Consider the following 72089-nt stretch of genomic DNA (forward strand, 5'->3'; position numbering starts at 1 on the left):
TCCGGGATCTCATGGTGATGAGTTTCCTGCGCCTCTTGAGCTCCATGAATGGGCTCTCTTGCTTGCTCCATCTTTTTCTTAGTGATGGGCTTCTCTTCCTCAATGTGAATATCTCCTTCTATGGAAGCTCCAGCTGAGTAACATAGATGGCAGATAAGATGAGGAAAAGCTAGCCTTGCCCCATGAGAGGGCTTTTCGGCTATTTTGTAGAGTTTAAGGGAGATGACTTCATGAACCTCTACTTCTTCTCCAATCATGATGCTATGGATCATGATGGCCCGATCCACAGTAACTTCAGATCGGTTGCTAGTGGGGATGATGGAGCGTTGGATGAATTCCAACCATCCTCTAGCCACAGGCTTGAGGTCCAATCTTCTTAGTTGAACCGGCTTGCCTTTGGAGTCAATCTTCCATTGAGCTCCTTCCACACATATGTCCATGAGGACTTGGTCCAACCTTTGATTAAAGTTGACCCTTCTAGTGTAGGAGCGTTCATCTCCTTGCATCATAGGCAAGTTAAACGCCAACCTCACAATTTCTGGACTAAAATCCAAGTATTTCCCCCGAACCATTGTAACATAGTTCTTTGGATCCGAGTTCTTACTTTGATCATAGTTCTTGGTGATCCATGCATTGGCATAGAACTCTTGAACCATTAGGATGCCGACTTGTTGGATGGGATTTGTTAGAACTTCCCAACCTCTTCTTTGAATTTCATGTCAAATCTCCGGATACTCATTTCTTTTGAGTTTGAAAGGGACCTCGGGGATCACCTTCTTCTTGGCCACAACATCATAGAAGTGGTCTTGATGAGCTTTGGAGATGAATCTTTCCATCTCCCATGACTCGGAGGTGGAAGTTTTTGTCTTCCCTTTCCCTTTTCTAGAGGATTCTCTGGTCTTAGGTGCCATCAATGGTAATGGAAAAACAAAAAGATTATGCTTTTACCACACCAAACTTAGAATATTGCTCGCCCTCGAGCAAGAAAATAAAGAATTAGATGAAGAAGAAGAAGAAAAGATGTAGAAGAGGGGGAAGGTGTGTTTCGGCCAAGAAGAGAAGATAGGGTTGTGTTGTGTGAAAATGAGGAAGAATGGAAGGCTTTATATAGGGAAGGGAGGGGGGTTAAGGTTCGGCCATATGGGTGGGTTTGGGTGGGAAATTGATTTGAATTTTGAAGGTAGGTGGAGTTTATTGGGTAGGTTTATGGGAAAGAGTGGGTGGATGTGAGTGGTGAAGGGTTAATAGGGAAGATAGATGGAGGTGATAGGTGAAGGGTTTTGGGGAAGAGTGTTTATTGGGAATAGAGGATGATTGAGAAGAGAGAAGAGAGTGAGTGGAGGTAGGTGGGGATCCTGTGGGGTCCACAGATCCTGAGATGATCCTGTGGGATCCACAGATCCTGAGGTGTTCAAGGATTTACAACCTTGCACCAAATTAGGCATGTAAAATGCCCTTGCACACAACTCTGGGCGTTCAGCGCCAGGTTGGTGCCCATTTTGGGCGTTCAACGCCCATTTGTTGCCCATTTCTGGCGTTGAACGCCAGAACCATGCTTGTTCTGGGCGTTCAGCGCCAGCTCTTCTCCAGGGTGCAATTCTGGCGTTCAGCGCCCAGATGCTGCCCATTTTGGGCGTTCAGCGCCCAGATACTGCCCATTTTGGGCGTTCAGCGCCAGAACCATGCTCTGTTCTGGCGTTGAACGCCAGACAGGTGCTTCCTCCAGGGTGTGATTTTTCTTCTGCTATTTTTGATTCTGTTTCTAAATTTTTCGTTTATTTTGTGACTCCACATGATCATGAACCTAAGAAAACATGAAAAACAAAAATAAAATTAGATAAATAAACATTGGGTTGCCTCCCAACAAGCACTTCTTTAATGTCAATAGCTTGACAGTTGGCTCTCATGGAGCCTCACAGATGTGCAGAGCTTTGTTGAGACCTCCCAACACTAAACTTAGAGTTTGGATATAGGGGTTTGACACCAAACTTAGAGTTTGGTTGTGGCCTCCCAACACCAAACTTAGAGTTTGACTGTGGGGGCTTTGGTTGACTCTGCTTTGAGAGAAGCTTTTTCTGCTTCCTCTCCATGGATGCAGAGAGAGATCCTTGAGTTGTAAACACAAGGTTGTCCTTATTTAATTGAAGGATCAATTCTCCTCTGTCCACATCAATCACAGCTCTTGCTGTGGCTAGGAAAGGTCTTCTTAGGATGATGGATTCATCCTCTTCCTTTCCAGTATCCAGGACTATGAAATCAGCAGGGATGTAAAGGCCTTCAACCTTTACTAACACGTCCTCTACTTGTCCATAAGCCTGTTTTCTTGAATTGTCTGCCATCTCTAATGAGATTTTAGAAGCTTGCACCCCATATATTCCTAGTTTCTCTATTATAGAGAGGGGCATGAGGTTTATTCCTGAACCAAGGTCACACAGAGCCTTAAAGATCGTGGTGCCTATGGTACAAGGTATTATGAACTTTCCAGGATCATGTCTCTTCTGAGGCAATGTCAGTTGATCCAGATCACTTAGTTCATTGGTGAACAAGGGAGGTTCATCTTCCCAAGTTTCAATACCAAATAATTTGGCATTTAGCTTCATGATTGCACCAAGGAACTTGGCAGCTTGCTCTTCAGTAACATCCTCATTCTCTTCAGAAGAGGAATACTTATTAGAGCTCATGAATGGCATAAGGAGGTTCAATAGAATCTCTATGGTCTCTAGATGAGCCTCAGAGTCCTTTGGTTCCTCAGAGGGAAGCTCCTTATTGATCACTGGACATCCCAGGAGGTCTTCCTCCTTGGGATTCACGTCCTCTCCTTCCCTTACAGGTTCGGCCATGGTGCTTATGTCAATGGCCTTGCATTCTCCTTTTGGATTCTCTTCTGTATTGCTTGGGAGAGTACTAGGAGGGATTTCAGTGATCCTTTTACTCAGCTGGCCCACTTGTGCTTCCAAATTTCTAATAGAAGACCTTGTTTCATTCATGAAACTTACAGTGGCCTTGGATAGATCAGAGACTAAGTTTGCTAAATTAGAGATACTTTGTTCAGAGTTCTCTGTCTGTTGCTGAGTGGATGATGGAAAAGGTTTATTATTGTTAAACCTATTTCTTCCACCATTATTAAAGCCTTGTTGAGGCTTTTGTTGATCCTTCCATGAGAGATTTGGATGATTTCTCCATGATGGATTATAGGTGTTTTCATAAGGTTCACCTAAGTAATTTACCTCTGCTATTGCATGGTTCTCAGGATCATAAGCTTCTTCTTCAGAAGATGCCTCTTGAGTACTGTTGGATGCAGCTTGCATTCCATTCAGACTCTGAGAAATCATATTGACTTGCTGAGTCAATATTTTATTCTGAGCCAATATGGCATTCAGAGTATCAATTTCAAGAACTCCCTTCTTCATAGGCGTCCCATTACTCACAGGATTCCTCTCAGAAGTGTACATGAACTGGTTATTAGCAACCATGTCAATGAGTTCTTGAGCTTCTGCAGGCATTTTCTTTAGGTGAATGGATCCACTTGTAGAAGTATCCAATGACATCTTTGATAGCTCAGATAAACCATCATAGAATATATCCAGGATGGTCCATTCTGAAAGCATGTCAGAAGGATACTTTTTGGTCAGCTGCTTGTATCTTTCCCAAGCTTCATAGAGGGATTCACCTTCCTTCTGTCTGAAGGTCTGAACATCCACTCTAAGCTTGCTCAGCTTTTGAGGAGGAAAGAACTTGGCTAAGAAAGCCGTGACCAGCTTATCCCAAGAGTTCAGGCTATCTTTAGGTTGAGAGTCCAACCATATTCTAGCTCTGTCTCTTATAGCAAATGGGAAAAGCATGAGCCTGTAGACTTCAGGATTTACTCCATTAGTCTTAACAGTATCACAGATCTGCAAGAATTCAGTTAAGAACTGAAAAGGATCTTCAGATGGAAGTCCATGAAACTTGCAGTTCTGCTGCATCAGAGAAACTAGCTGAGATTTCAGCTCAAAATTGTTTGCTCCAATGGTAGGGATGGAGATGCTTCTTCCATGTAAATTGGAATTAGGTGCAGTAAAGTCACCAAGCATCCTCCTTGCATTATTGTTGTTGGGTTCGGCTGCCATCTCCTTTACTTGTTCGAAATTTTCAATAAGGTTGTCTCTAGATTGTTGTAATTTAGCTTCTCTTAGTTTTCTCTTCAGAGTCCTTTCAGGTTCTGGATCATCTTCAACAAGAATGCCTTTTTCTTTGTCCCTGCTCATAAGAAAGAGAAGAGAAAAAGAAAAGAAGAGGAATCCTCTATGTCACAGTAAAGAGGTTCCTTATTGTTAGTAGAAGAAGAAAAGGAATAGGGGTGAAGAAGAATGAAGAATCCAAACACAAAGGTGATGATAGGAGCAGAGATGTGAGATGAAGAGAAGTGTTAGTAGATAAATAAATAAATAGAAGGGGATGAGAGGAGGAGAGCATTTTCGAAAATAATTTTTGAAAAAGAGTTAGTGATTTTCGAAAATAGTTTTTGAAAAAGGTTAGTAGTTTTTCGAAAATTCAAATAAAAAATAAAATAATTAGTCTAATTAAAAAGAAATTTTGAAAAAGAGGGAAGATTTTTTCGGAAATTAGAGAGAGAGAGTTAGTTAGGTAGTTTTGAAAAAGGTAAGAAACAAACAAAAAGTTAGTTATTTAGTTGAAACAAATTTTTGAAAAGATAAGTTAGGAAGTTAGAAAAGATATTTTGCAATCACTTTTTTGAAAAAGGTAAGATAAGAAGATATTTTTGAAAAGATATGATAGAAATTAGTTTTTGAAAAAGATTTGATTTTTAAAATCTCAATTAATGACTTGATTCACAAGAAATCACAAGATATGATTCTAGAACTTAAAGTTTGAATCTTTCTTAACAAGTAAGTAACAAACTTGAAATTTTTGAATCAAAATATTAATTGATGATGTTATTTTCGAAAATATGATGTAAAATTAAGAAAAAGATTTTTGAAAAATATTTTTGAAATTTTCGAAAATAACTAAAAAAAATTGAAAAAAGATTTGATTTTTGAAAAAGATTTTGAAAAAGATAAGATTTTTTTAAATTGAAAATTTGATTTGACTCATAAAAACAACTAGATTTTAAAAATTTTTGAAAAAGTCAAATCTGATTTTCGAAATTTTAAAAGGGAAAGATATTTTTTTATTTTTGAATTTTTATGATGAGAGAGAAAAACAAGAAAAATGATGCAATGCATGAAAGTTATGGATCAAAACAATGAATGCATGCAAGAATGCTATGAATGTCAAGATGAACACCAAGAACACTATGAAGATCATGATGAACATCAAGAACACAAAATTTTGAAAAATTTTTAATGCAAGGAAAACATGCAAGACACCAAACTTAGAAATCTTTAATGCTTAGGCACTAAGAATTCAAGAATGCATATGAAAAACAAGAAAAGACACAAAACATGCAAATGCAAAGATCAAACAAGAAGACTTACTAAGAACAACTTGAAGATCATGAAGAACACTATGAATGCATGATTTTTTTTCGAAAAATGCAAGATGCACATGCAATTGACACCAAACTTATAACATGACACAAGACTCAAACAAGAAACATGAAAAATATTTTTTATTTTTATGATTTTATGAAAATTTTTTTTGTATTTTCTTTTAATTTTTTTCGAAAATCATTTTGAAAAAGAAAAATAAGGATTCCAAAATTTTTAATATGAATTCCAGGAATCTTATGCTCTTTAGTCTAAAGCTCCAATCAAAGGGTCAGGCATGGCTTAATAGCCAGCCAAGCTTTAGTATGTAACTCAGACATGACACGCCTGACATTCCCTACAGTCGTGGCTTTACAGCCAGCCAGGCTTCAACATGCTTTATGAAACACTAGAATTCATTCTTAAAAATTCTGAAGAAAAATATATTTTTGAAAACATTTTTTATTTTTTTTTCGAAAACTGATGAAAAAATTTTTTTGAAAGATTTTTGAAAAATTTTTGAAAATTAAAACAAAAAGAAAATTACCTAATCTGAGCAACAAGATGAACCGTTAGTTGTCCAAACTCGAACAATCCCCAGCAACGGCGCCAAAAACTTGGTATGCGAAATCATTACTCAGGTTGTGAATTGTTGTTCGAAATTGATTCCCTGGCAATGGCACCAAAAACGGATGCACAGAACCATGGTCTAAACATATCTTCACAACTTCGCATAACTAACCAGCAAGTGCACTGGGTCGTCCAAGTAATACCTTACGTGAGTAAGGGTCGAATCCCACGGAGATTGTTGGTATGAAGCAAGCTATGGTCACCTTGTAAATCTCAGTCAGGAAGATATAAAATAGTTATAGAGTTTTCGAAATTAATACTAAAATAAGGATAGAAATACTTATGTAAATCATTGGTGAGAATTTCAGATAAGCGTATGGAGATGCATTCATTCCTCTGAACCTCTGCTTTCCTGCTGTCTTCATCCAATCCGTCTTACTCCTTTCTATGGCTGGCTTTATGTAAGGATGTCACCGGTGCCAATGGCTACTTTCAATCCTCTTGGGAAAATGGTCCAAATACTCTGTCACAGCACGGCTAATCGTCTGGAGGCATCACCCTTGTCGTTGGTTGCATCCTATTCCTCTTTGTGAAAATGGTCCGATGCACTGTCACTGCACGGCTAATCATCTTGGAGGTTCTCGATCATACTGGAATAGGATTTACTATCCTTTTGCGTCTGTCACTACGCCCAGCACTCGCGAGTTTGGAGTTCGTCACAGTCATTCAATCCCAGAGTCCTACTCGGAATACCACGGACAAGGTTTAGACTTTTCGGACTCTCATGAATGCCGCCATCAATCTAGCTTATACCACGAAGATTCTGATTAAGAGATCTAAGAGATACTCTTTCAATCTAATGTAGAACGGAAGTGGTTGTCAGGCACGCGTTCATAGGGAATGATGATGATTGTCACGTTCATCACATTCAGGTTGAAGTGCGAATGAATATCTTAGAAGCGAAATAAGATGAATTGAATAGAAAACAGTAGTACTTTGCATTAATCTTTGAGGAACAGCAGAGCTCCACACCTTAATCTATGGAGTGCAGAAACTCTACCGTTGAAAATACATAAGTAATAATGGAGTTCATTGGTCTCGGCCCCAGAGGGGAACCGGAGTAACCAAGACTACGAATACAATGATAAAAAGTTCTATTTATAATAAACTAGTCACTAGGGTTTACAGAAGTAAGTAATTGATGCATAAATCCACTTCCGGGGCCCACTTGGTGTGTGCTTGGGCTGAGCTTGAAGTCTACACGTGGAGAGGTCATTCTTGGAGTTGAACGCCACCTTTTGTGCCAGTTTGGGCGTTGAACTCCACTTTGCAACTTGTTTCTGGCGCTGGACGCCAGAATTGGGCAGAGAGCTGGCGTTGAACGCCAGTTTGTGTCGTCTAAACTTGGGCAAAGTATGGATTATTATATATTGCTGGAAAGCCCTGGATGTCTACTTTCCAATTCAATTGGAAGCGCGCCATTTTGAGTTCTGTAGCTCCAGAAAATCTATTTTGAGTGCAGGGAGGTCAGAATCCAACAGCATCAGCAGTCCTTCTTCAACCTCTGAATCTGATTTTTGCTCAAGTCCCTCAATTTCAGCCAGAAAATACCTGAAATCACAGAAAAATACACAAACTCATAGTAAAGTCCAGAAATGTGAATTTAACATAAAAACTAATGAAAATATCCCTAAAAGTAACTAGATTCCACTAAAAACATACTAAAAACAATGCCGAAAAGCGTATAAATTATCCGCTCATCAGCCTACCTACTGTGTTGTCACTCTGAATCCCTCCCCCTCACGACACAAAGCTTCCAAAGTCAGTCAAACCTAACACTCACAAGTCACACCAGCCGCCGTTGACCGCTCCCAACCGTGCTGCGTTTGGTGCCATCGCAGACTCGCAGTCTCGCACAGAGTCCTCACGCTCGCACAGATGGTGAAGTCGCACCTAGCAGTCCCAACGCTCCTCGTCAACGTTGCTCCTCAGCAGTTGCTTGTCACCGTCGCACCTCGTCACCATCGCACCCAGCAGTTTGGATTTCTGGTATGTTAGTTTTGTTTGCTTTGTTTTGTTCATTGCTGTTTGCTGTGTTTTGTTAGGTTTATTTGCTGTGTTTTGTTATGTTTTTTAATGGTTGAGTTTTGATTAAATCAAAGTTGATTTTTGATTAATTCTTATGTAGATTCTGAGATTCATATATTGTTTGCTATGTTTTGTTTTATTTTTTAATGGTTGAGTTTTGATTAAATTTGAGATTTGAGTTTTGATTAAATCAGAGTCTTGAGTTTTAATTAAATCTGATGCAGATTCTGAGATTCATATATTGTTTGCTATTTTTTGTTTTGTTTGATAATGGTTGATTTTTTATTAAATCAGAGTTTTGAGTTTTGATTAAATTTGATGCAGATTCGGAGATTCATATATGAATTTTTAAGTGTTTGATTAAATCTGATGCAGTCATGCAGATTTGGTATGGTTTAACAATTAACATTTGTTTTTATTTCAGAAAATATGAATTCTAAAACTGTGAGTAACCTTGTTACTGTTGGAGGTGGTTCTGAGGCTGCCCAGGTTGAGGTTGATGAACCTAGTTCGAAAAGGGCCAAATCAGCAATATTTGATGTTTGGAACTTTTTCAGAAAGGATGGAGTAGAACGTTCTGAGTGTAAAAGATGCAAGAAGGTGTTTAAAGATAGAGGTAAGTGAATGGCACTTCTACTCTAAATGACATCTTGATAGTTGTACTCAAATTAAGCATGAAGATATTGGTCAGACTATAGTGGAATTATAAAAAAAATGGGTGCACTTAAGATTGATTCAGGTGCGGCTAGAGATATGTTTGCTTCTTATGTAGTTGCTGGGGATAAGCCATTCAATATGGTTGATGATAGGAGATTTAGAAATTGGGTTAAATATATAAGTCCAACTTTGAAACCTTCTAGTAGGAATACGGTTAAGTCTGATATAGTGAAAGTTCACAAGAGAGAAGCTGCAAAACTTAAAAAAAAATTAGTTTCCATTCCAAATAGAGTTTGCTTAACATCTGATCTTTGGACGTCCAGTACCAATGAGGGGTATATATGTTTGACTGCACATTTTGTTTACGAGACCTAGAAATTACAAAGTAAAATTCTCAATTATTGTCATATGCCTCCTCCTCACACGGGATTTGAGTTGTCTTCTAAAATCTTTACGCTTTTGAATTAGTGGAAGATTGATAGAAAGATTTTTTTCCATTACTTTGGATAATGTTTCTTCTAATGATACTTGCGTTGGTCACTTGAAAAGTACTTTGGATGTGCATGATTCATTGTTGTGTGGTGGTGAATTCTTTCATGTTCGTTACTCTGCCCATATTTTAAATCTTATTGTCCAAGATAGAATGAAAATATGTGGTGATGCAGTGCATAAGATTAGAGATAGTATTAAGTATCTGAAAAAATATGAAAGTAGAATGGTTAAGTTTAAAGAATATTTTTCAGATATTGAGGGACTTGAGTATACCACTGCATTATGTTTAGATGTTCCTACTAGGTGGAATTCACTTTATACAATGCTTGGAAGTGCTATTCCATATAAGAAAGCTTTTGAAATGTATAAAGTAAAAGAAGCTGGATTTAGGGAGTATTGTCGTTCATCAGATGAGTGGAAAAGAACTTAAAAGATATGTGATTTCTTGTTACCATTTTACGAAACTACCAAGTTGATATCTAGAACTTCTTACCCAACATCCAACTTGTATTTTTTACAAGTTTGGCAAATTTATCTTATTTTGATGAATAGTTTGAAAAATGATGAAGTGCTTACAAGGAACATGGGAGAATAAATGATGATTAAGTTCAAGAAATATTGGGAGGAATACAGTGTTGTTCTTGCATTTGGGGCAATTCTTGATCCTAGATTTAAACTCAACACTTTGACTCATTGCTATAATGAGATTGATCCTATTAGTGCTAAAGACAAAGTGGAGCATGTGAAGATTAAGTTATACAAGCTCTTTGAGGTTTATGACCACAATTCCTCTACAACTGTAGAGAGTGCTTCCCAAATTCTAAGTATGATTTCTCAAGCGACATCTTCTGCAATTGGAACTCACCTTACTAAAATTATTGGTGTAAGTATTTTTATCTTATATTCACTCACTCTACTTGGTTATATATATTTTTTATTGTTCATGTTTTTTTAGTCATATATTGTTTGCAATGCAAAGGATTTGATGTCCCGTAATCAAGAAGCTGAAGTAAAAAGTGGAAAGAACCAACTTGATATTTATTTGAGTGAGGCAATATTATTTTATAATGATGCAATCATAGATGTTTTGCAATGGTGGAAAGAAAACCATCATCATTTTCCAACACTATCACTAATAGCACGAGATTCATTGAGCATTCCTATTACCACCGTGGTTTCAGAATCTGCATTTAGCATGGGTTCTCATGTTTTGAATAAGTATAGAAGCCGTTTATTGCCAGATAATGTTGAAGCTGTGATTTTCACTCGAAATTGGATACGTGGATATGATGATTATGGTATAATTATATTTACAACATACATACTTGAGTGATTTTATTCATTGTTATTTATTATTTTTCTAATATATTTATTTACTTTTTTTAGAGAAAGATTTAGATGAGGAAGATATTGCAAAAGGAGAAGGCTATTCTTCAGGAGTTGGTTCCAATGATATTATTGACTTACATGAAGATGAAGATGAAAATTAAGTGTTTCGAATTATGTTTATTTTGCTTTGAAGACTATTTATAATTATGTTTTTGGATTTTGGATTATGTTTATTTTGCTTTTGAGACTATTTATAATTATGTTTTTGTATTTTAGATTATGTTTAATTATTTTGGAGACTATTTATATTTAACATTTGCTTTTATATTGATTTAAACAGAAGAGATTGTTTTATGCCCTTATAAATATTAAAAAAAAAGAGATTAGGCGGGCTTAGCCCACCAGCCCGGCAGCCTGCCATTAGGCGGGGCAGGGTAGGATTATGGGACCGCCTCACTAGGCGGGGCGGGGTGGGCTTCCCTGCCTGCCACCCCTAGTCATGCATACGCGTCGCCCACGTGTACACGTGACCCTTGATTCTGGCGCTCCTCAGCGAGCGTAGAGGAGAGCGTGCACGCGAGCGCTATGTCATGGCGCTCTTTGGTGGAAGTGTTGCAACGAGCGTGGCACTGTCAACCTTGTCACGTGTACGCTTCCCCCATGTGTACGCGTGACCCTTATCGAAGGCGGTCTTTGGTGAGCGCTCTGCAACGAGCGCTGAGGTATGGGCGCTTGTGCACGAGCTTTGCTGGGTCTTCCTGTCACGCGTACGCATCGCCCATGCATACACGTGACCTTTGATTTTGGCGCTCTTTTGTGAGCGCGAAAGTGAGCATTGGAAGCGAGCGTAGAGGCCTCCCAAGGCAGCACTACGTTTCCTTGTGAGCGCTACAATTCGAGCGCCACTTTCTTGGTCAAGTTGCTCCTTTTATTTTTCGTGCTTGTTTTGTGCTTTTTTACTTTCATTTTCTGCAACATAAATCAAATCAAAGAGATGAAAGTAATCTATGATTTAACCATAAAAGCAGTTAATAATTAAGCATGATTGATTGGAATTTAATATGAAAAAGTATTGGAAAACACAACATGATGTGCAGTCGTCATATGTCTTGTTTAATTTAAGTACTACCTTGTCTATTTTGGAGCTATCTACAAGGTTTTATATGTGTTATGTCATGTTTTGTTCGTACCTACACGTTTAGTATCGTGTACGAACATTTCGCATATTGTAATTTCGCTTTATGCGACTTTGAGGGGGCTTCTAGTTATATAAATTCTTGGACATATAGTATATATTATCAGCCTTAGCACTGTCGTGGCACTTTGTTATTCTTTGCTTTACGGCTAGAGGTAAGGCTTAGGGTAACGAGGTGTTACAGCTTTTCTGTTTTTGTTTTAAGTGCTACACATGATCACCAACGTTAAAAAAATGAGAGAAACTATGAAAATCAATGGAAAATAAAATGATATGAAATCAAACACAAATAAACTAAAATAGCATAAAATAAAATAAAAGTAAACTATATGATACGTATGGTTAGGTTGCCTCCCAACAAGCACTTCTTTACCATCATTAGCTTGACGAACAGCTCCTTTTACGGAGGTTCATAGGGGCTTAGATCTTCACCCCTCATGGTGAACTTCCTTCCTGTGCTCTCATGAATAAGTTCAACATGCTCCAGAGACAGGATCTGGTTCACAGTGTGTGATATGACTGGACTTCTTGTGAAGACAACTCTCATGCCAGGTGATAAGTCTTCAGTGAGAATCTTCTTGTTCCTCTAGCCTTTGGATACTCTTTTCTTGGTGCATCCTTCCTCAATAGTTGGTAGTGAATGCCCAACACCAAACTTAGGTTTGATGTCAGGGGGTTCTGTATGTCTTTGCACTAAGAGAGAAGGTTGAAACACTAAGTGTTGTATTGTAGTACCTCCTTTATTTGAGAGAGAGTGAGGGTTGGTCATCTTAAACATTATAAGGTCCTCCCATAACCTCAGAACCAACTCTCCTCTCTCAGAATCAATCAAGGCCTTCGCAGTAGCTATGAATGGCCTTTCTAGGATGATGGAGTCATTCTTGTCCTCTCCAGTGTTAAATATCACGAAGTTTACAGGGAGGTAAAAGTCTTCAACCTTTACAGGGACGTTCTCCACTATTCCAAATACCCGCTTCAGGGACTTGTCTACCATCTCCAGTGATATCCTTGTGGGCTGCACCTCTTGGGTCCCTAGCTTCTTTATCACGGATAGAGGCATCAGATTTATGCTTGATTCAAGGTTGTATAATGCATTCTCAAATGTAATGGTCCCTATAGTGCAGGGAATCAGGAAGCTTTTAGGATCTGGCATTTTCTGAGGTAGCTTTTTTTTTTTTTACACTAATGCACTGCACTCCTTAGTTAGCACCATAGTTTCATCTCCCCTCAGGGCCTCCTTCTCAAAAATTGCATTTTTCAGATAGGCCATATAGAGGGGTTTCTTCTCCAACACCTCAGAAAAAGGAATATTAACTTGTAACTTCTTGAAGACTGCCAAGAACTGAGCAATTTGCTCATCCTTGGTCTCCTCTTGCAAGTTCAGGGGGGTGTTATGCTTCAGGCTCCTTCATCTCCATAGGGGTGTGTATTGGTGCACTCCTAGTATCTTCTTGAGCCTTGTTCTCTTTCAAATCCTCAGCAGCTTGCTCTTCCTTGGGTTCGGCCTCCTTGTCCATAGTGAGAGCCTTGCACTCTTCCCTTGGGTTTACCTCTGTATTACTAGGAAGAGTATTGGGAGGTCTCTCAGGTATCCTGCTACTCAACTAACCCACTTGTACCTCTAAATTCTGAATTCAAGATCGAGTCTCTTGTATAAAGCTATGAGTAGTCATGGAGAGGTTAGAAACTACTCTGGCTAAGTCAGAGAGTTTTTACTGAGGCATCTCAATCTCCTACTGAGAGGGTTAGAACTGTTTGCTGTTGAATCTATTTTGATTGGTTCCACCCTAATTGTTGAAGCCTTGCTGCGGTCCTTGCTGATCTCTCCACCCAAAGTTAGGGTGATTCCTCCATCCCTGATTAAAGGTGTTTGCATAGGGATCATTATTGGGATTTTTGGAGGAATTTCCCATGTAATTTACTTTCTCCATGGTGATCTGAGTATTGTCACCAGTGTCCCCTTGAGTATAACCCCCAATCATATCATAGGATGCATCTTGTGTGTTGACAGCTAAAACCTGCATCCCAGTCAAGTGCTGAGAGATCATGTTAATCTGTTGGGACATGAGCTTGTTCTGCACCGAAATGGCATCTAGTATGTCCACTTCCATGACTCCTCTCTTTTGAGTTGTCCCAATGTTCACAGGATTCCTCTCAGAAGTGTACATGTACTGGTTGTTGGCAACCATCTCAATAAGCTCGTTTGCCTCCTCAGGCATTTTCTTCATGTGTAGTGAACCACCTGCAGAGTGATCCAGTGATATTTTGGCCATCTCAGAGAGGCCATCATAAAAGATCTCTAGCATGGTCCAATCTGAGATCATGTCGGGAGGGCATCTCCTGATCAACTGCTTGTATCTCTCCTAGGCCTCATAGAGGGACTCTCCCTCTTTCTGTTTGAAGGTTTGGACTTCCACTCTAAGCTTACTCAGCTTCTGGGGTGGAAAGAACTTGGTTAGAAATCCAGTGACCATCTTGTTCTATGTGTCCAGGCTCTCTTTGTGCTGAGAATCCAGCTATAGCTTTGCTCTGTCCATTACAGCAAAAAGAAAGAGCATTAGCTTATAAACCTCAGGGTTCACTCCATTCATCTTGACCGTATCGCAGATCTGCAGGAAATCAGATATGAACTTATTGGGGTCCTCCTATGGGAATCCATAAAACTGACAGTTCTGTTGTACCAGAGTGACCAGTTGAGGCTTGAGCTCAAAATTATTGGCACCAATGGCAGGTACAGATATAATACGCCCATAGAAGTCAGATGTAGGTGTAGTATATGAGCCAAGCACCTTCCTTGCTTCCTCTCTAGTATTTGGATTGTTAGCTGCCATAGTGGTCTCTTTAGCTCCCTTCTCAAAAGATTTCGTGAGATTCTCTTCAGCTCTGTAAGCTTGGGTTTGTTGCAAACACCGCCTTAAGGTCCTCTTAGGTTCAGGATCAAAATCAAGAAGGGGTTCCTTGTCCCTGTTCCTACTCATAAACAACAAGAAACAAAGAAAAAAAAGGTAGGAGTCTCTATGTCAAAGTATAGAGGACTCCCAGTGAGATATCCTAAAAGAAATAAAATAAGATAAAGTAAGCAATTAACATAAAAAATTCGAAACAAGAATGCAAGAATTAACCTAAAATTTTTTAAAATTAAAAAGAAAAGTTTTTTTTTTTAATTTTGAAATTCGAAAAGAAATAAGGAAAGAAAAACTAAAGAAACACCAAACTTAAAATTTGAATTTAAATAAAATAACTAACACAAAGTTCGAAAATCAAGGAGAAGATAAATAAGAACAATAAACAAGATATGTTTCAAAAATTAAAAAGAAAATTGATTAAACCAAAAAGAGAAAATCACTAAAGGGACACCAAACTTAAAATTTTAAATCAAATAAAAATAAGATAGCCAAAACAAAAGAAAAAAATTCGAAATTAAGAGAGAGATAAATAAGATAACAATCTAAAATTAAGAAAAATAAATAAAAAAGATTTCAAAAATCAAAAGAAATATAATTAAACAAAAACTAATAAAAATACCTAATCTAAGCAACAAGACAACCGGTAGTTGTCAATCACGAAGAATCCCCAGCAATGGCGCCAAAAACTTGGTGTGCAAAATTAGAACTCGCACAACTTTACCGGCAACTGCACCAGGTCATCCAAGTAATACCTCAGGTGAGTGAATGTCGATCCCACGAGGATTGTCGGATTGAGCAAGCAGTAGTTATCTTATTGGGCTTAGTCAGGCGAACAGTAAAGAAAGTTATTGTTGAAAGCACATAAAACAAGATAATAAAGAAAGCAATCAAAGGTTTGGTGTAAAATCAATATAAGAAAACAGTTAAGGTCTCAGAGATGTTTATCTTTCCGGATTAAAACTTCTTACAAACTATTTTAACAATGAATGATTCATTCTATGATAAACTGTAAGTGATTAAACCCTAATTCCTTAGCAATTTAATCTCCTCTGATCCTCATCAAACGCCACTTCCATGGTCATTCAATTCGAATTAGAGGGTGAAGTTCAGAAAATTAGTTTATACCACAAAGGCCCTAATCACCCCAGATCCCGGCTGAACAGATGTTCCCATGTCCCCAATAAGTTGTGGATTAACCGTCTAGGAGGTGTGTTCTCAAGCTGTAGTTCAGGTGACCTGGGTTAGAGTATCACCAAAACTCATGTAGAAAAAGGGTCATACTTCCGTTCCACCCAGTTTCATTACATTAAGAACGAGTCACACCTTAGAATTGAATCAAACAAATATATTAAAATAGAAAGGTAATAATATTAATCCATAAAAATAAACAGAGCTCCTAACCTTAACCAAGAGGTTTAGTTGCTCATAACTTACAAAGAAAACAGGGTTCTCAAAAGTGCAGGAGGAGGAAGATCACTAAAACCTAAGTGATCTTCTCCTTAAATACTAACCTAATAATAAATTATAAACCTAAAAGATATTATTTTAAATTAAAAATTACAAAGATAAAATAAGATAAGACTAATAAGTGCTAAAATCCATGGTGCGTGAAACTGGCTCCGCAATATTCGCACAGATAGACCGACAAGTGCATCGGGTCGTCCAAGTAATACCTCAAGTGATTGAGGGTCGATCCCACGGAGATTGTTGGTTTGATCAAGCAATGGCTATCATGCAGATCTTAGTCAGGCAGATAGAAAATATAGTTTGTCACGAAAAATACACAAAATAAAACAAATAAATAAAACGTTACTAGATAGATATGAAATCAATGGTAGGAGAACGATTGAGGCTTCGGAGATGCTTCTTCCTTCTGGATCAACTTTTCTCACCATCTACTCCAACTTCTGATTGATTCATTCCATGGAGGCAGTATATGACTAACGCCGGGTCAGCGGTCATTAATCTCCTCTGCTTCAGATCAAACGTCGGGTCAGCGGTCATCTTGTCTGAACGAGGGTGAAGCTCTAGCAGTCCATTCCCTTGGTGATCCTACTCAAAGCACCACAGACAAGATCCGATCTTCTGGATCAGAGAACTCTACTCCTTGGATTCTAGCCTATACCACAAAGGCCCTAATCGCCCCATAACTCGGCTGAACTGATGTCTCGAGAAGTCCCCAACGAAGTCGTAGATTAACCGTCTAAGATATGTATAATCAAGCTTGTGGTTCAATACTATCCCGTCAAGGACTCGCAAGAACCCATGTGAATAGGGATGACGATCAAGTTACACTCCCAATCCATTAGGATGAAGAATGAAGATACATCTTAGAATAGAATCAAGCATAGATTGAAATAGAATAGTGATATTATTAATCCATAAGAATCAGCAGAGCTCCTAACCTTAACCTAGGAGGTCTAGTTGCTCATAGCTTACAAAAAAGTAATGTAAAACAATTAGAGTGGCCAAGAGCTAAGGTAGAAGATCTTAAACATGGGTGATCTTCTCCTATATATACTAGTCTAATTACTAAGAATTACAAAAATAAGATAAACTAGTCTTGTAGTGCGAAAATCCACTTTCCGGGCCCACTTGGTGAGTGTTTGGGATGAGCTAAGGGTGTCTCCACGTCCTATCACCATTCTTGGGCATTGAATGCCAGTCTTGGACTCCTGAATGGGCGTTGGACGCCAGCTGCTCCCTTTTGGGCATTGGACGCCAGGAATGGGGGTGGTGGCTGGCGTTGAACACTAGTTTTGGGCCTTCATTTCCAAAACAAAGTATAAACTATTATATATTTCTGAAAAGCCCTGGATGTTAGATTTCCATTGTCATTGAGAGCGCGCCATTAAGACTTTTATAGCTCCAAAAATGCTCTTTCAAGTGCATGGAGGTCAGAATCTGACAGCATCTGCAGTCCTTTCTCTGTCTCTGAACCAGACTTTGCCAAAACTCCTCAATTTTAGCCAGAAAATACCTGAAATCATTATAAAACACAACAACTCAAAGTAGCATCCAAAAATATGAATTTTTCACTAAAACCTATGAAAATATAATAAAACTTAAACAAAACATAATAAAAACTATATGAAAATGATGCCAAAAAGCGTATAAAATATCTGCTCATCAATCCACTTGGAGGCCCAATTGTTGTGTGAAATGGACAGTAAGATGGCATTCAACACCAGGATTGGGCGTTAAACGCCCAGAAGTGAAGCACATCTCTGACCTCATGCCCCCTGCTGGTTGGGCATTCAATGCCCGGGGGGAGCTGACAACATTTTCGTTTCTTGCTCCAGGCTTCTTCAAACTGCTCCGAATTTCACCTAAAACAAAAAAAACACAAGAAAAACTCAAAGTAGAATCCAAAGATGAATTTTGCACAAAAATCAAGTAAAAGTAATTGAAATATAACTAAAAAAATGTAAAAACAACTAGAAAAAGGGTATAAGATGCTCACGCATCATGCTGTGAGCTCAGACGACGACGCAAGTGCTACAAACTTAGAAGATGACAACAGCGCTAACTAAGAAAACGACGATGCGAATGGAGCTGCAAACTCAAAAGACGACGACGTCGCGAATGGAGAGGGTGTTGTGTTGTGCGTACTTCCAGCTGTAGTCAAATCCGTGGTGGAGGGGGAGAAGTGTAGCTCAGTAACCATTTGAGAAAGTGAGAATGGTGATTGGGGAGGTTGAGTTTGGGTTACTGAGGGGTAGAGTAATTCAGTAACTATTTTAAATTAGTGACCGATTTAGCGACCGATTAGTGATAACGTTATTATAAAGCCGTCGCTAAATCGGTCGCTAAGTTAAAAAATAGTGACCAATTTAGTGACCAATCGTTTTAAACTAGTATTTATAGTTGGTTGCTAAATCGGTCGCCATCTTAACTATTAGCAACCAATTTAGTGACCACCGGTTTTGTGACCAAGTTAGGGACCAACCTTTTTCAGTTTATTTCTCTATTGGTTGCAAAATCGGTCGCTAAATTAAAAAATAGTGACCGATTTTATGACCAATAGTCCCAAGCGTTACTTCCTCATTTCGGTTGCTAATTTGGTCGCTAAGTTAAAAAATAGTGACTGATTTTAGCAACTAATTTTATGTTGCTCGTATAAAAATGTTATCTGTCGCTATTAGTGACCAATTTCTTTGGTTACTAAAATCGGTCACTGATTGTAATTTAGCGACCAAAATTTTTTTGGTCCTTGAAATCCTATATCAGTTGCTAAATCAGTCACTATTAGCAACCAATTTTTTCGGTCACTAAAATCGGTTGCTATTCTAAAACTTTCTTGTAGTGAAAAGAGTTAACAAGGTTTGCAAATGAATTCACTTTCACTCTTCTCTTCATATTCAGACTCACTTTCATTCGACTTTTAACAAAATTTTCATTTCTACCCCTTTTTTCAAAATGTTTGCTGTGTGTAACAGTTCTTTTTAGTTTTTGTTGTAAGATTAATGGAAGCTAATGTAAGTTTACTTGTATATTTTGATGGTGAAGTTATACCATATACAACTGAGGATGTAAAATTTATTTGTAGAAATCTATTTTTTTTTTACTATTTCTTGCACGTTGTCATTTGAAGAGTGAAAAAATAGATTATGCCAACACATGCATAGAAATATTTCAAAAAAAATTAGTAATATTTTATACAAGCAACCGGTATTTTTTTCGGTAGTGTGATACAATTTCAATCGATGAATGCGATTGATGAAGCCACTATGCTTGAAATGTTAATGATTTATAGACAGAATCAAGCTCATGTGCCAATCCTGAAGTTGTATGTTGAGTTCGAGCAATTGGGTAATACCCACGAAGCAGATGAATCGTTGCTAAGTGGAGAAGACAACATAGACTGGAAAGAAAACAATAGTGATAGTGAAGAAGAGTTCTTAGCCAACAATGACATGTTGGGAGGAAACGACGGAGGGAACAAGAGTCATCCTGAAAGGGAAGTTCATGGTTCAATAAACACGATCGCAAGCCGATATTCATTCGATGTGCCATTTTTCATGCGTGCTTTGGACCTCGACGCTATGCACGCACCAGAATTTGCTGAGTTTGCAAATCCAAGTATGTGACTTTATCATTTTGTAAAGAATGTTGGTAAAATTTTAATTTTGTTTTTAAAGAAGGCAGATTATTTCAAGATTTTGCATGTTGCCACAGTAGTTGATAGTAAGGTTATTTTGCACCGAAAATAAAAAATAAATAAGTTTCATTATTTTGCTTGATATGGTAACTTCATGAAACAAACTACCTATAGACCAGTGATATTTTAATTTTATTTTGAGTTAAGATGTTAAACGCTATGAGATGTAGTTTTATAGAACTTTGAAATTGTTATTCCTTATTTGTAGGCATTCCCTTTGTGCAAGATGGTGAGTTTGCTGTTGGAATGGAATTTGGTTCTAGGGAGGATATGGTCATGGCAATTAGGAGGTATACCCTTTCTAAAGGGGTCGATTACAGGGTCTACGAGTCTGAGCCTCTGACGTTTTATGCAAAGTACCTGCAGTATGGTAGAGGTTCTGATTGGCTAATTCAGGCTAGTTTGATTCAACGAAAGTGTTGTTGGAAAATTAGGCGATACAATGAAAGTCATATGTGTACTATGGGAATGATTTCTCAAGACCATTCAAAATTGGATTCAGACACAATTGCGGATGCTATCAGGCCTCTAGTTGAAGTCGACCCATCCTTGAAGGCCCGACTCGTCATTGCAGATGTTCAATCGAAGTTCAACTATACTATAAGTTATCGCAAAGCTTGGTTGGCAAAACAAAAGTCAATTGCAAAAATGTTTGGTAGTTGGAAAGTTTCTTATGAGTCTTTTCCTGCATGGTGTATGGCAATGTGTGCTCAGAACCCAGGATCCATGGTTCAGCAAGATACTACACCAGCATATCATGGATCTGAAGTGGAGGAAGGCATCAAAATAATGCATCGAGTATTTTGGAGTTCCATCCATGCATTAGAGAAATCCGACACTGTAAACCATTCGTGCAGGTTGATGGCACACATCTGTATGGTAAATACAAAGGAGCTCTATTGGTTGTTGTGTCTCAAGATGGAAACAAAAATATTGTGCCACTTGCTTTTGCCATTGTTGAAGGAAAGACTGCCGATGTATGGTATTTTTTCCAAAATAATCTACGGAGGAATGTCGTCAGGAGGGATGGTGTAGGTATTATTTCTGATTGGCACGACTCTATTAGCGCAGCGATGGCTAGATGTAACGATTCGTGGAGTCCTCCGAGGGCATTTCATCCTTTCTGTGTGAGGCATATCGCATCAAACTTCTTACGAAGATTCAACTCACCGTACTTGCAGAAACTCATTGTAAATATGGGTAAAGCATGTTTTTTTATACAAAGCTGGTCGCTGTGGATTTAATTTGTGTTATACTTTTAGAATTAGTAATGAGTTGTATTATCTTGAAACAAATTTCTGTGTAGGGTGTTCGAAGACAGAACAACAATTAGGGCTGGAAGTGAGTCAAGCCAGCTCATGAGCTAGCTCGAGCTCGACTCATTAATAGCTCGATAAGCTGAACTCGTGAGCTGGTAAGCCGAGCTTGAGCTTGGATAAGCTCAGCTCATTAGCTCGTGATCTGCCTTGATTATATATATAATATTAAAAGTATAGATAAAATGCATATAGGATATGCGTATTAATAATTTAATATATATATATACATATAAAATAGTAATATATAATTTTATATATATATTAATGTTCTTAATTGTTTAAAATTTTATAGTCATTTTTTATATATAATTTTGATGTAGGACATAAATAAAAAAATTATAATTGATAGATAGACAATGTATTAAATTTATTTTTTTAATATTTTTAATATATAAATTATAATTTATTGATATACTGATGAGCGGATAATTTATACGCTTTTTGGCATTGTTTTTACATAGTTTTCAGTATGATTTAGTTAGTTTTTAATATATTTTTATTAGTTTTTAAATAAAAATCACATTTCTGGACTTTACTATGAGTTTGTGTATTTTTCTGTGATTTCAGGTATTTTCTGGCTGAAATTGAGGGACTTGAGCAAAAATCAGATTCAGAGGTTGAAGAAGGACTGCAGATGCTGTTGGATTCTGACCTCCCTACACTCAAAATGGATTTTCTGGAGCTATAGAAGTCCAAAGGGTGCGCTCTTAATTGCGTTAGAAAAGTAGACATCCAGGGCTTTCCAGCAATATATAATAGTCCATACTTTGCCCGAGTTTAGACGATGTAAACTGGCGTTCAACGCCAGCTTCCTGCCCTATTCTGGAGTTAAACGCCAGAAACAGGTTGCAAAGTGGAGTTAAACGCCAGAAATAGGTTACAAACTGGCGTTCAACTCCAAGAGAAGCCTCTACACGTGTAAAGCTCAATGCTCAGCCCAAGCACACACCAAGTGGGCCCCGGAAGTGGATTTCTGCATCATTTACTCATTTATGTAAACCCTAGTAACTAGTTTAGTATAAATAGGACTTTTTATTATTGTATTTACATCTTCGGATCATCTTTGATCAGTTATATGCTATCTTAGACCTTTATGGGGGCTGGCCATTCGGCCATGCCTGGACCACTATCACTTATGTATTTTCAACGGTAGAGTTTCTACACACCATAGATTAAGGTGTGGAGCTCTGCTGTTTCTCATGAATTAATGCAAAGTACTATTATTTTTCTATTCAACTCAAGCCTATTTCTTATCTAAGATATACACTTGTTCTTCAACTTAAGGAAGGTGATGATCCGTGACACTCATCATCATTCTCACCCATGAACGCATGCCTGACAACCACCTCCGTTCTACTTGCAATCGCTTAAGTGCATATCTCTTTGCCTTCTGGTTCATGACGCATGGTTGCCTCGCCTGACAACCGAGCCTTCCATTCCATGAGATCAGAGTCTTCGTGGTATAGGCTAGAATTATTGGCGGCCATTCTTGAGATCCAGAAAGTCTAAACCTTGTCTGTGGTATTCCGAGTAGGATCCGGGAAGGGATGGCTGTGACGAGCTTCAAACTCGCAAGTGTTGGGCGTAGTGACAGACACAAAAGAATGACTGAATCCTATTCCAGTATAATCGAGAACCGACAGATGAATAGTCGTGCGGTGACAGCGCATTTTGGACCATTTTCACTGAGAGGGCGGGATGTAGCCATTGACAACGGTGATGCCCTGCATAAGCTTGCCATGGAAGGGAGTAGGAATGATTGGATGAAGACAGCAGGAAAGTAGAGGTTGAGGAGGAACGAAAGCATTTCTATACGCTTATCTGAAATTCTCACCAATGAATTACATAAGTATCTCTATCTCTATACTGCCTGACTGAGATTTACAAGGTGACCATAGCTTGCTTCAAGCCGACAATTGGTGCGCAGAAATTGTGATTACACTTTAATTATGTAAAATTCATCGCTCTTTCTTTCCCTGGTAATGGCACCAAAAACATGATGCCAATACCATGGTTCACAACTTCGCACAACTAACCAGCAAGTGCACTGGGTCGTCCAAGTAATACCTTACGTGAGTAAGGGTCGAATCCCATAGAGATTGTTGGTATGAAGCAAGCTATGGTCACCTTGTAAATCTCAGTTAGGCGGATATAAAATAGTAATGTGGTTTTCGAAAATAATTAATAAAATAGGGATAGAGATACTTATGTAAATCATTGGTGAGAATTTCAGACAAGCGAATAGAGATGCTTTCATTCCTCTGAACCTCTGCTTTCCTGTTATCTTCATCCAATCAGTCTTACTCCTTTCCATGGCTGGCTTTATGTAATGCATCACCATTGTCAATGGCTACTTTCGGTCTTCTCTCGGGAAAATGATCCAAATGCCCTGTCACGGCACGGCTAATAGTCTGGAGGCATCACCCTTGTCAATGATTTCATCATATCCTCTCAGTGAAAATGGTCAACGCACCTTGTCACGGCACGGCTATTCATCTGTCGGTTCTCGATCATGCTGGAATAGGATTTACTATCCTTTTGCGTCTGTCACTACGCCCGGCAATCGCAAGTTTGAAGCTCGTCACAGTCATTCAATCATTGAATCCTAATCAGAATACCACAGACAAGGTTTAGACTTTCTGGATTCTCTTGAATGCCGCCATCATTCTAGCTTATACCACGAAGATTCTAATTAAGAGATCTAAGAGATACTCATTCAGTCGAAGGTAGAACGGAAGTGGTTGTCAGGCACGCGTTCATAGGGAATGATGATGATTGTCACGTTCATCACATTCAGGTTGAAGAGCGAATGAATATCTTAGAAGCGAAATAAGATGAATTGAATAGAAAACAGTAGTACTTTGCATTAATCTTTGAGGAACAGCAGAGCTCTACACCTTAATCTATGGAGTGCAGAAACTCTACCGTTAAAAATACATAAGTGAAAGGTCCAGGCATGGCCGAGATGGCCAGCCCCCAAAACGAGATCACAGGATCAAAATACAATCCAGGATACCTAATACAATAGTAAAAGGTCCTATTTATAATAAACTAGCTACTAGGGTTTACAAAAGTAAGTAATTGATGCATAAATCCACTTCCGGGGCCCACTTGGTGTGTGCTTGGGCTGAGCTTTGAGTGTTGCACGTGTAGAGGTCCTTCTTGAAGTTGAACGCCAACTTTTGTGCCAGTTTGGGCGTTCAACTCTGGTTTTGGCTCCTTTTCTAGCGCTGGACGCCAGGTTTGGGTAGGAAGCTGGCGTTGAACGCCAGTTTACGTCGTCTATTCTTGGCCAAAGTATGGACTATTATATATTTCTGGAAAGCCCTGGATGTCTACTTTCCAACGCAATTAAAAGCGCGCAATTTTAAGTTCTGTAGCTCCAGAAAATCCACTTTGAGTGCAGGGAGGTCAGAATCCAACAGCATTAGCAGTCCTTCTTCAACCTCTGAATCTGATTTCTGCTCAAGTCCCTCAATTTCAGCCAGAAAATACCTGAAATCACAGAAAAACACACAAACTCATAGTAAAGTCCAGAAATGTGAATTTAACATAAAAACTAATGAAAACATCCCTAAAAGTAACTAGATCCTACTAAAAACATACTAAAAACAATGTCAAAAAGCGTATAAATTATCCGCTCATCACAACACCAAACTTAAATTGTTGCTTGTCCCCAAGCAACTGAAAATCAATAAGGATATAAAGAAGAAAATATACTATAAATTCCAAACTATCAATGAAACATAGCTTCAATCATATGAGCGGGACTTATAGCTTTTTGCCTCTTGAATAGTTTTGGCATCTCACTCTATCCGTTGAGGTTCAGAATGATTGGCATCTATAGGAACTCAGAGTTCAGATAGTGTTATTGACTTTCCTAGTTCAGTATGATGATTCTTGAACACAGCTATTTTATGAGTCTTGGCCGTGGCCCTAAGCACTTTGTTTTCCAGTATTACCACCGGATACATAAATGCCACAGACACATAATTGGGTGAACCTTTTCAGATTGTGACTCAGCTTTGCTAAAATCCCCAAATTAGAGGTGTCCAGGATTCTTAAGCACACTCTTTTTTTGCTTTGGACCTTGACTTTAACCGCTCAGTCTCAAGTTTTCACTTGACACCTACACGCCACAAGCACATGGTTAGGGACAGCTTGGTTTAGCCGCTTAGACCAGGATTTTATTCCTTTAGGCCCTCCTATCCACTGATGCTCAAAGCCTTGGGATCCTTTTTATTACCCTTGCCTTTTGGTTTTAAGGGTTATTGGCTTTTTCTGCTTGCTTTTTCTTTTTTTTTTCTTTTTTTTTCTTTCTATTTTTTTTTCGCCTATTTTTATTTTATTTTTTTTTCTGCAAGCTTTGTTCTTTGCTGCTTTTTCTTGCTTCAAGAATCATTTTTATGATTTTTCAGATTATCAAATAACATGTCTCGTAGTCATCATTCTTTCAAGAGCCAACATATTTAACATTCTTAAACAACAACTTCAAAAGACATATGCACTGTTCAAGCATTCATTCAGAAAACAAGAAGCATTGTCACCACATCAATATAATTAAACTAAGTTCAAGGATAAATTCAAAACTCATGTACTTCTTGTTCTTTTGAATTAAAACAGTTTTTATTTAAGAGAGGTGATGGATTCATAGGACATTTATAACTTTAAGACACAGTTACTAACTACTAATGATCATGTAATGAAGACACAAACATAGATAAGCACACAACATAGAAAACGAAAAACAGAAGAAATAAGAACAAGGAATGAATCCACCTTAGTGATGGTGGCGTTTCCTTCTTGAGGAACCAATGATGTCCTTGAGCTCTTCTATGTCTCTTCCTTGTCTTTGTTGCTCCTCCCTCATTGCTTTTTGATCTTTTCTTATTTTATGGAGCATGATGGAGTGCTCTTGATGTTCCACCCTTAGTTGCTTCCAATAATTGTGTGGGAGAAAATGTATCCCCTGAGGTATCTCAGGGATCTCTTGATTTGCAGTTAAATGTTCTACCACTGAGCTATAGACCCTTGATGAAAGCTTTTGTCTTCCCTTTTCTCTTTCTAGAGGTTTCTCTGGCTTTAGGTGCCATCAATGGTTATGGAAAAAACAAAAAAGCTATGCTTTTACCACACCAAACTTAGAATGTTGCTCGCCCTCGAGCAAAAGAAGAAAGAATAGAAGAAGAAGAAGAAGATATGGAGGAGATGGATGGGTGTGTGTATTCGGCCATATGGGTGGGATTGGGTGGGAGAGAGATGTTGAATTTTGAAGGTAGTGTGTGTATGGATGTGAGTGGTAAATGGAAAACAGAAGGGATGATCATGAATGAAAAGAGAGATGATGAGGTAGGTGGGGATCCTGTGGGGTCCACAGATCCTGAGATGATCCTGTGGGGTCCACAGATCCTGAGGTGTCAAGGCATTTACATCCCTGCACCAATTTAGGCATGTAAAATGCCCTTGCACACAACTCTGGGCGTTCAGCGCCAGGTTGGTGCCCATTTTGGGTGTTCAACTTCCATTTGTTGCCATTTCTGGCGTTGAACGCCAGAACCATGCTTGTTCTGGGCGTTCACCGCCAGGATGCTGCCCATTTTGGGCGTTCAGCGCCAGAACCATGCTCTGTTCTGGCGTTGAACGCCAGGCAGATGCTTCCTCCAGGGTGTGATTTTTCTTCTGCTGTTTTTGATTCTGTTTTCAATTTTTATATTTATTTTGTGACTCCACATGATCATGAACCTATAAAGACATATAACCAAGAAAAATATAGTTAGATAAATAGAAATTGGGTTGCCTCCCAACAAGCACTTCTTTAATGTCAATAGCTTGACAGTGGGCACTCATGGAGCCTCACAGATGTTCAGAGTATTGTTGAAACTCTCCAACACCAAACTTAAAGTTTGGATATGGGAGTTCAACACCAAACTTAGAGTTTGGTTGTGGCCTCCCAACACCAAACTTAGAGTTTGACTGTGGGGGCTTGGGTTGACTCTGCTTTGAGAGAAGCTTTTCATGCTTCCTCTCCATGGTTGCAGAGAGAGATCCTTGAGTTTTAAACACAAGGGAGTCCTCATTCCATTGAAGGACTAGTTCACCTCTATCAACATCAATCACAGCTCTTGCTGTGGCCAGGAAAGGTCTTCCTAGGATGATGGATTCATCCTCTTCCTTTCCAGTATCCAGGACTATGAAATCAGCAGGGATGTAAAGGCCTTCAACCTTTACAAATACGTCCTCTACTTGTCCATATGCCTGTTTTCTTGAATTGTCTGACATCTCTAATGAGATTTTAGCAGCTTACACCCCATAGATTCCCAGTTTCTCTATTACAGAGAGGGGCATGAGGTTTATTCCTGAACCAAGGTCACACAGGGCCTTAAAGATCATGGTGCCTATGGTACAAGGTATTATGAACTTTCCAGGATCCTGTCTTTTCTGAGGCAATGTCAGTTGATCCAGATCACTTAGTTCATTGATGAACAAGGGAGGTTCAACTTCCCAAGTATCAATGCCAAATAATTTGGCATTCAGCTTCATGATTGCACCAAGAAACTTGGATGTTTGCTCTTCAATAACATCCTCATTCTCTTCAGAAGAGGAATACTCATTAGAGCTCATGAAGGGCATAAGGAGGTTCAATGGAATCTCTATGGTCTCTAGATGAGCCTTAGAGTCCTTTGGTTCCTCAGAGGGAAGCTCCTTATTGATCACTGGACGTCCCAGGAGGTCATCCTCCTTGGGATTCATGTCCTCCTCTCCTTCTTTGGGTTCGGCCATGGTGCTTATGTCAATGGCCTTGCATTCTCCTTTTGGATTCTCTTCTGTATTGCTTGGGAGAGTACTAGGAGGGATTTCAGTGATCCTTTTACTCAGCTGGCCCACTTGTGATTCCAGATTTCTAATGGAAGATCTTGTTTCATTCATGAAGCTTACAGTGGCCTTAGATAGATCAGAGACTAAGTTTGTTAAATTAGAAGTGTTTTGTTCAGAGTTCTCTGTCTGTTGCTGAGTGGATGATGGAAAAGGTCTGTTTCTTCCACCATTATTAAAGCCTTGTTAAGGCTTTTGATCCTTCCATGAGAAATTTGGATGATTTCTCCATGATGAGTTATAGGTGTTTCCATAAGGTTCACCTAAGTAATTCACCTCTGCTATTGCAGGGTTCTCAGGATCATAAGCTTCTTCTTCATAAGAAGCCTCTTGAGTACTGTTGGATGCAGTTTGCATTCCATTCAGACTCTGAGAAATCATATTGACTTGCTGAGTCAATATTTTGTTCTGAGCCAATATGGCATTCAGAGTATCAACCTCAAGAACTCCCTTCTTCATAGGCGTCCCATTATTCACAAGATTCCTTTCATAAGTGTACATGAACTGGTTATTTGCAACCATGTCAATGAGTTCTTGAGCTTCTGCAGGCGTTTTCTTTAGGTGAATGGATCCACCTGCAGAAGTATCCAATGACATCTTTGATAACTCAGATAAACCATCATAGAATATATCCAGGATGGTCCATTCTGAAAGCATGTCAGAAGGATACTTTTTGGTCAGTCCTTTGTATCTCTCCCAAGCTTCATAGAGGGATTCACCTTCTTTCTGTCTGAAGGTTTGAACATCCACTCTAAGCTTGCTCAGCTTTTGAGGAGGAAAGAACTTGGCTAAGAAAGCCTTGACCAGCTTATCCTAAGAGTTCAGGCTATCCTTGGGTTGAGAATCCAACCATATTCTAGCCCTGTCTCTTACAGCAAATGGGAAAAGCATGAGCCTGTAGACTTCAGGATCTACTCCATTAGTCTTAACAGTATCACATATCTACAAGAATTCAGTTAAGAACTGAAAAGGATCTTCAGATGGAAGTCCATGAAACTTGCAGTTTTGCTGCATCAGAGAAATTAATTGAGGTTTCAGCTCAAAGTTATTTGCTCCAATGGCAGGAATGGAGATGCTTCTTCCATGTAAATTGGAATTAGGTGCAGTAAAGTTACCAAGCATTCTCCTTGCATTGTTGTTGGGTTCGGCTGCCATCTCCTTTACTTGTTCAAAATTTTCAATCAAGTTGTCTCTGGATTGTTGTAATTTAGCTTCTCTTAATTTCCTCTTCAGAGTCCTTTCAGGTTCTGGATCAGCTTCAACAAGAATGCCTTTTTCTCTGTCCCTGCTCATAAAAAAGAGGAGAGAAAAAGAAAAGAAGAGGAATCCTCTATGTCACAGTAAAGAGGTTCCTTATTGTTAGTAGAAGAAAAGAAGAAGAGAAAAATCTGAACTCAGAAAGAGAGAGAGAGGGTTCGGATTTTTGGTGGGTGAGGGAGAGATGTTAGTAAATGAATAAATAAATAGAATAATATGAGAGAGGGGAAATTTCGAAAATAAAAATAAAAAATAAAATAATAAAAAAGAAATTTTTGAAAAAGGGGGAAGATATTTTCGAAAATTAGAGAGAGAGAGTTAGTTAGGTAGTTTTGAAAAAGATAAGAAACAAACAAAAAAAGTTAGTTAGTTAGTTGAAACAAATTTTGAAAAGGTGAGAAGTTAGGAAGTTAGAAAAGATATTTTGAAATCATATTTTGAAAAAGATAAGATAATAAGATATTTTTGAAAAGATATGATAGAAATTAGTTTTTGAAAAAGATTTGAATTTTTTTGAAATCACAATTAATGACTTGATTCACAAGAACTCACAAGATATGATTCTAGAACTTAAAGTTTGAATCTTTCTTAACAAGCAAGTAACAAACTTGAAATTTTTGAATCAAAACATTAATTGTTTATGTTATTTTCGAAAATTTGTGATAAAAATAAGAAAAAGATTTTTGAAAAATTTTTGAAATTTTCGAAAATAACTAAGAATTTTGAAAAAGATTTGATTTTTGAAAAAGATTTTGAAAAAGATGAGATTTTCAAATTGAAAAGTTGATTTGACTCATAAGAAACAACTTGATTTTAAAAATTTTTGAAAAAGTCAACTCAAATTTTCGAATTTGATGAGAGAAAAAGGGAAAGATATTTTTTTTTATTTTTTGAATTTTTATGATGCAAGAGAAAAACACTAAAAAGATGCAATGCATGAAATTTTTAGATCAAAACAATGAATGCATGCAAGAATGCTATGAATGTCAAGATGAACACCAAGAACACTATGAATGTCAAGATGAACACCAAGAACATATTTTTGAAAAATTTTTTATGCAAAGAAAACATGTAAGACACCAAACTTAGAAATCTTTCATGTTTAGACTCTAAGAAACGAAAAATACACATGTAAAACAAGAAAAGACACAAAACATGAAAACATCAAGATCAAACAAGAAGACTTACCAAGAACAACTTGAAGATCATGAAGAACACTATGAATGCATGATATTTTCGAAAAATGCAAGATGCATATGCAAGTGACACCAAACTTATGATATGACTCAAGACTCAAACAAGAAACACAAAAAATATTTTTGATTTTTATGATTTTCTAATTTTTTTTTTTTGGATTTTTCGAAAATTAATTGAAAAAGGAAAATAAGGATTCCAAAATTTTTAATATGAATTCCAGGAATCTTGCATTCTTAGTCTAAAGCTTCAGTCCAGGAATTAGACATGGCTCACTAGCCAGCCAAGCTTTCAATGAAAGCTCCGGTCCAAAACACTAGACATGGCCAATGGCCAGCCAAGCTTCAGCATGTAATTCAGACATGACATGCCTGACATACCCTACAGTCGTATAACAGCTGATGGTTGGAAGCCTCAGTCCAAATGAATTTAGACATGGCTTTACAGCCAGCCAGGCTTCACATGCTTCATGAAACACTAGAATTCATTCTTAAAAATTTTGAAGCCATAGAATAATTTATTTTTGAAAACATTATTTTTATTATTTTTTTTTCGAAAACAAAAGAAAAATTTTTGAAAACAAAACAAAAAGAAAATTACCTAATCTGAGCAACAGGATGAACCGTTAGTTGTCCAAACTCAAACAATCCCCGGCAACGGCGCCAAAAACTTGGTGCGCAGAAATTGTGATTACACTTTAATTATGTAAAATTCATCGCTCTTTCTTTCCCTGGTAATGGCGCCAAAAACATGATGCCAATACCATGGTTCACAACTTCGCACAACTAACCAGCAAGTGCACTGGGTCGTCCAAGTAATACCTTACGTGAGTAAGGGTCGAATCCCACAGAGATTGTTGGTATGAAGCAAGCTATGGTCACCTTGTAAATCTCAGTTAGGCGGATATAAAATAGTAATGTGGTTTTCGAAAATAATTAATAAAATAGGGATAGAGATACTTATATAAATCATTGGTGAGAATTTCAGACAAGCGAATAGAGATGCTTTCGTTCCTATGAACCTCTGCTTTCCTGCTATCTTCATCCAATCAGTCTTACTCCTTTCCATGGCTGGCTTTATGTAATGCATCACCATTGTCAATGGCTACTTTCGGTCTTCTCTCGGGAAAATGATCCAAATGCCCTGTCACGGCATGGCTAATTGTCTGGAGGCATCACCCTTGTCAATGGTTTCATCATATCCTCTCAGTGAAAATGGTCAATGCACCCTGTCACGGCACGGCTATTCATCTGTCGGTTCTCGATCATGCTGGAATAGGATTTACTATCCTTTTGCGTCTGTCACTACGCCCGGCAATTGCGAGTTTGAAGCTCGTCACAGTCATTCAATCATTGAATCCTACTCGGAATACCACAGACAAGGTTTAGACTTTCCGGATTCTCTTGAATGCCGCCATCATTCTAGCTTATACCACAAAGATTCTAATTAAGAGATCTAAGAGATACTCATTCAGTCGAAGGTAGAACGGAAGTGGTTGTCAGGCATGCGTTCATAGGGAATGATGATGATTGTCACGTTCATCACATTCAGGTTGAAGAGCGAATGAATATCTTAGAAGCGAAATAAGATGAATTGAATAGAAAACAGTAGTACTTTGCATTAATCTTTGAGGAACAGCAGAGCTCTACACCTTAATCTATGGAGTGCAGAAACTCTACCGTTAAAAATACATAAGTGAAAGGTCCAGGCATGGCCGAGATGGCTAGCCCCCAAAACGAGATCACAGGATCAAAATACAATCCAGGATACCTAATACAATAGTAAAAGGTCCTATTTATAATAAACTAGCTACTAGGGTTTACAGAAGTAAGTAATTGATGCATAAATCCACTTTCGGGGCCCACTTGGTGTGTGCTTGGGCTGAGCTTTGAGTGTTGCACGTGTAGAGGTCCTTCTTGAAGCTGAACGCCAGCTTTTGTGCCAGTTTGGGCATTCAACTCTGGTTTTGGCTCCTTTTCTGGCGCTGGACGCCAGGTTTGGGCAGGAAACTGGCGTTGAACGCCAGTTTATGTCATCTATTCTTGGCCAAAGTATGGACTATTATATATTGCTGGAAAGCCCTGGATGTCTACTTTCCAACGCAATTAAAAGCGCGCCATTTCAAGTTCTGTAACTCCAGAAAATCTACTTTGAGTGCAGGGAGGTTAGAATCCAACAGCATCAGCAGTCCTTCTTCAACCTCTGAATCTGATTTCTGCTCAAGTCCCTCAATTTCAGCCAGAAAATACCTGAAATCACAGAAAAACACACAAACTCATAGTAAAGTCCAGAAATGTGAATTTAACATAAAAACTAATGAAAACATCCCTAAAAGTAACTAGATCCTACTAAAAACAATGTCAAAAAGCGTATAAATTATCCGCTCATCAACAATCTCCGTGGGATCGACCCTTACTCACGTAAGGATTATTACGTAGACGACCCAGTGCACTTGCTGGTTAGTTTTGCGAAGTTGTGACAAAATGTGATTCACGTTTGAGAGCACCAAGTCTTTGGCGCCATTGTTGATGATCGCAATTTTGTGCACCAAGTTTTTGGCGCCGTTGCCGGGGATTGTTCGAGTTTGGACAACTGACGGTTCATCTTGTTGCTCATATTAGGTAATTTTATTTTAATTTTAAGCCTTTTGTTTTTATTATTTATATTTTTGAAAAAAAATATTTTTTCAAAAAAAATAAATTATTCTATGTTCTTCAGAATTTTTAAGAAGGAATTCTAGAGTTTCATGAAACATGTTGAAGTCTGGCTAGCTGTAAAGCCATGTCTAACTCTTTTGGACCGAGGCTTCTACTCATCAGCACAGAAGCAAGTTGAATGAAGTATCAGCTGTTGTATGTCTGATTTGTATCTGCTAAAGCTTGGTTGGCCATTGGCCATGTCTAGTGTTTTGGACTGGAGCTTTCACTGAAAGCTTGGCTGGCTAGTGAGCCATGTTTAATTCTTGGACTGGAGGTTTAGACTAACATTGCAAGATTTCTGGAATTCCTATTAAAAATTTTGAAATCCTTATTTTCCTTTTCAAAAGAATTTTTGAAAAATCCAAAAAAAAAATTAATAAAATTATAAAACCAAAAATAATTTGATGTTTCTTTCTTGAATCTAGTGTCAAGTCATAAGTTTGGTGTCAATTGCATGTTTATCCCTTTCTTGCATTTTTCAAAAATTCATGCATTGCATTCTTCATGATCTTCAAGTTATTCTTGATGAATCCTCTTGTTTGATCTTCATATTTTCTTGTTGTGCGTTGCATCTTGTTTTTCATATGCATTCTTGCATTCATAGTGTCTAAAAATTAAAAATTTCTAAGTTTGGTGTCTTGTATGTTTTTCTTTTCTTGAAAATTTTTTAAAATAAGTTCTTGATGTTCATCATGATCTTCAAAGTGTTCTTGGTGTTCATGTTGACATTCATAGTGTTCTTGCATGCATCATTTGTTTTGATCCAAAATTTTCATGCATTGAGTCTTTTTGATGTTTTTCTCTCTCATCATTAAAATTTAAAAATAAAAAAAATATCTTTTCCTTATTTCACTCATAATTTTCAAAAATTTGATTTGATTTAGTCAAAAGTTTTTAAAATTTAGTTGTTTCTTATGAGTCAAGTCAAATTTTCAATTTAAAAACCTTATCTTTTTCAAATCTTTTTCAAAAATCAAATCTTTTTCATTTTTTCTTTCATATTTTCGAAAATTCAAATTGATTTTCAAAATCTTTTTCTTAATTTCATTTCATAATTTCAAAATCTTTACTAACAATTAATGTGATTGATTCAAAAATTTTAAGTTTGTTACTTGCCTAGTAAGAAAGGTTCAATCTTTAAAGTTTAAATCATATCTTTTTGTTTCTTGTTAGTCAAGTAATCAACTTTAATTTTCAAAATCAAATCTTTTATTTTAAAATTTCTTTTTCAAATCTTTTTCAAAATAAGTTTCAATCACATCTTTTTCAAAATCAATTTCAAAATCTTTTCTAACTTCTTATCTTTTCAGAATTTGATTTTCAAATCTTTTTCAATTAATCCTATCTTTTTGTTTGATTCTTATCTTTTTCAAAACTACCTAACTAATTCTCTCCCTCTAATTTTCGAAAATCACCTTCCTCTTTTTCAAAATTCCTTTTTAATTAACCAATTATTTTAAATTTTAATTTTAATTTTATTTCTTTTTCTTATTTTCGAATTCTAACCTTAATTTAAATTAAAAATAAAAATATTTTAATTTTAATTTATTTAATTTTCGAATTCTTCCCTCTCATCTCCTTCTAATTATTTATTTATTTACTAACACTTCTCTTCATCTCAAAATTCGAACCCTCTTTTTCTCTTGGTGTTCGAATTTCTCTTCTTCTATTCTTTTCTTCTTCTACTCACACAAAGGAATCTCTATATTGTGACATAGAGGATTCCATATTTTCTTTTGTGTTCTCTTCTTTTTCATATGAGCAGGAACAAGGATACGAACATTCTTGTTGAAGCTGATTCTGAACCTGAAAGGACTCTGAAGAGGAAGCTAAGGGAAGCTAAAGCACAACTCTCTGGAGAAAATCTGACTGAAAATTTCGAAAAAGAAGGAGACATGGCCGAAAATAATAACAATGCAAGGAAGATGCTTGGTGACTTTACTGCACTAAATTCCAACTTACATGGAAGAAGCATCTCAATCCCTGCCATTGGAGCAAACAATTTTGAGCTAAAGCCTCAACTAGTTTCTCTGATGCAACAGAATTGCAAGTTTCATGGACTTCCATCAGAAGATCCTTTTCAGTTCTTAACTGAATTCTTGCAGATCTGTGATACTGTTAAGACCAATGGGGTTGATTCCGAGGTCTACAGGCTTATGCTTTTCCCGTTTGCTGTAAGAAACAGAGCTAGAATATGGTTGGACTCTCAACCTAAGGATAGCCTGAACTCTTGGGATAAGCTAGTCACAACTTTCTTAGCCAAGTTCTTTCCCCCTCAAAAGCTTAGTAAGCTTAGAGTGGATGTTCAAACCTTCAGACAGAAAGAAGGTGAATCCCTCTATGAAGCTTGGGAGAGATACAAGCAACTGACCAAAAAGTGTCCTTCTGACATGCTTTCAGAATGGACCATCCTGGATATATTCTATGATGGTCTGTCTGAATTATCTAAGATGTCATTGGACCATTCTGCAGGTGGATCCATTCACCTAAAGAAAATGCCTGCAGAAGCTCAGAAACTCATTGACATGGTTGCAAATAACCAGTTCATGTACACTTCTGAAAGGAATCCTGTGAGTAATGGGACGCCACTGAGGAAGGGAGTTCTTGAAATTGATACTCTGAATGCCATATTGGCTCAGAATAAAATATTGACTCAGCAAGTCAATATGATCTCTCAGAGTCTGAATGGATTGAAGGAATCATCCAACAGTACTATAGAGGCATCTTCTGAAGAAGAAGCTTAAGATCCTGAGAACCCTGCAATAACAGAGGTGAATTATATGGGTGAACCCTATGGAAACACCTATAATCCCTCATGGAGAAATCATCCAAATTTCTCATGGAAGGATCAACAAAAGCCTCAACAAGGCTTTAATAATAGTGGAAGAAACAGGTTTAGCAATATCAAACCTTTTCCATCATCCACTCAGCAACAAACAGAGAATTCTGAGCAGAATCCATCTAGCTTAGCAAATATAGTCTCTGATCTATCTAAGGCCATTGTGAGTTTCATGAATGAAACAAGGTCCTCCATTAGAAATTTGGAGGCACAAGTGGGCCAGCTGAGTAAAAGGGTCACTGAAACTCCCCCTAGTACTCTCCCAAGCAATACAGAAGAAAATCCAAAGAGAGAGTGTAAGGCCATTGATTTGACCATCATGGCCGAACCTACAAGGGAGGAGAAGGACGTGAATCCTAGTGAGGAAGACCTCCTGGGACGTTCAGTGACCAATAAGGAGTTTTCCTTTGAGGAACCAAAGGAATCTAAGGCTCATCTAGAGACCATAGAGATTTCATTGAACCTCCTTCTGCCCTTCATGAGCTCTGATGAGTATTCTTCCTCTGAAGAGGATGAAGACATTACTGAAGAGCAAGTTGCTAAATACCTTGGTGCAATCATGAAGCTGAATGCCAAGCTATTTGGTAATGAGACTTGGGAAGATGAACCTCCCTTGTTCACCAATGAACTAAATGCATTGGATAGGTAGAAATTACCTCAAAAGAAATCGGATCCTGGTAAATTCCTAATTCCCTGTAACATAGGCACCATGACCTTTGAGAAGGCTCTGTGTGACCTGGGGTCAGGAATAAACTTAATGCCACTCTCTGTAATGGAGAAACTTGGGATCTTTGAGGTGCAAGCTGCCAGAATCTCTTTAGAGATGGCAAACAACTCAAGAAAACAGACTTATGGACAAGTAGAGGACATGTTAGTAAAGGTTGAAGGCCTTTACATCCCTGCTGATTTCATAATCCTAGACACTGGGAAGGATGAGGATGAATCCATCATCCTTGGAAGACCCTTCCTAACCACAGCAAGAGCTGTGATTGATGTGGACAGAGGAGAATTGGTCCTTCAACTGAATGAGGACTACCTTGTGTTTAAGACTCAAGGTTCTCCTTCTGTAACCATGGAGAGGAAGCATGAAAAGCTTCTCTCATAGTCAATCAAAGCCCCACAGTCAAACTCTAAGTTTGGTGTTGGGAGGCCACAACCAAACTCTAAGTTTGGTGTTGAACCCCCACATTCAAACTCTAAGTTTAGTGTTGGGAGGTTCCAACCTTGCTCTGATTATCTGTGAGGCTCCATGAGAGCTCACTATCAAGCTATTGATATTAAAGAAGTGCTTGTTGGGAGGCAACCCAATGTTATTTAATCATATCTATTTTATTTTCTTTTTGTTATTTCATGTTTTATTAGGTTGATGATCATGTGGAGTCACAAAAACTACTGAAAAATCAAAAACAGAATGAAAAACAACATTAAAAAAAGCACACCCTGGAGGAAGAGCATTCTAGCGTTTAAACGCCAGAAACAAGCATCTGTCTGGCATTTAACGCCAGAACCAAGCACCAAGCTGGCGTTTAACGCCAGAAACAAGCATCAACCTGGCGTTAAACGCCAAAAATAGGCTACATTTGGGCGTTTAATGCCAAAAACAGGCAGTAGTCTGGCGTTAAATGCCAGGATTGCACTGCAAGGGCGTTTACACGCCTAATAGGAGCAGGGATGATACATCCTTGACCCCTCTAGATCTGTGGACCCCACAGGATCCCCACCTACCCCACCTCTTCTTATCTCCTCTTCACACCTTTTCATAACTCTCTTTCCCAAATGCCCTTAACCACTCACATCCATCCACTCTTCCCCATAAACCCCACCTCTATATAAACCCCTCAACACTACTCCATTTTCACACATTACAACCATCACTTCTCTCCCTTGGTCGAATATGCCTTCTCCCTCCATCTCCTCCATTCTTCTTCTTCTTCTCATCCTTTCTTTCTTCTTTTGCTCGAGGACGAGCAAACCTTTTAAGTTTGGTGTGGTAAAAGCATTGCTTTTTGTTTTTCCATAACCACCAATGGCACCTAAGGCCGGAGAAACCTCTAGAAAGAGGAAAGGGAAGACAAAAGCTTCCACCTCCGAGTCATGAGAAATGGAGAGATTCATCTCAAGGGTCCATAGCTCAGTAGCAGAGCATTTGACTGCACAATAAGAGAGCCCACTCATGGACCTCAACAAGAGCATGAAGAATTCCCTCACCAAGAAATCTCTGAGATGCCTCAAGGGATGCACTTCTCTCCACAAAACTATTGGGAGCAAATCAACACTTCCCTAGGAGAAGTAAGCTCCAACATGGGACAACTAAGAATGGAGCACCAAGAGCACTCCATCATTCTCCATGAGATTAGAGAAGATCAAAGAGCAACTAAGGGAGGAGCAACAAAGACAAGGAAGAGACATAGAAGAGCTCAAGAGCACCATTGGTTCTTCAAGAAGAGGAAGACGTCACCCTCACTAAGGTGGACTCATTCCTTAATCTCCTTGTTCTTATTTTCCTGTTTTTCATTTACTATGCTTTATGTTTATGTTTGTGTCTTATTACATGATCATTAGTATTTAAGTGTCTATGCCTTAAAGTTATGAATGTCCTATGAATCCATCACCTCTCTTAAATGAAAAATGTTCTAAAAACAAAAGAACAAGAAGTACAGGGTTTCGAATTCATCCTTGAAACTAGTTTAATTATTTTGATGTGGTGACAATACTTTTTGTTTTCTGAATGAATGCTTGAACAGTGCATATGTCTTTTGAAATTGTTATTTATGAATGTTAAATATGTTGGCTCTTGAAAGAATGATGAAAAAAGAGACATGTTATTTGATAATCTGAAAAATCATAAAAATGATTCTTGAAGCAAGAAAAAGCAGTGAATACAAAAGCTTGTGAAAAAAAAAAGAAAAGAAAATGGCAAAAAAAAAAGAGAAAGAAAAAGAAAAAGCAAGCAGAAAAAGCCAAAAGCTCTTAAAACCAAAAGGCAAGAGCAAAAAGCCAATAGCCCTTAAAACCAAAAGGCAAGGGTAATAAAAAGGATCCAAGGCTTTGAGCATCAGTGGATAGGAGGGCCTAAAGGAATAAAATCCTAGTCTAAGCGGCTAAACCAAGCTGTCCCTAACCATGTGCTTGTGGCGTGAAGGTGTCAAGTGAAAACTTGAGACTGAGCGGTAAAGTCAAGGTCCAAAGCAAAAAAAGAGTGTGCTTAAGAACCCTGGACACCTCTAATTGGGGACTTTAGCAAAGCTGAGTCACAATCTGAAAAGGTTCACCCAGTTATGTGTCTGTGGCATGTATGTATCCGGTGGTAATACTGGAAAACAGAGTGCTTAGAGCCACGGCCAAGACTCATAAAGTAGTAGTGTTCAAGAATCAACATACTGAACTAGGAGAATCAATAACACTATCTGAATTCTAAGTTCCTATAGATGCCAATCATTATGAACTTCAATGGATAAAGTGAGATGCCAAAACTATTCAAGAGGCAAAAAGCTACTAGTCCCACTCATCTGATTGGAGCTAAGTTTCATTGATATTTTGGAATTTATAGTATGTTCTCTTCTTTTTATCCTATTTAATTTTCAGTTGCTTGGGGACAAGCAACAATTTAAGTTTGGTGTTGTGATGAGTGGATAATTTATATGCTTTTTGGCATTGTTTTTACATAGTTTTTAGTATGATTTAGTTAGTTTTTAATATATTTTTATTAGTTTTTAAATAAAAATCACATTTTTGGACTTTACTATGAGTTTGTGTGTTTTTCTGTAATTTCAGGTATTTTCTGGCTGAAATTGAGGAACTTGAGCAAAAATCAGATTCAGAGGTTGAAGAAGGACTGCAGATGCTATTGGATTCTGACCTCCCTGCACTCAAAATGGATTTTCTGGAGCTACAGAGGTCCAAAGGGCGTGCTCTCAATTGCGTTGGAAAGTAGACATCTAGGGCTTTCCAGCAATATATAATAGTTTATACTTTGCCTGAGTTTAAATGATGCAAACTGGTGTTCAACGCCAGCTTCCTACTATATTCTGGAGTTAAACGCCAGAAACAGGTTGCAAAGTGGAGTTAAATGCCAGAAACAGGTTACAAACTGGCGTTCAACTCCAAGAGAAGCCTCTACACGTGTAAAGCTCAATGCTCAGCCCAAGCACACACCAGGTGGGCCCCGAAAGTGGATTTCTGCATCATTTACTCATTTCTGTAAACCCTAGTAACTAGTTTAGTATAAATAGGACTTTTTACTATTGTATTTACATCTTCGGATCATCTTTGATCAGTTTATGCTATCTTAGACCTTTATGGGGGCTGGCCATTCAGCCATGCCTGGACCATTATCACTTATGTATTTTCAACGGTAGAGTTTCTACACAACATAGATTAAGGTGTGGAGCTCTGTTGTTTCTCATGAATTAATGTAAAGTACTATTGTTTTTCTACTCAACTCAAGCCTATTTCTTATCTAAGATATACACTTGTTCTTCAACCTGAGGAAGGTGATGATCCGTGACACTCATCATCATTCTCACCCATGAACACGTGCCTGACAACCACCTCCGTTCTACTTGCAATCGCTTAAGTGCATATCTCTTAGCCTTCTGGTTCATGACGCATGGTTGCCTCGCCTGACAACCAAGCCTTCTATTCCATGAGATCAGAGTCTTCGTGGTATAGGCTAGAATTATTGGCGGCCATTCTTGAGATCCGAAAAGTCTAAACCTTGTCTGTGGTATTCCGAGTAGGATCCGGGAAGGGATGGCTGTGACGAGCTTCAAACTGCGAGTGCTGGGCATCATGACAGACGCAAAAGGATGACTGAATCCTATTCTAGTATGATTGAGAACCGACAGATGAATAGCCGTGCGGTGACAGCACATTTTGGACCATTTTCACTGAGAGGACGGGATGTAGCCATTGACAATGGTGATGCCCTGCATAAGCTTGCCATGGAAGGGAGTAGGAATGATTGGATGAAGACAGCAGGAAAGCAGAGGTTCAGGAGGAACGAAAGCATCTCTATACGCTTATCTGAAATTCTCACCAATGAATTACATAAGTATCTCTATCCTAGTTTATATTTTAATTATATTTTAATTATCAATTCACCATAACCATTTGAATCTACCTGACTGAGATTTACAAGGTGACCATAGCTTGCTTCAAGCCGACAATCTCCGTGGGATCGACCCTTACTCACGTAAGGATTATTACGTGGACGACCCAGTGCACTTGCTGGTTAATTATGCGAAGTTGTGACAAAATGTGATTCACGTTTGAGGGCACCAAGTCTTTGGCGCCATTGTTGATGATCACAATTTCGTGCACCATATAGAATTATAGATTATGTTCCTTTTATTTGAGTCAGCTCATGAGCTCAAGCCAGCTCGTGAGCTTACGTTGAGCCGAGCTTGAGCTTACGAAATAGACTCGATTGTTAATGAGTCGAGCCGTGAGCCAAGCTTAATTTTCGTGAGCCAAACTTGAGCTTGGTCTAGCTCGACTCACTTCCAGCCCTAACAACAATACACCGAGCAGTACCAGCGATTGCGGAAACGGGGAGAGGCATATACTTAATGGTGTGACAGGATCGACCGTCGGCAGTGTGTTATGGCTTTCGATGAAGGGCATCGCTGGGGTCATATGACAACCAATCTGGTGGAGTGCATAAACTCTGTGTTGCAACTGCCCCTGGAATTTGTTGACATTCGCACACAAGAATCGCTAGCATTAACAGAACCACGAGGAGCACGAGCGTCCTGTGACACATGACGAGGTTCTACATGAATCCAAACGGAACATGCATGTGATTCTTCATTATTTTGTTGTTGTTACTGAGCATTGCTTGTCATCGGTATGGCAAGAGTTTAAAATGGAAACTAAAACTGGTCTGGGCCTAACCCCAACAGCCAAGATATTGAAGAACTTCTGACATTTCCTTCTTGTTGTTGGCATTGTTGTAATAGTGAATAATGTGGTGCAGGTGGATCTTGTTGTGGATAGTATGGTGGGATAGGGTTGTATTGTGTTGGATAGTAGGGTGGTGGATAGTAGAGTGGTGGATAGTATGGTGGTGGAGGTGGATGTTGTGACGGAGGAAGGGGATTGTACGGAGCATAGTCTCCTAGTGGAAGACCATAGTGTGGTAAGTAATAAGGTGGGTAGTACTGTGGATACTGTGGTGGTGGTGGTGGTAGTGGAGGTAGATACTGTGGCTGGGCTGGTGGTCGTTGTGGTGGCGGGGGTGGTTGTTGCTGTCGGGGGTATGGTTGTCCATCAAACGAGTCAATCCAAACTTTGTCGTACACAGTCAAATGATCACCAAATTCTCTTTTATATCCACTGATATATTCATCTGAGGTGAATAAGGATCTACCTAAAAGTCGTCAATGGTATACAGTCGTTGGTTTACATTCCACGTTGCTATCTAGTTGCTATGATGTTCTATCTAGTCGGTGTTTTGTTCACCATGCAACGTCACATTGTGTGCTCCCCCCAGATCCTTAGGCGGGCCAGGTTTAGGCTATGGATAACCGAATTTCCCACGAACTCGATCAGCTGCGTGCCATTCTATGATCTCAAAGTGATCAAGGGGGCCACAACAGTCCATATCTCATGATGATCGTATACTTCTAGGGCGCTTCATGGTGGTCGTGGACATACATAAGCCACAGAAACTGCAGTAAAATGTTCCAGTAGTCAAACAATGGTTTTACAGCACGGAAGATAGTATTTTTGTTTTTATTTGAAGATTTTTAATATTAATACCGCTTCAGGTTGCATATCGTCCAGTTCTTGCCTAAGTTGTGGCACTTTCACTCCTTTATAATTTTGGCGTTGCCTCCAGTTATTCCACCTGACAATATTAAGCTTTCTATTCAGAAACATAACAATAAACATTTAATATCATAACATACAATTCACGATGTAACAAATGCCATTTTCCATGCGAAAAACAAAATTTACCTGTGTGCCAATGGAAAGACGCCACCTGCAGGAAGGGTGCAGTAATCAGAGATAGCCAAGGCATTCGCTCCCAAGCCCAGACGTGCAACAACACTAGTGAACTGTCCATCTTCTTCGTATCAGAATGCGAGGCCCGACACAAGGACTTATATAGATATGCCAAACATGCCGACCCCTAACTGTAAAATCTAATTTCCCAAAAATTCCTCAACAGGGGAAAGTATTTGCGGCTCACCATTGACGTCGACTTGTCAGGAAACAAAGTGGTCCCAATCAAGAGAAATATGTGACATCAGACATAGCGTTGCACAGATTCTATAGTGTCTAATGCCTCGACATTACGGATTTATCTGATCCAAGACAGTTTTATCGCACTAGATACATGATCATTTTCACCTGGTAATATCCCAAAGTTGGCCACGCATTCATCAACCAGGTGGGCAAAATTGTTGTCCGTTCTTCCGCTTACAATATGACCGTCGGTCGGGAGACTATAGATGTGTGCCAGATCTTCAAGTGTGATTGTGTATTTACCTACTAGAAGATGAAATATGTGTGTCTCGAGCCGCCATCTGTCTATCAATGCTGTCATGAGGTTTTTCTTGCATTTTACTCTTCCTATTTGAGATATGTGATAGAAACCTATTTCCCCTAAGGCATTAGTCACCAAATGAGTATACCGTTCTGGTAGAACCAAATTTCTCAGTTTTAAAACTCTCGCTGCCTGAATATGAATCAACATAAACAAATTTCAGCTGACATGTAATAAAAAATATCTAAATTATGTTTATCATTAAAAATACTTTATACATTTTTTTAAATAACATAAATATATATTATTTAAACTCTATGTACCTTCAGTAAAATATATATTTCAATAATGTTAATATTAACTATATATATTAGCATTATTCTTAAGTTAATATTATATATATTAATAATATACTTATGTAACATTAGTCTCAAAATATTAAAATAAATATATTTTAATATATTTAACATTAATATATGAAATGCTTTAATATAAACATATAATAACGTTAATATTCAGTAATAACTTTTTTTTTAATGAAAAGGGGTCCTAGAGGCCCAACAGAAACACAAAGCTAGCTGACCCAAATCCTAGAGAAAGACACTGCTATACTATCAACATTCAAGAAAGGGGTAAGAAAGGGGGGAGGGGCTTTGATAAACCCTAATTTTGTGGTTTATCTTGTGCTTAATTTAGGGAATTTTATCAACTTTTCTCACATTTATTCAATGAAATAGCATGGTTTTGTAATTCCCCCTTAATTTGTGCTTAAGTGTAAAAATATGCTTTTTAGGCCTTAAAATAGCTAAATTTAATTCACTTTAATTTTATTCGATGCCTTGATATGTTTGTTAAGTGATTTCAGGTTTAGAAGGCAAAGATTAGATTGAAGGAATGAAGAAAAAGCATGCAAAGTGGGAGAACTCATGAAAAAATGAAGGAATCGCAAAGCTGTCAAGCCTGACCTCTTCGTACTTAATCGATCATAACTTAAGCTACAGAGGTTCAAATGAGGCGGTTTCAATTGCGTTGGAAAGCTAACATCTGGAGCTTCAAAATTATATAAAATTTGCTATAGTTTCCTGGTGTCTAGGGACGCGTACGCATGCATCACGCGCACGCATTGGTGGATCAGTGTAGGTCCATTTTAGCAACTCGTGGCCATCGATTTCTAGCTCATTTTGGGTCCAATCCAACTCAGTTGTGATGCTATTAAACCCAATGATTGAAGGGGGAAGGAACGAAGTAGCCATAGTTTTAGTTTTTATGATGTTTTAGGATAGAATTCTAGAGAGAGAGACTCTCTACTCTCTATAGATTTAGGATAGAATTATAGTAAAGTTAGGTTAATCTCTCTCAAATTTCTCTTTCAATTCTTGTTTTGATTTTAATTCTCATTATATTTTAGTGTTCTATTGTCTTAATCTTCTTAGTCTCTCTTGTTAATTTCTTATTTTGCTCTCTTTTATGTTGATGAACAATTGTTGGATCTTGAGTTCTTCTAATGCAATGTTATGTTTCCATGTCTTCTTTTATATTTACCTTCATTGCTATTGTTGATTTCTTACTTATGATAGTTATGGGTTTTGTTAATTCTCGTATTTTGTGATGTTTACTTTTATTGCACTCTATGTGTTTGATGAAATGTTTTCTCTAGTATTTGAGTAGTTTTCTTGACTCTTGGTTGGGTAAACTTAAGTCATTGGGTCTCATTGAATTGGTGATTTGAGAACTCTTGGTGGTCAATTTGATAACCATTGCTATTATCCTACTACTAAGTTAATTAGTAGCTAGATTAGGACTTAAGGATTGATGTTGATCAAGCCATCTGACATGCTTCAAGCATAGAAGTAGACTTAATGAGCTTGGTTCCTCATAATTGTCAATATATGGTTTGTAGACAAGGATGGTGATCTCAATTCCTATGCTTAGCCAAGAGTTGTTTGCCTTTCTTTATTAATTCTTGTCATTTACTTTCTTGTTGTTTACTTTTCTTGTTAACTACAAATCAAACCCCTTACATCTTCATAGCCAATAATTAAACACTTCATTGCAATTCCTTGTGAGACGATCCGAGGTTTAAATACTTCGGTTAATTTTTATTGGGGGTTTGTACTTGTGACAACCAAAATTTTTTATGTGAGAATTGTTTATTGGTTTGGAGCTATGCTTACAACGAAGTTCTTATTTCTATAAGAGAAATTCTAGACCGACACAATAATTCTCTTCATCAAAATGGCGCCGTTGCCGGGGAGTTGCAATGGTGTTATATTATTGGCTATTGTGAATATTGTGAATATGTTTGTCTTTTGCTTATTTGTTAGTTTTTGTTAGCTTTAGGACTTTGTTGCTTATTTTTGTTAGTTTTTGTTTTTATTTGTTATTATAAATTCTCACCCCTTTGGCTATGAGTTTGGCTCAAATTATGTTGTAGGAAATGGAAGCTACAATGATAATATGCACCAGGGATGGAACAATCAAGGATGGGAGGAGTCTCAAAGGATTGATCACCCTTCTTGGCAACAACCTCCGGTTTCTTATGGGTATAATTCCAATCCTAATGCATATCAATCTAATGGATGTGGTGACCCTTATTGTGATTGTCAATAACCAGCACCATATGCCTATGAACCACCTCCTCAACATAATTTTGAACCACCTTACTCACAAGCCCCTTTTCACCAAACACCTCCATATGACCCTAATCCTTACCCACCATACCAACTACCTTATGAGCCATATGAATCATATGTAGAACCACCCCAATTCCACCACCAATACCCTTAAGAACCACTACCTCACTATCCTTACCAAGATGAATCACCTCCCATGTATGATAACTTTCAACCACAAAATGAATTTCCTTTTTCACTACAATCCTCCATAGAAGAACACCCATATCTATCCACCTGAGAGCAATATGATCCTACTTATACTAGCCAAGTAGAACAAGAGCCAATAGATCGTCTTAAGGAAGCAATGGATCGACTTCAAGCAATAATCCGTCAAAAGGAGCAAGAGGAAGCCCAAAGGATGAACGAAGCTATCGAGGCTAACCCTGCCAAAATTAAAGCCGCCTTGGAATCATGGGACTCATGCAACAAGCAAAGCATCTCCACGGATAAATGTGAGGAATTAACCAAAGAGTGGAGTATGAAGGAGATTCTAGAATCCCAACATGAGGACAAGGAGATGGGGTGTGTCTTGCAACAAGTGGAGGAGGAAGAGATTATTAAAGAAGAAGAAGTGGTTGAAGAGCTAGGCGAAATTGAACAAGAAGTGGATTTCAAGCTTGAAGACACTTCCACACCAAGTGATGTTGATGATGATCTTGTGGAAGTTGTTGAACCTTCTTCCAATGAGCTTGAATTTGGTGTTGAGGAGGATAATGCGCAACCTCCAAGGCATAGTATGAATGATGAAAGATTGGAAGAGGATGATCAAGAGGCAAGCTCCACCAATGAAGAATGTGTAGAAGAAGTTGGTGGGCAAGGAATTGAAGTTGAAGAAGTTTGCCAAGAGGTGGAGGTAGTCAAAAAAGAGCACAAGGGAGTGGAACTTGCAAGATCATTAGGACCACCTCTTCCTAAGTCACCATCCAACACAACATTCAAGTGGGGAAAATTCTTATCCCTAAGCTTTACGTTCTCACTTGAATATGGTTTGATTGAAAATGATGGTCAACTTAGAGCTCTTTGTGGAATTAAGAGTAGGAGAGAGTTGTGTAGTGGTTGGAAACATCACTCTAAGTTCATGATGGTTGCATGCTCAAAGTTGAATGGCAATAGTTGGTGTAGAACCAAATTGCATGGGTCTAGGAGAATGTTTGGATGGTTAATTGAGAATTCACAAGCCTTGTCACCCAAATTTAAATATGGTAGTCAACGAGAAGATGGGTACAAGAACAAGGTTTGGGACTCTGGAATTCATTTCAACAATCGAAACTCTTGGGGCCTTGCCATTTACTTAAGCCTACTCGAGGGCTCTATGCGCCTAATTTGGGATCCCGGTAGACATTGGAAATGCAAACATTGGTGGGGATTCAAGGATGAATTCAAGCATAAACCACCATAGCAAGGACCCCCACATAAAGTCCAACTTAAGGACAATAAATAAAAGTGCTAGGTAGGAGACACCCTACCATGGTAAACCCTTTTTCATTCTCTTATATATATACTTAATAAGTGATTTGAGTTGCCATTATAGGTAGTTTTCTTCTTTTCTATACTCTTATACATTTTGTTTCGATTGATAGGTTGTAGTAGTATGTTTTGATTAGTTTAGATTGTTGTAAAGTAGGTTGCTTGGAGTGTAAGTTTTGTTTGTAGTGTATTTGAAAATGTTTCAAAAACTTAAAGATTTTTGTTAAATTTGAATTTTAGTTGCTTTAGAATGATTATAGGTTAGGAGAGTGTTAAATTCTATTTTTATGCTTCTAAAAAAAATTCAATCCACGCTTAAGCACGCATGACGCTTACGCGTGGATTGCACTTCCGCAACTCCTAGTACTAAAACCCGAGAGTTGTGCCCACTTTATGCCTACTTTGTGCCAGGCGACCCACGTGTAAGCACCCATGATGCTTACGCGTGGATTGGCCCTGCTGCATCCACGCGTAAGCACGCATGACGCTTATGCGTGGATTGCACCCTGTTTATCTCCTTTCTCCTTTCTTTCTTTTTCCTTTTTTCTTTTCTGCTTCTTTCTTTCTACCTTTCTTTTTCTCTCTTCTTCCTTTCTTACTTTCTTCTTTTTTCTCTCTAAAAAAATAAAAAATAAAAAATTAAATATGATAATAATAATAATAATAATATATATATATATATATTAAAAAAAATTTCTTCTTTTTTCTCTTCTTCCATTTTCCTTTATTGCATTTGCTTATTTTCATTCATTGCATTTTAATTTTGTTTTCATAGCTTGTTCTTATTTTATTTTCTAAGTTTCTTATTTTAATAATGGTGTTGAATTCTGGTGCACGAATTGTGACTCACACTTTTCCCAACTCGTACCACTAACCAGCAAGTGCACTGGGTCGTCCAAGTAATACCTTACGTTAGTAAGGGTCGAATCCCACGGAGATTGTTGGTTTGAAGCAATCTATGGTTATCTTGTAAATCTTAGTCAGGAAGTCAAATATGTTTATCAGTTGAATTGCGAATAACCAAGAGAGCATAAATTAAAGGTTACTTGTTATGCAGTAATGGAGAATATGTTGGAGTTTTGGAGATGCTTTGTCTTCTGAATATCTGCTTTCCTCTGTCTTCTAATTCACGCACGCACGTCCTCCTATGGCAAGCTGTATGTAGGGGGTCACCGTCGTCAATGGCTACATCCCATCCTCTCAGTGAAGAATATGCTCACATGCTCTGTCACAGCACGGCTAATCATCTGTCGGTTCTCGATCATACTGGAATAGGATTCTTCATCCTTTTGCGTCTGTCACTAACGCCCAGCACTCGCGAGTTTGAAGCTCGTCACAGTCATTCGATCATTAAATCCTACTCAGAATACCACAGACAAGATTTAGACTTTCCGGATTCTCATGAATGCCGCCATCAGTTCTAGCTTATACCACGGAGATTCTGATTAGGGAATCTAAGAGACACTCATTCAATCGGATATAGAATGGAGGTGGTTGTCAGGCACACGTTCTTGGTTTGAGGAAGGTGATGAATGTCACGGATCATCACCTTCATCACAGTTAAGCGCGAATGAACATCTTAGATAGGAACAAGCGTGTTTGAATGGAGAACAGAAATACTTGCATTACTTCATCGAGACACAGCAGAGCTCCTCACCCCCAACAATGGAGTTTAGAGACTCATGCCGTCAAAGAGTACAAGGTTCAGATCTAAAATGTCATGAGATGTAAAAATAAGTCTCTAAAAGTTGTTTAAATACTAAACTAGTAGCCTAGGTTTACAAAAAATGAGTAAACTATGATGGATAATGCAGAGATCCACTTCTGGGGCCCACTTGGTGTGTGCTGGGCTGAGATTTAAGCAATTCACATGCAGAGGCCATTTGTGAAGTTGAACGCCAGTTTTTGTGCCAGTTTGGGCGTTCAACTCCAGCTTTTGATCCTTTTCTGGCGCTGGACGCCAGAATTGGGTAGAGAACTGGCGTTGAACGCCAGTTTACGTCATCTATCCTTGTGCAAAGTATGGACTATTATATATAGCTGGAAAGCCCTAGATGTCTAATTTCCAACGCAATTGGAATCATGCCATTTCGAGTTCTGTAGCTCCAGAAAATCCACTTTGAGTGCAGGGAGGTCAGAATCCAACAGCATGAGCAGTCCTTTTTCAGCCTGAATCAGATTTTTGCTCAGCTCCTTCAATTTCAGCCAGAAAAATACCTGAAATTACAGAAAAACACACAACTCATAGTAAAGTCCAGAAATATGAATTTTTCCTAAAAACTAATGGAAATAACCTAAAAACTAACTAGAACATACTCAAAACTATATGAAATTAACCCCAAAAAGCGTATAAAATATCCGCTCATCACAACACCAAACTTAAACTGTTGCTTGTCCTCAAGCAACTAGACAAATAAAATAGAAGACTAATAGGTTGAGAAGCAATAATATTTCAGAGTTTTTGATTGAAGCTCAGATTCTAATTAGATGAGTGGGACTAGTAGATTTTTGCTTTTGAACAGTTTTGGCATCTCACTTTATCCATTGAAGCTCAGAGTGATTGGCATCTATAGGAACTTAGAATTCAGATAGTGTTATTGATTCTCCTATTTTAGTGTGATGATTCTTGAACACAGCTATTTTATGAGTCTTGGTCGTGACCCTAAGCACTTTGTTTTCCAGTATAACCACCGGATACATAAATGCCACAGACACATAATTGGGTGAACCTTTTAGATTGTGACTCAGCTTTGCTAAAGTCCCCAATTAGAGGTGTCCAGAGTTCTTAAGCACACTCTTCTTTTTGCCTTGGACCTTGACTTTAACCGCTCAATCTCAAGTTTTCACTTGACACCTTCACGCCACAAGCACATGGTTAGGGACAGCTTGGTTTAGCCGCTTAGACCAGGATTTTATTCCTTTAGGCCCTCCTATCCACTGATGCTCAAAGCCTTGGGATCCCTTTTATTTGCCCTTGCCTTTTGGTTTTAAGGGTTATTGGCTTTTTGCTCTTGCCTCTTGGTTTTAAGAGCTTTTGGCTTTTTCTGCTTGCTTTTTCTTTTTCCTTCTCTTTTTTTTTCTGCAAGCTTTGTTCTTTGCTGCTTTTTCTTGCTTCAAGAATCATTTTTATGATTTTTCAGATTATCAATAACATGTCTCATGTTCATCATTCTTTCAAGAGCCAACATATTTAACAGTCTTAAATAACAAATTCAAAGGACATCTGCACTGTTCAAGCATTCATTCAGAAGACAGAAAGCATTGCCACCACATTTAACTAATTAGAATTTCTCTTATTAAAACTCGAAATTTTATTGCCTCTTATTCAAAAGATCTACTACTTTATTCATGTTTGCTGATGATGAGAAAAATAAACTATAGCTTAATTGGAGATAAAATCAAAATAGATACTAATTACTACTATATGACTCCTAAGGTAAACTTCTATAAGGACACTGTCACAGAGTTAAGGCAGAAATTGGAAATTAACAACCTTTATTCTGGGGGAACGGGGGTTCCTCTGATCCTTGGGGTGCTCGGTCCTACAAGAGAAGACTTTTGGCGCTTCAATTCCCTTAAGTCACGCCCTTGCTCCTCTTGTTCTTTAAACATATAGGTCAGCATTTGACTGTGTTCCTTCTGTTCTTTTATTATTTGCTCCATAGCTTCTCGTATCTTGGTAACAGACGTCTCAAGATACTCCCAGTATTCAGATTGAGGGATCTCTGGGAGGAATTCCTGTGCTCTTTTCTTGATAGGATCATCCTGTGCTTGTTGTTTTTCCATTGATGCTTTGGTGATTGGCTTCTCAATTGAGATATACTCAGTTATTCCCATCCTTACTCCAGCGTCGTTGCAGAGCAGAGAAATCACGCTTGGATAAGCCAACCTGGCCTCTTTAGAATTTTTGTTAGCAATTTTGTAGAGTTCAGCTGAAATCAGCTGATGAACCTCCACTTCCTTTCCCATCATGATGCAATGGATCATCACTGCTCTTTTAACTGTGACTTCAGAACGGTTGCTAGTAGGCAACAGAGAATGCCCAATGAAGTCTAGCCATCCTCTGGCGACTGGTTTGAGATCCTCTCTCTTGAGTTGATTTGGGACACCCTTTGTGTTGGTGGTCCACCTGGCTCCAGGGATACATATGTCCTCTAGAATCTTATTCAGGCCAATGTCTGCTCTCATCATCCTCCTGTTGAAGGAGTCTGGATCATCCTTTAGCTGAGGTAGCTTTAAGATCTCCCTGATTCTATCAGGGTGGGTATGAACAATCTTTCCTCTGACCATGGTCCGATAGTCATAGAAGGCAGTTCCAGATAGTTTCTGCTTGTCAGTTTGCCACATATTAGCATAGAACTCCTGGACCATGTTCCTTCCCATTTTCGTTTCAGGATTAGCTAGGACTTCCCAGTTCCTGATACGAATTTGCTCCTGGATCTCCGGATATTCATCTTCTTTCAGATCGAATCTAATTTCCGGGATCACTGATCTCAGACCCATTATTTTAAGATAATGGTCTGAATGTTCTTTAGATAAGAACTTCCCTTGATTCCAAAGTGGTTTTGGAACGCTCTCTTTCTTGCCTCTTGGAGTGGGTTGTTTTCCTTTAGGAGCCATGATCTTAGTGATCTCGGATAAACACACCAAACTTAGAGGTTTGCTTGTCCTCAAGCAAAAGAAAAGAAAGGAGAGGGATAGAAGGAGAGCTAGGTGCAATTGTTGATGGAGGAGTAGGGAGGCCGAACCCAAATTTAAAGGGATGGGGGGTGGGTTTTCGAAAAATTGGAAAAGATAAGATATAAAGATTGAGTTGAAAAAGATAAGATAGAAGATATAGTTTAATTTTGAAGAGATATGATAGATTTTTGAAAAAGATAAATCTGAATTTTGAAAGAGATAATATGGAGATTTGAAAAAGATATGGATTAGTTGAAAAGATTTTAGAATGAAAAAGATAGATTTGTTTTCAGAAAAGATTTGAAAAGAGTTGGATTGAATTTGGAAAGAGGGATTTTTTTTTTGAAATTAAGGGTTTTAGAAATCAGGGTTCTTAACATGTTCATGTAAAAATCATGCATTGAAACATAAAATTTGAAATTAGAATGGAAACACGTGTGGAAAAATGAGTTTGGCTCCTCCTTGCTATCCTGGCGTTTGAACGCCCAAACACTGCCTGTTTTGGGCGTTCAGCTCCCAAATGCTGCTCTCCTGGGCGTTCAACGCCCAGCTGCTGCCATTACTGGCGTTCAACGCCCAGTGGGTGCCCCTTTCTGGCGTTGAACGCCCAGATTGCTACCATTACTGGCGTTCAACGCCCAGTGGATGCCCATTTTGGGCGTTGAACGCCCAAAATATACTTTTACTGGCGTTTTCTTGCCAGTGAGCTCTTTTTCTCTGTTTTGTGTGCCGAGGTCTTCTGTAAATGATTATTTACATTGTTATCAATGAACTCTATATAAACAAATAAAAATAAAAATAGAAATAGGGCAAAATGCTTATAGGATTGTTGCCCCATGGCTGGGTTGCCTCCCAGCAAGCGCTTCTTTATTGTCTTTAGCTGGACCTTGCTGAGCTTTTAATCTAGCTTCAGCCTTGAGCATTCTTGCTCAATGTTGCCTTCAAGATAATGCTTGATTCTCTGTCCATTGATAATAAACTTCTTATCAGACTCAATATCTTGAAGCTCCACATAACCATATGGTGATACACTTGTAATCACGTATGGTCCCCTCCACCGGGATTTCAGTTTCCCGGGGAATAGCCTGAGTCTAGAGTTAAACAACAGGACCTTCTGTCCTGGTTTAAAGATTCTAGATGACAGCTTTCTGTCATGCCATTTTTTTTATTTTTCTTTATAAAGCTTGGCATTTTTGAAAGCTGTGAATCTGAATTCCTCTAGATCATTTAGCTAGAGCAATCATTTTTCTCCTGCTAATTTGGCATCAAAGTTTAAGAATCTGGTTGCCCAGTAGGCCTTATGTTCCAGTTCCACGGGCAGGTGACATGCCTTACCATACACGAGTTGGTATGGAGATGTCCCTATGGGGGTCTTGAATGCTGTCCTGTAAGCCCACAGAGCATCATCCAAGCTCCGTGCCCAATCCTTTCTACGGGTATTTACTGTCCGTTCCAGGATTCTCTTTAATTCTCTGTTAGAGACTTCAGCTTGCCCATTGGTTTGTGGATGATATGGAGTGGCCACCTTGTGGCGAATTCCATACCGAACCATGGCAGAGTAAAGCTGTTTATTGCAGAAGTGAGTGCCCCCATCACTGATTAGTACTCTAGGGACACCAAACCTGCTAAAGATATGTTTCTGGAGGAACTTCAGCACTGTTTTAGTATCATTGGTGGGTGTGGCAATAGCCTCAACCCATTTTGATACATAGTCAATCACCACCAGAATATAAGTGTTTGAGTATGATGGTGGGAAAGGTCCCATGAAGTCAATTCCCCATACGTCAAACAACTCAATTTCCAAGATTCCTTGTTGAGGCATGGCGTAACCATGAGGCAGATTACCAGCTCTTTGGCAACTGTCACAATTATGTACAAACTCTCGGGAATCTTTATAGAGTGTGGGCCAATAGAAGCCACATTGGAGGACCTTGGTGGCTGTTCGCTCACCTCCGAAATGGCCTCCATATTGAGATCCGTGGCAATGCCACAGGATCCTCTGTGCTTCTTCTCTAGGCACACACCTACGGATAATTCCGTCTGCACATCTCTTAAAGAGATAAGGTTCATCCCACAAGTAGTACTTTGCATCAGTAATTAATTTCTTCTTTTGTATCCTGTTGTACTCCTTGGGTATGAACCTTGCAACTTTATAGTTTACAATATCGGCAAACCATGGTGCTTCTTGAATGGCAAATAAATGCTCATCAGGAAACGTCTCAGAGATCTCAAGAAAGGGGAGGGACGTCCCTTCCACTGGCTCTATCCGGGACAGATGATCAGCCACTTGGTTCTCTGTCCCTTTTCTGTCTCTTATTTCTATATCAAACTCTTGCAGAAGCAATACCCATCTGATGAGCCTGGGTTTTGAATCCTGCTTTGTGAGTAGATATTTAAGAGCAGCATGGTCAGTATACACAATCACTTTTGATCCTACTAAGTATGATCTGAACTTGTCAATGGCGTAAACCACTGCAAGTAGTTCTTTTTTTGTGGTTGTGTAATTTTTTTGGACATCATTTAGAACGCGACTGGCATAATAAATGACATGCAGAAGCTTGTCGTGCCTCTGTCCCAATACTGCACCAATGGCATGATCACTGGCATCACACATTAGCTCAAATGGTAATGTCCAGTCTGGTGCAGAAATAACTGGTGTTGTGACCAGCTTAGCTTTCAGCGTTTCAAACGCCTGCAGGCACTCTGTGTCAAACACAAATGGCGTGTCAGCAGCTAGCAGATTGCTTAGAGATTTTGCGATTTTTGAAAAATCCTTTATAAACCTCCTATAGAATCCTTCATGCCCCAGAAAGCTTCTGATTGCCTTAACATTGGCAGGTGGTGGTAATTTTTCAATTACCTCTATTTTTTCTTGATCCACCTCTATTCCCTTGTTTAAGATTTTATGCCCAAGAACAATTCCTTCAGTCACCATGAAGTGACACTTTTCCCAGTTTAAAACTAGGTTGGTCTCTTGGCATCTTTTCAGAACAAGTTTCAGGTGATCAAGACAGGAGCTGAATGAGTCTCCATATACTGAAAAGTCATCCATGAAGACTTCCAGAAATTTTTCCACCATATCAGAGAAAATAGAGAGCATGCATCTCTGGAAGGTTGCAGGCGCATTACATAGCCCAAATGGCATCCTTCTATAAGCAAACACTCCGGATGGACATGTGAATGCTGTTTTCTCTTGATCCTGGGGATCTACTGCAATCTGGTTATAGCCTGAGTAGCCATCCAAAAAGCAGTAATAATCATGACCTGCTAGTCTTTCTAGCATCTGGTCTATGAATGGTAAAGGAAAATTATCCTTTCTGGTGGCTGTATTGAGCCTTCTATAGTCAATACACATGCGCCACCCTGTAACTGTTCTTGTAGGAACCAGTTCATTTTTTTCATTATGAATCACTGTCATGCCTCCCTTTTTTGGGACGACTTGAACAGGGCTCACCCAGGGGCTATCAGAAATAGGATAGATAATCCCAGCCTCCAGTAATTTGGTGACCTCTTTCTGCACCACTTCCTTCATGGCTGGATTTAGCCGCCTCTGTGGTTGAACCACTGGTTTGGCATTATCCTCCAATAAGATTTTGTGCATGCATCTAGCTGGGCTTATGCCCTTAAGGTCACCTATGGACCACCCAAGAGCTGTCTTGTGTGTCCTTAGCACTTGAATAAGTGCCTCCTCTTCCTGTGAATTTAAAGCAGAGCTTATGATCACTGGAAAAGTGTCACCTTCTCCCAGAAACGCATATTTCAAGGATGGTGGTAATGGCTTGAGCTCGGGTTTAGGAGGTTTTTCCTCTTCCAGAAGAAATTTCAGAGGCTCTTTCATGTCCTCTGAATCCTCTAAATCAGGCTGAACATCTTTAAAGATGTTTTCCAACTCTGATTCAAGACTCTCAGCCATGTTGATCTCTTCTACCAAAGAATCAATAGGATCAACTTTCATGCAGTCTTTTGATGTGTCTGGATGCTGCATGGCTTTGACAGCGTTCAACTTGAATTCATCATCATTGACTCTCAGGGTTATTTCCCCCTGTTGGACGTCAATAAGGGATCTTCCAGTTGCTAGGAAGGGTCTTCCTAGAATGAGAGTAGCACTCTTGTGCTCCTCCATTTCCAGCACAACAAAGTCAGTGGGAAAGGCGAATGGCCCAACTCTGACAATCATGTCTTCAATCACGCCTGATGGGTATTTAGTGGAACCATCAGCAAGTTGGAGACATATCCGGGTTGGTTTAACTTCTTCAGTTAAGCCAAGCTTCCTGATAGTGGATGCAGGTATTAGGTTGATGCTTGCCCCAAGATCGCATAAAACTGTCTTGGTGCAATTACCTTCTAATATGCATGGTATCAGAAAGCTCCCAGGGTCTTTAAGCTTTTCAGGAAAGCTCTTCAGAATGACTACACTGCATTCTTCAGTGAGGAGAACTCTTTCTGTTTCTCTCCAATCCTTCTTATGACTCAAGATCTCTTTCATGAACTTGGCATAAGAAGGTATTTGCTCAAGTGCTTCTGCAAATGGAATCTTTATTTCAAGAGTCCTGAGATAATCTGCAAAGCGAGCAAATTGCTTATCCTGCTCCTCTTTCTGGAGTTTTTGAGGATAAGGTATCTTGGCTTTATATTCTTTAACCTTAGTTGCTGCAGGTTTATTGCCTACAGAAGTGGTTGAAGAAGCCTTTTAGAGGGGTTGTTATCAGCATTTGTGTGTGTCTGATCCCTCACTGGCAATTGAGTACCAGAGTTAGAAGCTGGAGTGACGTGAGAAGCCAACTCCTTGTCTGTTCCTGGCGTTTGAACGCCAGAATTGTGCCCATTTTGGGCGTTCAGCGCCAGATCCTGCCCATTTTGGGCGTTCAACGTCAGATCCTTGCCCATTTCTGGCGTTGAACGCCAGTCCTGCTTTGTTTCTGGCGTTGAACGCCAGTTTTGGCCATGGTCTAGGCGTTCAGCGCCAACCTTCCACCAATTTTCTGGCGTTTTAGCGCCAGAATTATTTTTCCCTGGGCTCTTACTGTCCTCAGGTGAATTTTGGGTGGTTTGCTCATTTCTTAGCTTTTTGCTGCCTTGAGGTGGGGTATTTAATGTTTTCCCACTTATTAGTTGAACTGCTTGGCATTCTTCTGCTATTTGCCTTGACAGCTGCTGCTTTGTTTGCTTAAACTGTTCGTCCATATGTATATTAGCCATCCTTGTCTCTTGTAACCTATCTTTAAATTCGGCTAGCTGCTTTGTTAGAAAGTCCAATTGCTGATTGAATTCAGCAGCTTGTTTTACAAGACTGAGTTCAGCAGTTACTGTTTTAACCTCTTCATTCATGGAAGGGTTGCTGCTTAGGTACAGATGCTGATTCCTGGCAACTGTATCAATGAGCTCTTGAGCCTCTTCAATTGTCTTTCTCATGTGGATAGATCCACCAGCTAAGTAATCTAGAGACATCTGCGCTCCTTCTGCAAGCCCATAGTAGAAGATGTCTAACTGAACCGACTATGAAAACATTTCAGAGGGGCATTTTCGTAGCATCTCTCTGTATCTCTCCCCGGTATTATAAAGAGATTCATTATCTCCTTGTTTAAAGTCTTGGATGTCCAGCCTTAGCTGTGTCATCCTTTTTGGAGGAAAATACTGATTCAGGAATTTTTCTGTCAGCTGTTTCCATGTCCTTATGCTAGCTTTAGGTTGGTTATTTAACCACCTCTTAGCTTGATCTTTTACAGCAAATGGAAACAGTAATAGTCTGTAGACATCCTGATCTATTTTCTTATCATGTACTATGTCAGCAATTTGTAAAAATTGTGCCAGAAACTCTGTAGGTTCTTCTTGTGGAAGACCGGAATACTGGCAGCTTTGCTGCACCATGATAATGAGCTGAGGATTCAACTCAAAGCTACTGACTCTAATGGAGGGTATGCAGATACTACTCCCATATGAAGCAGTAGAGGGGTTAGAATATGACCCCAGAGTCCTCCTGGACTGTTCATTTCCGCTTAGGTCCATGATGGAGAAAGGGAGATGATGTAAAATAGAACAAATATTTTTATTTATTTATTTATTAATTTGTTTCGAAAAGAAAATAAATCAAAATAAAATAAATAAAAAAATGAGTAAAAGATTTTCGAAAAAGTGAGGAGAAAGAGAGTGGTTAGGAGATTTTGAAAAAGATATGATGATTTTTGAAAAAGGTTTTAAATTTGAAATAAAAATCTGAATTTTTAAAGGAGAGAGAAAAACAACAAGATAACACAGGATTTAAAATTTTTTAGATCTGAAGTTCCTTATTTTCAAAAATTTTGGGGGGAAAAAACACCAAGGAACACCAAACTTAAAAATTTTAAGATCAAGACACAAGGAAAACTTAAGAACACTAAGGAAGAACACCAAACTTAAAATTTTTATAAAACCAAAATAAATTTTCGAAAAACTCAGAAAAATCAACAAGAAAACACCAAACTTAAAGTTTGACACAGGATTTAATAGAAAAATTATTTTTTTTTTGAAAAAATATTTTTAAAAAGAAAATAAGGATTCTAAGATTCTAACACAACAATAAAAAGAGACTCTAAACAAAAAAGAGAAATTTTTCCTAATCTAAGCAACAAAATAAACCGTTAGTTGTCCAAACTCGAACAATCCCCGGCAACAGCGCCAAAAACTTGGTGCACGAATTGTGACTCACACTTTTCCCAACTCGTACCACTAACCAGCAAGTGCACTGGGTCGTCCAAGTAATACCTTACGTGAGTAAGGGTCGAATCCCACGGAGATTGTTGGTTTGAAGCAATCTATGGTTATCTTGTAAATCTTAGTCAGGAAGTCAAATATGTTTATCAGTTGAATTGCGAATAACCAAGAGAGCATAAATTAAAGGTTACTTGTTATGCAGTAATGGAGAATATGTTGGAGTTTTGGAGATGCTTTGTCTTCTGAATATCTGCTTTCCTCTGTCTTCTAATTCACGCACGCACGTCCTCCTATGGCAAGCTGTATGTAGGGGGTCACCATCGTCAATGGCTACATCCCATCCTCTCAGTGAAGAATATGCTCACATGCTCTGTCACAGCACGGCTAATCATCTGTCGGTTCTCGATCATACTGGAATAGGATTCTTCATCCTTTTGCGTCTGTCACTAACGCCCAGCACTCGCGAGTTTGAAGCTCGTCACAGTCATTCAATCATTGAATCCTACTCGGAATACCACAGACAAGATTTAGACTTTCCGGATTCTCATGAATGCCGCCATCAGTTCTAGCTTATACCACGGAGATTCTGATTAGGGAATCTAAGAGACACTCATTCAATCGGATATAGAACGGAGGTGGTTGTCAGGCACACGTTCTTGGTTTGAGGAAGGTGATGAATGTGACGGATCATCACCTTCATCACAGTTAAGCGCGAATGAACATCTTAGATAGGAACAAGCGTGTTTGAATGGAGAACAGAAATACTTGCATTACTTCATCGAGACACAGCAAAGCTCCTCACCCCAACAATGGAGTTTAGAGACTCATGCCGTCAAAGAGTACAAAGTTCAGATCTAAAATGTCATGAGATGTAAAAATAAGTCTCTAAAAGTTGTTTAAATACTAAACTAGTAGCCTAGGTTTACAAAAAATGAGTAAACTATGATGGATGATGCAGAGATCCACTTCTGGGGCCCACTTGGTGTGTGCTGGGCTGAGATTTAAGCAATTCACGTGCAGAGGCCATTTGTGGAGTTGAACGCCAGTTTTTGTGCCAGTTTGGGCGTTCAACTCCAGCTTTTGATCCTTTTCTGGCGCTGGACGCCAGAATTGGGTAGAGAACTGGCGTTGAACGCCAGTTTATGTCGTCTATCCTTGTGAAAAATATGGACTATTATATATTGCTGGAAAGCCCTGGATGTCTACTTTCCAACGCAATTGGAAGCATGCCATTTCGAGTTCGGTAGCTCCAGAAAATCCACTTTGAGTGCAGGGAGGTCAGAATCCAACAACATCAGCAGTTCTTTTTCAGCCTGAATCAGATTTTTGCTCAGCTCCTTCAATTTCAGCCAGAAAAATACCTGAAATTACAGAAAAACACACAACTCATAGTAAAGTCCAGAAATATGAATTTTTCCTAAAAACTAATGGAAATAACCTAAAAACTAACTAGAACATACTCAAAACTATATGAAATTAACCCCAAAAAGCGTATAAAATATCCGCTCATCAAATTCTCTTACTCAATTGTTGAGAATTTCTTGCATTATTTTGGTGCTTCATGACTTGTTTAGCATTAATGGTCATATTTGTTCTACACACAAGATTAGTGCTTTAGTCCTTCCTAATTCATTATTCTTTGTTTTTGTACCTCATTATCATTGAGTTAGGATGGGGCCAAATGCTTTCATGCTTATCACTAATCTTATTTGTGACAATTGTTGATTAAGCTTGATGCAACATGCTCTTCATGTTATTCACTTATACTTTGAATTTCCTCTTGCATCAAGTATTAGTTGATATACCATGTGCCTATATTGCTTTCTCACTCACATGCGTAGCTAACATGTAGTGATAACCCTACTCTTATTTGGCATTAGCCCCGCCTATGTTCTATTTGCTTTGATATCCTTGTTATAGGCTTAATTTTCTTTCTTTTTCTTTCCTTTTAGGTTGGCCACCAAAAGAGAAAAAGGAAAAGCTTCTAAATGGGGGCAAAAACAAGTTCACCCGCACAACCTTTTGAAGGAGCTCATCAATTATAGCAACACGTCCACCTTGCTCTTCTTTGCATGCACCGAGGATGGTGTAAATTTCTAAGTATGGGAAGGTCGTCCGACCGACCTCCATGGGTAACAATCTCTTTCTTTCAACACCAATTCTTAATTTCCTTTGCTAGTTACTTGTTGCATTACATGATAGGTTGCACGTTAGTTAGAATTTGTACATATTTTACCACTTCTTTTTATGTTAGGACTACTTGGTTAGGGTGATGATTTCTTTTCCAAGAGACTGTTTTTAGGGCACCCTACCAATTTGAAAAAAAAAATTCCGTTGAACTTGCTTGAAGAATGTATTTTGGAACATGGTTTTTGAGCTAAGAACACAAGCATGTGAGTTTTGAGCCTTATAGTGTGGTTACATCTTATAACCACTTATTTTCATTCTTGTGTGCATCATTCTCTTTATATAATTGTAATCTTTGATTTGTTTGATTCTTTATGTCCATTATTCCATGTATACATGCATTTATATGACTGAGGTCATCATTTCATTTAGCTCACTTACCCAAATAGCCTACCTTTCATCAACCATTGTTAGCCAATTTTGAGCCTATTTAATCCCTTTTGTTTTTAATATTAGCACATCACTATCCCTAAGTGAAAAACAATAAATGTCCTCCATTTAGATCTTTGATTAGTTTAGGCTAGTGAGGGTGTGTATCATTTGGGTATGGGAAACTTGGGACATTAGTTGAGATAAAAATATATTTTGTATTTTTGTTGAAAATCATGGGATTGGGTACGTGCTTATGCATTAAATATGTAAAACCATATGCATTGATACGTTTGTATATACTTTGTTGAAAAAAAATGTGAAAAAAAATATATAGAAAAAGAAATAGAAAAATAAAAGAAACAAAAATATATAGAAAAAAATTGCAATAAAAAGGGGACAAAAATGCCCCAAAGTAAAGTAGCAATAACAATGCATATGGAATGTGAATTAAAGAGAATGCATGAGTATGTGGAAAAAGTGGGAATCATGGGTAGCTAGGTATTGTATCAGAATTATATAGGTTGTTATATGTGTTTGGTGAGAGCTTAGGTTAATCAAAGATTCAAATTTCAAGCTCACTTGACCATATGCATCCTACCTTGACCCTAGCCCCATTACAACCTATGAATAAGTCCTCATGATGAATGTATGCATGCATTGAATAATTGTTGATTGTTAGATGAAAAACAAATCATGGAAAGCATGATTAGAAGAAAATTGAGTGATCAACCCTATACACTAGAGTGACTAGAGTGGATACACGTCCGGTGAGGGTTCGATGCTCAATTCCTTGTTCCCGGCTTTCATGAGCTTTCTTCTTGCAAGTCTATTTGAACTTCATTTTGATATTTGAATTGGTAGGATTCATGAATCGTCATATGATCTTAGCCCTACTTGCTTATATATGTTCTTGGAGATTGATTTACTTTCAACCAAGTAGATAGAGTCATATTGCATTTAGTTGCATGCACGTAGATAGGAGCATATAGTTTATTTGCATTGAATAAATGTTCATACCTCTTTTCTTGTCCTTCTTTATTCTTAGCATGAGGACATGCTTGGTTTAAGTGTGGGGAGGTTTGATAAACCCCAATTTTGTGGTTTATCTTATGCTTAATTTAGGGGATTTTATCAACTTTTCTCACATTTATTCAATGAAATAGCATGGTTTTGTAATTCTCCCCTAATTTGTGCTTAAGTATAAAAACATGTTTTTTAGGCCTTAAAATAGCTAAATTTAATTCACTTTAATCCATTCAATGCCTTGATATATTTGTTAAGTGATTTCAGGTTTAGAAGGCAAAGATTGGATTGAAGGAATGAAGAAAAAGCATGCAAAGTGGGAGAAATCATGAAAAAATGAAGAAATCGCAAAGCTGTCAAGCCTGACCTCTTCGTACTTAATCGATCATAACTTGAGCTACAGAGGTCTAAATGAGGTAGTTCTAGTTGCGTTGGAAAGCTACCATCTGGGGTTTCAAAATGATATAAAATTTTCTATAGTTGCCTGGCATCTAGGGATGCATACGTGTGCATCACGCGCACGCATCGGTGGATCAGCGTGGGTCCATTTTATCAATTCGTGGCCAGCGATTTCTAGCTTATTTTAGGCCCAATCCAACTCATTTCTGATGCTATTGAACCCAAGTCTTGAAGGGATAAGGAACGAAGTAGCCATAGTTTTAGTTTTATGATGTTTTAGGATAGAATTCTAGAGAGAGACTCTCTCCTCTCTCTAGATTTAGGATAGAAATTAGGGTAAAGTTAGGTTAATCTCTCTCAAATTTCTCTTTCAATTCTTGTTTTGATTTTAATTCTCATTATATTTTAGTGTTCTATTGTCTTAATCTTCTTAGTCTCTCTTGTTAATTTCTTATTTTGCTCTCTTTTATGTTGATGAACAATTGTTGGATCTTGATTTCTTCTAATGCAATGGTATGTTTCCATGTCTTCTTTTATATTTACCTTCATTGCTATTGTTGATTTCTTGCTTATGATAGTTATGGGTTTTGTTAATTCTTGTATTTTGTGATGTTTACTTTTATTGCACTCTAGGTGTTTGATGAAATGTTTTCTCTAGTATTTGAGTAGTTTTCTTGACTCTTGGCCTAGACTAAGGGAATTGGGTAAACTTGAGTCATTGGGTCTCATTGAATTGGTGATTTGAGAACTCTTGGTGGTCAATTTGATAACCATTGCTACTAGCCTACTACTAAGTCAATTAGTAGCTAGGTTAGGACTTATGGATTGATGTTGATCAAGCCATTTGACATGCTTCAAGCATAGAAGTAGACTTAATGAGCTTGGTTCCTCATAATTTTCAATATATAGTTTGTAGACAAGGATGGTGATCTCAATTCCTATGCTTAGCCAAGAGTTGTTTGCCTTTCTTTATTAATTCTTTTCATTTACTTTCTTGTTGTTTACTTTTCTTGTTAGCTACAAATCAAACCCCTTGCATCTTCATAGCCAATAATTAAACACTTCATTGCAATTCCTTTTGAGACGACCCGAGGTTTAAATACTTCGGTTAATTTTCATTGGGGTTTGTACTTGTGACAACCAAAATTTTTTATGTGAGAATTGTTTGTTGGTTTGGAGCTACGCTTACAAGAAGTTCTTATTTCTATAAGAGAAATTCTACACCGACACAATAATTCTCTTCATCAGGCATTGAAGCGGTGTATTCCCACTGGCAAGTTTCGAGCGTATTTAGCCAAAGCATCCGCGGTAAAATTTGCCTCTCGAAGCACATGGTGGATAACACAATTTACCATTCTTGATTGAAGGTTCTTTATAGCATGGATTATAACCGAGCTACCATGGAAGGGGTTGGAATCGTTTTCTACAGGAGTTGGGTAGCGCACGTAGAGTTGGACTCAACCTTCACCCTATCAATTCCCAGATCAGTCACCAATTGGAGGCCATTGTAGACAGCCCAGAGCTCAGTGTTTGTTATGGTAACATTTCCTATCTCCATCATGAACCTAGCGATAACAATACCATTCGAGTTCCAAAGGATGCCGCCGTAGGTTTCCGAATTGCAATCTTGAACAACAGACCCATCAACGTTGAGTTTATATCAACCTTCTTCAGGTAGTTTTCACCCCACTAGATAGGACCTCGAGGTTCCCAGAGATCTTCTACTTTTCTCGGTGAGCTCTAAATAAATATCATATTACTTGGCAACTCTCTGAACCACTGGAATAACCTTGTGAAAGGGAATGTCTTCATTCTTGAAAATGAGCTCATTCCTTTTTCTCCAAATGATATTGCAGGTAGATAGAAAAAAGATGGGCCATAAAGTCCCATTGTTAATACGAGAGGCCTTGTTGAGATTTTTCTCTAACCAAGTCAAAAGCTGATGGTTAAAGAAAGAACCTAGAAAGTCTCTATTGGTGCTGCTAGTCCATGTGTTACGGGCGTAGGGACAATCACGCAAAACATGCAGCAGACTTTCTTCCTAGTTGGTACATCTTGGACAGCTACCATTATCTATAAGTCCTCTTTTCTTTCTTCTTAGATTAGTCAAAAATGCATCATGACTTAATAGCCAAGAGAACGCCTTCAATCTCTGAAGAACTCTAATTTTCTAGTTGTTTTTATAGATATTATCTAGGTCTTCTTCTTTCACACAATAGGTGTGATAGGCTAATTTAATAGTAAAGATACCTTGTGAGTCTGGTAAGCAACAGACACAATCTGATCCAAAGGAATGGTAGGGAGCATTCAGCGTTCTGATAGCGTTAGATACCTATTCAGGGAGCAGTTGACAAATGGTTTCCCATTTCTAGTTTCCCTCTATGGTAGCGTAATCTTCCAGTGTATCATCTTTGTTGTTCTCCTCCAAATTTATAAGGAAAAAATCTTTCAGACTTCTAATTCCTGGAACCCAGTGAGACTTCCAAAATTTAATATTTTTTCGTCTCTTATCCTCCAAATCAAGTTCCACTAAAATTATTCCCAGACTGTAACTATACCTCTCTAAGCATTGGAACAACTTGATCTTCTGACAACCTTAGGGATAGAATTTCACCACACCCATACTTATATTTCATAATCTTAACCCATAAATCTTGGTCATTGTGGAGCAATCCCCAAGCTAATTTCATGAGAAAAGTGTTATTTGTGTCTTGAGCTTTGTGTAAACCCAAACCTCCCTTGTCTTTCGGTTTACATATGGATTCCCAATTTAAAAGATGAATTTTTATATCCTCTCCATTAGATTTCCAAAGAAAGTCTCTACAAATTTTATCAATTTTGTTACAGACTTCTTTAAGAATTTTCATGGTTTGCATAGTATAACTCGGTATAGCAGATAAGACAGACTGAACAAGAGTACATCTACCGGAGAGAGAGAGAGTTTTCATATTCCAACTAGTAAGATTTGCTTGCATCTTGTCAATAATATGTTGAAAATGTTGTTTTCCATACTTCTCATATATAAGCGGGACCCCGAGATACCTCCCAAGATTGCTTGTTAAAGAGATGCCAAGGTCCCTGCTGAATTCCTCCCTAATAGTGTGATTCACATTTTTAGAGAAGAACACGCAGGACTTGCTGAGGTTGACTTTATGACCTAAAGCTTCACAAAAAGTGTTAAGCGCTTCCTTGACAATCTCCACCTGATCCTTACTAGCTTGAGAAAACAATACTAGATCGTCTGCAAAACAAAGATGGGATAAATTAGGTCCATTTCTAGACAATTGAATAGGTTTCCATTTTTTCTTTTCAACCAACGAGGAAATAAGATGAGAAAGTCTCTCAATGCACAACACAAAGTGGTAAGGGAAAAGAGGATCTCCTTGACGAATGCCTCTCGAAGGTTTGAAACTTTCTGAAGGAGAGCCATTCCACAAAAGGCTCATTAAAGAAGTTGAAATAAAGAGCCAGATGATATTCACAATATACTCCGAAAGACCTGTGTCCTTCAAAGTATCAATGATAAAATTCCAATTAAGTCTGTGATGAATCCATATTTAACGATATATTTTGGTTTGATTTGAATGAATTTCATCACATAAACCCACATTTATTCATCTAAATAGCATACTTTTGTGTTTTCTCCCTAAATTGAGCTTAATTGTGAAAACATGCTATTTTGTGCTTAATTTAATCAATTTTATTCCACTTTTATTCCATTCGATACCTTGATGTATTTGATGAGTGATTTCAGGATTACAAGGCTAATATGGATGGAAGAAGTGATGGAAAAGCATACAAAAAGGGAGAAAGCATGAAGAAATAAAGTTTTGGAAGATTCAGCTTCTATGCGTGCGCACAGTGATGCGTGCGTACACACACGCACGCAAGCTTGGCGACGCGTACGCGTGACCCACGCGTGTATTTCGCCAAACGACGCGTACGTGCAACCCACGCGTACGCGTCGCAGCCAGCACGTGACTCACTTAATGGAAATTGCTGGGGGCAATTTCTGGACCTTCAGAGCCCAGTTTTGGGACTCTCTGAAGCTGATTCTTCCTATATCAAACAAGGCCTCACTCCATGTGAAAGGGGAGAGAAATTAGGATTAGTTTAGCATTATGTAGGTTGTTTTCTAGAGAGAGAAGCTCTCCATTCTCTCTAGAACCTAGGGTTTTTAGTTTAATTTCTTATAATTTCTACTTTTAATTCTTGTTTTAATGTAGTTTCATTTATGTTTCTATGCTTTCTTGTCTTTATCTTCTTCATCTCTTTTGTTAATTTCTCTTTTATGTCATTTTTCATGTTATGAGCACTCTTTGTTATTTTAATTTACATTTAATGCAACTTATGTTTTGTGTTCATTTAATGCTTCTTTTAGTTGTTGTTATCATTTTCTTGCTTTTGGTAGTTAGCTTTTATTTTTAATGCAATTTAATGTTATTTTATCTTCATACACACCAAGTGTTTGATAAAATGCTTGGCTTAGTTTTTACCTAGTTTTTCCTCACTCTTGGCTTGGAATTGAGACTTTGGTGACCCTTGAGCCATTGATGTCTATTCTTGTTTGATATATTAGAGTAGTTAATTGATTTGATTTCCCTTAACTCTATGTGACCCTTAGTGTTGACATAGGACTTATGGATTGGAATCAACTATGCCCTATTTGACTTATCTTCGATGTAAGGTTGACTAAGTAGGATTAACTCTTCATAATCATCATGTGTTTGTGGTCAATGTCTAGGATAGGTAACCTTAGCTCTCAATTACTTGCCGAGAGGTTTCTTGCATTTGAAGTTTTATTGTTTTGACTTTTAATTCCTTGCTTTGACTTTTAATTGCTTTGATGTTTAGTTTCTTGCATGTTTAGTTTTCACACTCTTGGTTGAGAAATTGGGTGTTTGGGTGGAATTGAGTTGTGGATGTCCATTCCACATTGTGTGAGGATTGTTAATTGGTTCGGTTTTCCTTGACTCTAAGTGACCCACTAGTGTTGACTTAGGACTTAGGGATTGGAATCAATTATACCCTTTTTGACTAATTCTCAAGTAGGATTGACTTATTGGGATTAATTCTACACAATTGCCATGTTTGTGGTCCACAACTAGGATAAGAAACCTAGATTACCCACTTCTTGTCAAGAGCCCTTTTTACTATTTGATTTCTATTTGCATTGCCTTTACTTGCTTTCCTTTAATTTCTTGCATGATCTTTTGATTCCTTACTATTTACATTTTTTGCTCTCTTGCTTTCCCAATTTCCATGCTCCCTCATAGCCAATAACATGACATTTCATTGCAACTCCTAGGGAAGACAACCCGGGAGTTAAATACTCTCGGTTAATAATATTTGGTTCGAATTGTGATAACATTTGATTGATGATCAATTGTTGGGTTTGGATTATACTTGCAACGTCAATCCTATTTTCAATGTGAAAATCCAAACCTATGCAATTTGGTCGTTGTCAATCTGCCATAGGCTTTTTTGAGATCAATCTTAATCATCATAAGGCCTTTCCCGTTGTTTCTAGTCCTGATAGTATGAATGACCTCTTGCGCTACCAAAATGTTATCCACGCTAACTCTTCCTAGAATAAAGCTAGCCTGAGTGTTAGAGACAATATCATTAAGAACAGGTTTAATTCTATCTGCAATAATTTTAGTAATAAGATTATAGCAGACATTGCAAAGACTGATTGGTCTAAAGTGGGAAAATGTCTTTGGGGCGGAGATTTTGGGGATAAGAGAAATGAGAGTTTGATTCACTCTAACAATACCCTCCGGCTTGCTGAAAATCATTTTAACCCACTTAACAAGAGATACCGCAATAATATCCCATGAGTGCTGAAAAATTTTGGGGGAAGACCATCCATTCCAGGTGCTCTCTAACTACCCATATTAAAAATTGCATGTTTAACTTCTTCAGCAGTAACTTCTCTACTTATAAGCAAGAAGTCAATCTCCTTTATCTTTGGAAACCTGCCAGAAATAGGGTAATTTGACAAAATAGGAGAATATAAGACAAGAGAATAAAGGGATTTGTAAAAAGAAACACCCAAATCTTTTAGATCTTCCACATTATCTGTCTATTCGTCTTCATTATTCTTAAGGGAGAAAATATTGTTTCTCCTTCTTCTACCATTTTCTCTTTGATGAAAATACTTAGAATTTTTATCACTAAAATTGATGGCCTTGCACCTAGATAGCTGGTGCTAATAACTCTCTTCCTGAATAGCAATAATCTCATACTCTTTCCATAATTTCTTTTGGAGATTTTCCAAAAAAGGTTTATGGACGAAAGAGAGATTATGATTAATACCATCCAGCTTAAGCATGATTCTTTGTTTTCTTCTGAAGATGTTGCCAAAAATTTATTTATTCCAAACTTTAGCCTTATCCGTAAAGACTGCAATGTTCCCAATAAGATCCCCTTCTTTACATTATCAACTTTTAACAAGATTATTATAATCTTCATGAAGAAGTCACGGTGCAAGGAGTCTAAACGGTCTGTCTCTACTTTTCTCATTGGTAGCATTAAAGTTAAGAAGAATAGGAAGGTGGTCTGATTTGATTTTAGGGAGGTGTTTCACCCCGACAGCTGGGAAGATATTATTAAACCTCATATTGCAAAGAAATCTGTCTAGCCGTCGCTTTATATTGTTCCTCTGCCATGTGAAAGGAGGACCAAAGAAACCCAGGTTGTTGACCCTGCAGTTTTGGATGCAATCCTTAAACCTAGTAGTATCTTGAGATAGATTAGAGCTTTTCCCTGAATCATCTAGAGAGGTAATAGAGTTAAAATTCCCTCCTGTACACCAAGTCCCCTCCAAGCCATGAGCAAGATTCTCAAGGTCGTTCCAGAGGCTGCTCCTATTGATAGCTTGCGGACTACCATAAATAGCTGTGAGAAACCAGTTATCATTGTTGTTGTCTTTGACCCTCATATGGATAAATTGTTTTTGAATACTCAGAGCCTCAACAGACCACATAGACTTGTTCTAGAGGAACCAAATACCGCCTGCAAAGCCTTCCGCCTCACTAATACACCAAGAGTCAAAACCCAATTTATGAGTGTTGCACTCAGCTTTGTGACCTGAGACATGGGTTTCAAGTAAAACACATAAATTCACCTTATAACGATAACACAAATCTTTAATAAGAATAGAAAATCCTTTAGAAGAGGTTCCTCTACAATTCCAAATCATAATATTCATTATAAAACAATAAAGTAATAAAGGAATGAGAAAAACATCCTAAAAAAATCCAATGACTTAAGCCTACATTAGCTTGTCTTCAAGAGTTGGATCCTCCATGCTAGAGCTTTGGGGATAGTCCTTCCTTCTATTGACCAGTGCTATCACCATGGCTGCATCCATAATGGTTGCACTACTAGATTCTCCCAGGTCAGGGGATTTGCTAGCATAATCTTTGTTGTTTTGGTTGCTTCTCCCCCCCCCCCCAATAATCTCGGAGATGAGCTTGGCTGTGGTAAGGTCTATAGGGCCTCCAAACTAAATTTTTGGTCAATATTAGCTGTAGCAATTTCTTTATTGAGATAGGAAAATTGTCTCCAATATTCTTGGTGCTCATCCTTTTTCTTTTTCTAGCTGGTTTGTGTTGACTGATTGTTGCTTTCATTAGGGGTAGAGATTTGGGAAATGCTCTGTATCTGGCTTATAGATTTAACTTATTTTGCTGATGGGGTATTCTTCTTACTGATGACAACACTCTTTCCTGTTATGCTTAAGATGGTTGATTTACTTTTTTGGAAACTTTTTTACTTGTTATTGTTATTTCCATATTTGGATTTCTGTTGTAAACCTCTTTTCTCATTAACTTCAAATTGTTGAGTGTCATTTGGGATGTTTATTTCACAGGATCTTGGAATTTCTTTTTTTTCCTCCAGTTTCTCCTCAACAAGAGTGTGGAATCTTGAAGCTTGAAGACCTTCCTTATTTTCTTTGGTTGGGCCATCAGGTTTGACTCTGTTCCTTCTTAGACTTTTTTTTTTTGCAATCATCTGTGGGCCAAAAGGATTAGTTTCCTTATCTGCATTAACTCCTTGATGATCCTGCATTAAATTAGATAATTCTTGCTTTTGATTGTGCAGATCATTGGTGCTCATTGAAAACGTTCCCTAATTTTTCTCTTTAGTGATTTCCTTCCTTTCTTGGAAGTACTGACTTGGCTCTGATCCCGAAGATTGCTCCTGACCGTTGGGTTCTTCCTTATTGCCATGCCTCCCACCTTCCTCCACTGCTAATGGCACCTTATTGGAAGCTCCTTCCATAGATTCAGAACAATTTTTTTTTCTATGGCCATAACGACCACAGTTAAAACAAATGTGATGTATCCTTTTATATTGAATATAGAATTTCTTGTCCAAAGCTGTAAAGGATGGAATAATCTTCTTCCTCAAATCTATCTCTACACATAATCTTGCAAAGCGTCCCCGAGAATAAATTGACGTCAGATCATCCACTTTAAGCACAGTACCTAACATTTTTCTAACTTTCTAGAGAAAGTATTTGTTATATAACTCAGCTGGTAAGTTTGGAATCCTTATCCAAACAACAACTTTCGAGACTTCCAGTTCTTGCGAAATGAAAAGCGGCCTACACCTCTGAATTAGGAGATAGTGATCCGCAATCATCCAAGGGTCTTCAAACAGGGCATGGGCGTAATCATCATAACTTGTGAATCTAACTAAGAAGAAATTCTCCGTCAGATCCATAACTTTTATAAAGTCATTTTTAATCCATCTTCTTTGCACCCACCTATCCAAGGTTTGGAAGTTGAGTACCTTACCCAATGGTTTGACAATTAAGAAAAGTTTCCAAAGTTTGTACCAATCCTCATATTCTTTTAGAGAGACCTCTATGGTTGGATTAGGATTGAAGGAATATGAAATCTCCAAACTTTGCTCAATAGAGGGGTCTTCCGGGAGATACTCTTCTGACACCACCTCTACGATCTCATACAGATTGAGCTTTCCAAATCCATTATCTACCACCATTTTCCGATAAGATCTTCTGAGAACTATATTGGTTTTTAG

At 38.2% G+C, this 72089-nt stretch overlaps 1 protein-coding gene and 2 non-coding genes across 3 annotated transcripts; 2 read left to right on the forward strand and 1 right to left on the reverse strand.

The window, feature by feature from the left end:
* Window positions 1-19414: 19414 nt before the first annotated feature.
* Window positions 19415-21202, forward strand: LOC112778896 (uncharacterized). The gene is made up of 4 exons (XM_025823169.1): window positions 19415-19790; window positions 20078-20667; window positions 20727-21059; window positions 21176-21202. Exons 1-4 carry the CDS (start codon window positions 19415-19417, stop codon window positions 21200-21202), a joined length of 1326 nt encoding a protein of 441 aa, XP_025678954.1.
* Window positions 21203-28712: 7510 nt separating this feature from the next.
* LOC112780389 (small nucleolar RNA R71) lies at window positions 28713-28820 on the forward strand. Its single transcript, XR_003191230.1, has one exon. It is a non-coding gene; the product is annotated as a small nucleolar RNA R71 (small nucleolar RNA).
* A 6679-nt stretch (window positions 28821-35499) lies between these two features.
* On the reverse strand, window positions 35500-35607 carry LOC112780621 (small nucleolar RNA R71). Its single transcript, XR_003191445.1, has one exon. It is a non-coding gene; the product is annotated as a small nucleolar RNA R71 (small nucleolar RNA).
* Window positions 35608-72089: the final 36482 nt, after the last annotated feature.

The sequence above is a fragment of the Arachis hypogaea genome, chromosome 19, assembly GCF_003086295.3.
Source record: "Arachis hypogaea cultivar Tifrunner chromosome 19, arahy.Tifrunner.gnm2.J5K5, whole genome shotgun sequence".
Lineage (NCBI taxonomy): Eukaryota > Viridiplantae > Streptophyta > Magnoliopsida > Fabales > Fabaceae > Arachis > Arachis hypogaea.

What these genes read in the sequence shown, in the direction of transcription:
- LOC112778896 (XM_025823169.1), top strand. Translation starts at nt 19,415, where the DNA reads ATGAATGCGATTGATGAAGCCACTATGCTTGAAATGTTAATGATTTAT. An exon ending in GCATCAAAATAATGCATCGA is followed by an intron (nt 20,668 to 20,726) that starts GTATTTTGGAGT and finishes CCATTCGTGCAG; the next exon opens with GTTGATGGCACACATCTGTA. An exon ending in CGTACTTGCAGAAACTCATT is followed by an intron (nt 21,060 to 21,175) that starts GTAAATATGGGT and finishes ATTTCTGTGTAG; the next exon opens with GGTGTTCGAAGACAGAACAA.